The sequence below is a fragment of the Lycium barbarum genome, chromosome 9 (assembly GCF_019175385.1).
Source record: "Lycium barbarum isolate Lr01 chromosome 9, ASM1917538v2, whole genome shotgun sequence".
NCBI classification, from domain to species: Eukaryota; Viridiplantae; Streptophyta; class Magnoliopsida; order Solanales; family Solanaceae; genus Lycium; species Lycium barbarum.
The window spans coordinates 96,164,237-96,236,325 of NC_083345.1; the positions used below are offsets into that span (position 1 = coordinate 96,164,237).

Below are 72,089 nucleotides of genomic sequence, written 5' to 3' on the forward strand. Positions count from 1 at the left end.
AATGATTTGAACTGATATGGACGAATATATACTGTTCTGAAAAATTAAATGCTATGCCCAGTAAAATACTGGCCGTATTTTGAAAGACGAGCCGTATTTTGAAATACGGTCCGTATTCTGTGTGGACTGCACTGTGGCGTTTCAGTAAAATGGCCATAACTCTCTGCACAGATGTTCGTTTGACCCCCATAATATACCATTGTAAAGGTATTTAAAAGCTCTACAAGTTTTATCAAGGAAGTTTTCCCAAATTCCAAATATGTTTAGAAATACGGGCTGTATTTTATAATACGGTCCGTATTTAACAATGTAACCTCCAAATGCCAAATTCCAGAATGCTCAGAAATCTTTAGTACCAGTTTACGACTTGAAATACTGGCCGTATACTGAAATACAGTTACTGTTCATGGGTGTAAGCCACCATCTTACAGCTGAAGAGGAAAATCCAATTCCCACATTCTTTATCTGGTTTTCTATGTCTAGGATTATGGTTAAAGCTTAGATTAAAGGTACGGGGTGTTACAATCGGCCTCCTCACAATCACTCAAACTAGTTGTCAAATATCAGTTTCATAAATCAACGATTTCAGAATTGAACCTCGGACATCGGCCTCCTTACAATCATCCAAGTAAAATAGTTTATTCAGTATTAGTTTCATATGAACAACGATTCCGGAATGGATCTTCGGACATCGACCTTTTCCACAATCACTCAAGTATAAGAGTTTATAAAATATCAGTTTCGCTTAATCAACGATACTGAATCATCACCGGATATCGGCCATGCATGATAACATGAGAGAATGCGTGCAATGCATATGTCAATCATCAACAAGTAAGCTCAATATCACAAGTACCCAAACAATATATCACATCACAACACCAACAGTGGGTAGGCCAACATATATCAATAACTGAAGTACCAACAGTGGGTACGCCAATAAGGTATCAAAGTACAAATACCAACAACGGGTATGTCAATCCTATCCCAAATTAGGAAAACAAGCGACATTCGCTATCTACCAACTATACATGGCCTCAAGCCAACACAATTAAATAAACAAACACATATAGCGGGGTGGCTAGTCCCAACACAGATCAGGGCCCAACCTAAGGCGATATTCATCCCAACTTCACACCCGAAGGTTCACATGATGTCTCTAACATCATAATCTAAATGTGTGATTCACTATACTAAGTCTCACCAAAGGTGAACCAAAACCTACCTGGACTGCCGAACTGTAACACCAACAAATCACTCTATCGCCTTGCCCTTCCTCTGAAGCTCAGAGCCAAAGTAGTCTAAGCATAGTCAAATTCTAAATTAGAAATAATGAATAATGATACTAATATTTCTATGATATCAATTAGGTCCAATTTCACCCTAGAAATTGGGGAAACGGGCCCACAAAGGCGAAACAGGAAATTCACGGGTAAAATACCAAATTGGATCCTAGGTCATCATAACCCAAACATTAATTGTTGATTTATCTCAAGGATTATCCCCAAATCTAATTTCTAGTAAAACCCCTAAATTGGGTATGAACCCCAATTCCCCAAATCTGAAATTCAACGTTAAAAGTAAAAGATATGGGGTTACTAAGCTTAGATTCATCACATTTTAGTATTGACATCATCAATTTTATCAATTATAACCCTAGGGAGAAGTCTCCAAAAACCCTTCTTCAAATTTTACTTTTAAGGGATTGAGAAGGGAAGGGATGATTCTAAGATGATAATGATTAAAGAGAAGTAAGTGATAGACAAAGCTTCACCTCCAAGAAATTCCTCAAATTATCCCCAAGAACAGCCTTCCCAAGCTCCAATATTGAGTTATGACACAATGAGGGCCTAGGTCTTATTTTAAGACACATTTAATGAAATTCCCAAGTAGATGACCGCCACGGCGAAGGGAGTCCAGCCATAGCGGTGCTGCTGCGGCGTCTGGGACACCGCTGCAGTGTTGAGGGTCCTTTTAGTCATGACTGCTCCAGCGGTCACTACACCGCCACCGCAGTACTGCCGGGGCGGCTCTGGTGCCGCCGTTGCGGGCCCTATGTTACACCTCGAAAATTGTTCGTGAGCCAACAATGAATAGACCAACGAAGGGCATGAGTGTGCGATGTTTTACTAAGTAGGGGATGACTATTTATGAACTTTGGAAATAAGAAAGTTGCAGAAATTCATTTCAGCCCAGTGGTCGTAAAATGGAATATGACCCGTAAAGTGATTTACGGACCGTAAAGTGCCAGCGCCCTTCAACATTCCAAAATTTCAACTTTCTATCAAATGCATCAAATAGTTAAACACGACTTGGAATACAGATCGTAAATTGAAATACGGCCCGTAAACTGAGTCGTAAACTGCCACGATCTTCAGCCAATCTTTCTGTTTCTGATATGCTTAAATACGGCCGTGGAGGACAGACCGTAAACCAGTATACGACCCGTAAAGTGGGGTTTACGACCACTGTATACCCCGACTGCTGTTCATTAAAAATCAGCTTTTGAGTTACTAAAAAGGGACCTTAAGCTCATTTTAATTCATTTCTCATCTACACCACTCAAGAACTCTCTAGAAAATTCTCCAACCACTTCAACCATAAGAATAACAAGGAAATCAATGATCAACAACACCAAATCCATGAAACAAAGTGTGTGAAACTCAAGTGAGGTTCATCCAAATCAAGAAATTCCAAAAGAGGTGAAGTAGGGTTTTAGAGCTAAAGGAAGAACTCCACTCTAGGCTTGTTCCACCACCATCTAAGGTATGTTTCATGACTTTATCATGTTGTTTAAGGTATTGGAAAGCCAAGATGCTTGAATTGTAGAAAGACATGGAAAATGGGTCTTAAATGGATAAATAGTGTCACAATTGAATGGTAGTTGAATGGAATCATAAATGTTGATGTGCCATGATTATGAATATGTTGTAAATGCTGTTTAGACCAGGAAATGATCATTTTATATGAGAAAACACGATAACTAACTATAACCATAAATGTGGGAAAAATGAAGAGAAATGGTGGATTTTGCTCAACGTATATGAATGACGATTGTTGATACGATATTGTGAAGTGTTGTTGTAAATGTTTAGGAGTTGAAATAGAACGTGGGAAAAGTAGTAGAAACAAAGGAAATGTTTCCCAATTTTTCCTAGAAATAACGATACGTTCTCATAACCGATTAACTAACGTTAATGCGAATTCTCTCGTGAAGGTAGCGACGTGATATTGGAGGAGAACACGTGAACGATAGCTCAGTTAAACGCCAAAGGTATGTGAGGCTAGACCTTTTCTTTCTATGACATGAATCCCATGACATGATTCTTCTTCTTTTCCATGATCCTCCTATATTCCGGAAAGCCAAGAGCCTAAGAGCATGAATAGCTACATGAGTCAAGAGATATGATATGACGCTCTCATAAGGTAAATGATGTCGTTCCTTGTATACACTCACCTTATGTACAAATCCCTTCAAGGTGAGGCGGAATGTTCATAAATGTTCATAATGGAATCGAGGGTTCACGACCTTACGTCACCTTGATAAAATATAGTTACTCTAGAGGCCTTATGCGTGTACGATGATAAGCATGTTATGATAAGCATATTATTATAAGTATTTTATGATGAGCATGTTGTAATCATATTACACCGGGCCTAGTTGGCCGGGCAGTCACCGCGAAAGCGGGCAGCTTATACGATACACCATAGCCAGTTGGCATGGGCAGACACCACTAGCGGGCGGCATGAGATGGTACCCCGGACGCGGGAGGCCTGGACGCGGGCTAATGTTACTGATTATCACACCGCATTTAATACTAGAAAGTTTCGACTTTTTCAAGGATATATATATTTTTTCCATATGATCTATGTACATGACTAGGAAGGAACTGATGCGATAAGAAAACCACAAGCAGACAATATTGAATTTTTTGTAGGGTTAGTTTTAAATTATTTAAGCTTATTCAGATCAGACTTAGAGAGTATGATGTTAGTAAGTTACTACAAGAAGCAGATATTACTATGAGATAAAAGATATGACAATTCCCTCTTAGGATATGTGATTAAGTATTTATCCCTAATGTGTATAGTATGATATAATTTTGAAAATGTATAGCGAATTTGGGGTTAGTTGTTACAATAATATGATATAATTTTGAAAGTGTATAGGGAGTTTGGGGTTAGTTATTCCAATTCCTTGTTTGAGACAGATGATATTTCCCTAAGTGTGATCCATGTCTATAGTTCAGAAAGATAGTGTACAACCCCAGAATAGAGTCAGATAAGGAGGAAAAGTTAGAAATAACCTTATGCTTCACTTTAGTACTCAGAAAAGAATTAGAGAATATGATGCTATCAAGTGATTAACAGAAGCATAGTGAGTAAGTTTGAATAGATACAGTGAATTCGATATTTTTAGGAAAGTTAGTAGAAGTACGATTTGAGTTACTTAGTCAAGTTAGCATTACTAAGTGGATAAATGTCTGAATACACCGAAGGTGTGTTAGAACCCAAAGGGTTTAAGTTAAATTTGAGGTATAGAAATTGGTGAAAGAAGAAAACCATCTAAGCAGTAAGAGAGCAAGCTACAGAAGAAGAGCCTTTAAGAGTTATCAGAAAAGAGTTTTCCCCAAGACTGATAAAGCTAGTATGCCAGTTATGTACATTAGAAACCCGTTCATTTAAGTAATCCAGTTTTCCCAGTAAGTAAGACTTGATTGAAGTAAGCCGAAAAAATGAGTCGTCAGTATTTTAGAGAAAATTAGCGGAACCACTAGATGACCACTTATCGCTAACTCGAGAGATCTATATGCTTTAAACGTTAGCTTTTGAACTAAGCGGGATATCGTGTGATAAGGTGCCGATGGAGATTATATGTTTTGTAAGTTCATAGGTGTTAAGGAGATTATGTCAGAGGATCACAATTTCATGTAGCCAAGATAAGCTGTGTAGAATGCAATTTTTGTTATGCCCGTTGAGATCAAGTACTAGGTAATTATGTTATGAGATAAAGTTCTAGATCGAATAGCGGGATTTAAGGGTATAACGGTTCCAATTCCAAAGTAATTCATGTACTATGTGTTACTAATGACCAGATGTACTCTACTTGTGCCTTTCGTACCCATATGTTGCCCATGTTAGAGATTTACACTCCACGTTTAAGATACAAGAATTAAGACTTCATACGATAGTAAGCTATGCAAAGGAATGTCCTTTCATGTTTCGCACATCAGGTGTGCTCATGTCTAAAGTTAAAAAATCGCATTCAGGTCTCACATATCTATCATGCTTTTATACTCATGTCCATTTTCTAGCATCTAAGTGCTTTTCAAATCTGATGATGATCTTGACCCCTATGATTATGTTATCCATGTTACCACATACTCGTACCCCAATCCATTTCGCTATGCATCCCATTTATAGCGGTATCGTAACAATGATTTTGTTAGATAATAATGAAGGTGAACCAAGATGGATGTCCTACCTATGATTCTATGTAATTCGTGCTTATGTTTCTTTGGCTAATGTTTTAAACCATCTCGTAGCTTGGCACAAAGGATGCCTTTATCTTTTCCGAAGTACCTATGCCATTTTTACGTTCAAAGTAACTTTCTACCCATGTCTTAGATGCTCAAGGAATGAATTATACATGTCTATATTCCATTCTTTCATGAGCCTTATTTATAACAAGGGCGTTTACTCACGGTGATAAGAGTAAGCTATGTTGAACCAACTCCTATTCTTTCGGTATATCTAAATTCTAAAGGTAATGTTTTATCCATGCCTTATGTCTCTGACCCAAGAGTGATCCTACAATTGTACTCAACGCAAATCACACTTATGCCTTATTATTAGTTCAATACTCATGAAATCAGGTCCATATGCCACGATATGCATCTATGATATACTCATGTAAATTTCAAGTTGCTCATGGTCCCATGCCCCATGTTATGCTATTCACGTTTTATGCCATATGAATCACGTTCCCATGTACGCATGTTCCACGTTACGTCCTCCATGTATAATGCACCATGTCATGTCTGTTCTCTAAAGCAAAGTATCTCATGTGAATAGTACCAATAATTCCTTTTCTCTCAGTCCTCTATAATTCGCTCACGAGAATGAGCAAGATGAGCTAAGGTATTCATAATCATGATTAACAGCTAGCAAGATAATTAGAAGTAAGGTGCATTCCAATATTCAAATAGATATTTTTTCATGTACCTTGTGGTACTTATCTCAGGAGTATTCTACTCAGATTCAACGTATTCATGTCATGCCTATGCTAGAGATTTATGAATACCTATGTTAGGATCTTATTCATGTTAAACAACTCAATTCTATCGCATTCACATCGAGTTGCGCTTACATTCAAAGCCTAAGTCATACTCCTATCTCATATTACCATGGTGACATACGAATGTCTATGATTAAGTCTCTAAGTATCCAAATCCTACTCGCGCTTAGTATTTACTCATGTCATTCGTGCCCACGGATTTTCTTCCAAACCCCATGTATATTAATCATGTAATCATTCAGCCAATATCCGTGTGTTCAAGTCAGCTCAGTATTTATGTTAGCTATATTCATGATTCAGTAATCACGTTATGTCACATTATGCCTATTAAGATACCGTGCGAGTTGTGTGTTGGTACTTTAGTTAGCTAGCAGGCATTTGAGAAAGGTCGTGAGGGTCCGAATTATGAAGGAAGTCTTGCCATAAATTTTGTAGATGCCAGAGTTAGTAGCGATTCTTAACCACTAGTCATAAATCGAGGACAAATCTTTCATGATTCTCATTCATGTAGGTGCTACTCAGTTTCATGTTCCCTATGCATATGTTTCCATATAATCATGTATTCAGTTCTCAGGATCCATGACAATGTTCCCACGTAACCATGTCAAGCTCTTATGTTTTATGTCATGTTTCTTTCATGTTCATGTATTCAAGCCATGTCCAGCAATATTCTTAACCATGACCCATCATTCGAGGATGAATGATCCCAAGGGGGAGATATTGAAACACCCCGTACCTTTAACCTAAGCTTTGACCATAATCCTAGACTTAGAAAACCAGATAAAGAATGTGAGAATTGGAATTTCCTCTTCAGTTGTAAGATGGTGGTTTACGCCCATGAATAGTGATCGTATTTCAGTATACGACCCGTATTTCAAGTCATAAACTGGTACCAAAGATTTCTGAGCATTCTGGAATTTGGCATTTGGCGGTTACATTGTTAAATACGGACCATATTTTGAAATAAGGCCCATATTTCAAAATATATTTGGAATTTGGGAAAACTTCCTGGATGAAAGTTGTATAGCTTTGAAATACCTTTCCAACGGTATATTATGGGAGTCAAACGGACATCAGTGCAAAGAGTTATGGCCATTTTACTGAAACGCCACAGTGCAGTCCACACAGAATACGGACCGTATTTCAAAATACGGCTCGTCTTTCAAAATACGGCCAGTATTTTACTGGGCGTAGAATTTAATTTTTCAAAACAGTATATATTCGTCCATATCAGTTCAAATCATTATTTTTCATTCCTTCAAGCCCTAGAACGACCTCCTACGCTCTCCATCATCAAGAACACCAAGGTAAGCCAATTCTAATTATTTCAAGTCAATTCTAATATTTATCCTATTAATCTAAACAAGAAATCATCATTCCTAACTTAGGTTTTCAAGAAAACCCATCTCAAGGTTAAAGAATTCAAGATTTTGGAAATCTTCTTCAAAGCGCGAGTCTTTAATTAAAGTTTTGGAGCGATTAAGGTATGTAGGGTTGCTATCTACGTGTGGGAACATCATCTTTCTTCCCCACGCGTCTTCTTCCATAAAAGTATGAATATTTACGAAAACTAGGGTTTTTAAACATGTTCATGATAACCCTAGGTCCATGTCCCATGATTATATTATGCATTGAATTATTATTAATTCTTCATTGAGTTCTTGATATTTCATTATGATTATTGAGAATCCGTCCGAAATCCATGAAAACCCATACCTTGCATCCCATTGGTTCCTACATGCAAGTTATGAATCATTATGTTATTTTCAAGAAAACACTCTACATGATTTACACGTTTTCATGAAAGTATATTATGTAACTCTATTGTTCAAACCCATGTTTTACAAGCTATTTGATATGAAATCGTGTTTATGTTATATCACTTCAGAACATGCTTACAAGTTATTTCATGACACCATGTTACAAGTCATTTCATGAAACCATATTACAAGTTAATTTCGTGAAATCATGATTACAAGTCATTTCACAAAAATCATGGGCTTCTTAGTTAACTATATCATGTTCATGTTTTTGGGAGTTGCCTAGTTAACCGAGAAGGCTCAGTAAAGCCTGAAACTACGTAGCCACCGTAGGATAAGGGTTGTCAGCAAGGAGGCAACACCTTCATTATGCAGTTTAGATCCTTACGTGCTTATTATTATTTAAATCTCATATCCCTGGCAAGGTGTGACTGTTTTGCTGGTAGGACGCAAGTACCAGATCATGTTGTCGGTTATATTATAGCACTCCCCAAGTTACAAGCAGTTATATATACATGTATTTCCATTGATTTACTGTTTTCAGACATTACTCACGCTTCATGCTCATCTTCAGGTTATATTCAATTTTAGTTCATGTCTTATACCTATATTATATATATCTATATGTAATTATGTCCATGTCAGATACTCATGTTCATGACCTGGCTTCAGTTTCAGTTTCAGCCCTTAACATGTTATTTCATGTCTCATGTTATTTCATTCAGTTGTTTTACATACCGGTACATTCAATGTGTTAGCGTCCCTTTTTATTGCTCGGGGGCCTGCATTTCACGATGCAGATATTGATTTACAGGATGACGCATCTGCTCTGTAGGACAACTTCGTATCAGCTTATTAGTGAGCCCCATCTCATTCGGGGTTTAGTCAACTCTTTATTTTATTATTAGCTATGCATCTAAGGTATGCTGGGGGCCTTGTCCTAATGATTTTGTTTTCCATGTTCAGACTTATGTTTGAGGTTTCATAGACTAGACAAGTCAGTTATGTCATGTCACACTTTCGGTGTAGTATAGCCATTTTGGCTCATTCATGTTATTTCCGTGCTCATGTTTAAACAAGTATTTTGATTAAGTATTATGACTTATTGCATTTTATAAAGGCTCATCATGCATTCACGTTATATTTCGCTCTTGTTATGCCTCATGATGATTCAGCAAGCCATAAGGTTTGCTCGATCACATGCACTAAGGCACCGAGTGCCGTGTTTCGCCCAGGCCATAGTTCGGGGTGTGACACCGATATTCGATGGTTATATTCGGGTATCGTTGTGCATGACCGTTTCCGATGTTATCCCCAATTCGATTGTAGTGCATGGGCTCCGCGGGTCCCCCAGAGTGGTGCTGGTGAGACTCTCCCTGTGAGCAATTAGCCAGGGTTTCGTCTGTCTGTTTGGCAAAGATCCGGGATGGGCGGTACTCAGAACTCGAGAGTTACACTGGGTTATGCTGCCGAGACGTCGATAATTTCGTCCGGAGTACATGTGTACATCTCATTTGCATAGCATGGCATGGCATCACATTCATACCATCATTGCATTGCATTGCATTATGACTTAAGTGAGATGTCGTGATGACTGTATTGTAATGGATTGTGTTGTTGATTCTATTGTTTTGAATGTCCAGGATTAGATATACTCAAAACTTATTATATTGGGGTTAGATACTTACATAGGTGTTGATGGATACTCGGTTATGATTATATTGTTTCATAGAGATTGTTCTACTAGTTTATCTGCGTAATTTTCTGAATTGTGTTAACTATGCTTAGTCGGCCTATGATGCCTACCAGTACTGTTGTTTGTACTGACCTGCACTTGCTGCATTCTTTTATGAATGCAGAGTATCAGGCCGGATCTACTTCTCTGACACATGGTTGATCGACTCCTTAGCTTCTACTTAAGTTTTCTAGGGTGAGCATGGCGTCCGCTGACCTCGAAGACTCTTCTATTGTTCATGTCTTACTTTTCGTCCAAGATATGATTTGAGATATTTTATGTATTATTATTCAGACCAGAGTTATTCGTATTTAGATGCTCTTGTATGACCAGACAAGATACTGGGGTGGATTCATTTACTTTCCGCACTTATCTATATTATGCTATATTGTGAGACTTACGTCATTTACTTCTTTCGCTAGTTATTATATTTATTGATTGTGAACGTTGAGCTAAGGGTTCGCCTACCGAGGTTGGAATGGTAGGTGCCCGCATGACCTAGGCTAAAATGGATCGTGACAAGTTGGTATTAGAGCCCTAGGTTACCCGATCATTAATACAAAAACGTGTCTATTAGAGTCTCGTGGATTGGTATGATGAGCTCCATACTTATCTGCGGGAGGCTATGGGGTGCTTAGAAAATCTCATCTCCTTTCTTTTCATCGTGCTACTTTATTCAAATTGTTATCTGGAATGACCAAATTGGTATCTGACTCTTATCTTTTCCCCCACATATGATGAGGATTCGCGACAAGCCAGCATGGAGGAGGTACACGAGGTTTGCCCCACCGATTTTCACAGGCGTACCAGACGAGAATCCCTATAAGTTCATCGTGATCACACACCAGCTACTTCACGCAGCAAGGATCATGGATACCCTCAGAGTTAGGTATGTTAGCCTTTGATTCAGTGGTGGCGCGAGGTCATGGTGGACAGACTACCTTGCTAGCAGGCCAGCGTGCGCGCGCCCACTTACTTAGGAGCAGTTTTATAGGGTATTTCTGGAAAGATACATGCCACGTTCTTGGAGGGATGAGCATCAGGGTCAGTTCCTTTCCCTACGTCAGGAGGGCATGCCGGTCGCTACCTATGCATTATCCTTCACTTGGCTCGTAACTCCTACCCCTTGATTCTGACGGAGGTCGGTAGGATTTGGTGGTTCATTAGCGGGCTGGATGGTCCTCTCCAGCTACCCTTTGTCCAGCTTGAGGCATCGGACGCTTCGTTCCAGGCAATTTTTGACTATGCAGTAAGAGTTGAGGCCGCAAGGGTGAGAGTAGCCAGATCTTTGGGTGGAGATTCTTGATGGGGTGATGGACGGTACCATTTCTGTTCGTCATAAAGCAATATCGGTGTTATTTGATCCTGGATTCAATTATTCATATATATCTGCATTTCATTTCGTTTGTTGGGATCTACCCTGTGATAGCATAGATATACCTGTTCATGTGTCTACTCCAGTCGGAGATTCTGTGGTTGTTGATCGAGTCTACCGATCTTGTTTAGTTACTTTTATGGTGTATGACACCAAGGTAGATTTGATGATTCTGGATATAGTGGACTTTGATATTGCATTGGGTATGTCCTGGCTTTCTCCTTATCATGAGATATTAGACTGTCACGCCAAGGCAATCACTTTAGTCGTGCCGGGCATCACTAGGCTTAAGTGGAGAGCTCCTAGTCCCACTCCAAATAACATTATTTCCTCCCTTCGGGCGAAGAAGTTAGTAAGTAAGGGGTGTTTAGCGTATTTGGTTCATATTCGTGATACGACTGTTGCATCTCCATCCCTTGAGTCTATTCCTATTGTGAGCGAGTTCGTGGAAGTATTTCTGTCAGATTTGTCAGGTATGACACCCGATCGTGACATTGATTTCTGTATCGATGTGGACTCGGGTACTTGTCCTATTTTCATCCCACCATTTCGGATGGCACCAGCCGAGCTGAGAGAACTTAAGGAACAATTTTAGGATTTATTAAGCAAGGGATTCATTAGACCGAGCGTCTTCTCTTGGGGTGCTCCGGTGTTATTTGTGAAGAAGAAAAATGGGACCATGAGGATGTGCATTGATTACTGCTAGTTGAACAAGGTCACTATCCGGAACAATTGCCCTATGCCCCGTATTGATGATCTATTTGACCAGCTTCAGGGTGCTTCGGTGTTTCTAAGATTGATTTGCGTTCCGGCTATCATCAGTTGAAGATTAAGGCGGAGGATATTCCAAAGACAACATTTCGGACGAGATATGGCCACTATGAGTTTCTAGTGATGTCTTTCGAGCTTACTAATGCCCAGCTGCATTTATGACCTTGATGAATGATATCTTTAGGCCGTTCCTTGATTCTTTTATGATTGTGTTTATTGATGACATCTTGGTGTATTCCAGGAGTAGAGTGGAGCATGAGAGCCATCTTCGTACCGACCATGGGTTGTTGAAGAAACATAGTTTGTTTGCCAAATTTTTTAAGTGTGAGTTCTGCCTAAAGTGTGTAGCATTCTTGGGCCATGTGGTGTCCAAAGAGGGAATTATGGATCCACAAAAGATTGAGGCTGTGAGGGGTTGGGCGAGGTCCACTACTGTTATCGAGATTCTTAGTTTTGTGGGTTTGGCCAGTTATTACCGCCTTTTGTAAAGGGTTTTGCTGCCATTGCTTCGTACTTGACTAAATTGACTCAAAAGGACTTTCCCTTCCAGTGGACGGATGATTGTGAGGAGAGCTTTCAAAAGCTCAAGCTTCTTTTGACTACAGCCCCGATCCTAGCCTTACCTGTAGAGGGCAAGGACTTCGCGGTCTATTGTGATGCTTCCTGTATGGGTTTGGGGTACGGTGTTGATGCAGGAGGGTAGAGTGATAGCTTATGCTTCCCATCAGTTGAAAGTTCGGGAGAAGAATTACCCTACCCATGATTTGGAGTTTTTGGCCGTAGTCTTTGCTTTGAAGCTTTAGAGGCATTACTTGTACGGCATCCATTGTGAGGTTTTTACTAATCACCATAGCCTTCAGCATATGTTTACCCAGAGAGATCTCAATTCTAGGCAGTGCCGATGGATGGAGCTCCTGAAGGATTATGACATCTCTATTCTGTATCACCCTGGTAAAGCCAATGTGGTGGCTGATGCCTTGAGTCCCAAGGCAGTGAGTATGGGGAGTTTAGCTCCATTGATTGTTTCCGAGTGTCCATTGGCCATGGAGGTTCATACTTTGGCCAACAGTTTCGTTCGTCTCTACATCTCGACCCCGGGGAGGATTTTGGCTTGTATAGAGGTGAGATCATCGTTATTGAATCAAATTAATGCTCATCAATTTGAGGATTCTCAGCTGAGCAAGATCCGAGATAGGGTGTCAAGAGGTGAGGCCAAGGATGCCGTGATTGATTCTGAGGGCATTCTGAGGATTAGAGGACGCATGTGCGTTCCTCGTGTTGGTGACTTGATTTAGCTGATCTTATCGGAGGCCCATAGCTGTTACTGTTCCATTCATCCGGGGCTGACTAAGATGTACCGTGACTTAAGACAGCACTATTAGTGGCGCCGTATGAAGAGGTATATAGTTGATTTTTTGGCTAAGTGTGGAAACTGTCAACATGTAAAGTATGAGCACCAGCGATCCGGTGGGGTGTTTCAAAGGATGCCCATTCCCGGGTGGAAGTGGGAGAGGATTACCATGGATTTTTTCACGGGTCTTCGAAAGTTCGATTCGATTTGGGTGATAGTGGATCGATTGACTAAATTTTCTCACTTTGTTTCGGTTCAGGTTTCTTATACCGCGGAGAAGTTAGCCAAGATGTATATTCAGGATATTGTGAGATTACATGGGATCCCTATCTCTGTTATGTATGATCGGGGTACTATCTTTACTTTCCAATTCTGGAGAGCATTTGATGATCAGTTGGGCACCCGATTGGACTTTAGTACAGATTTCCATCCCCAGACTGATAGCCAGTCCGAGCGGACCATCCAGGTGCTCGAAGACATTTTGAGAGCATGTGTTATTGATTTTGGTGGTTATTGGGATCAACACTTGCCCTTGGTGGAGTTTGCGTACAACAACAGTTATCATTTGAGTATTGGTATGGCGCCTTTTGAGGCCTTATATGGTAGGAGGTGTAGATCTCTGATTGGTTGGTTCGATGGGTTCGAGGCTTGACCTGGGAACATGGATCTATTGAGGGAGTCCCTTGAGAGAGTGAGAGTTATTCAGGCTAGACTCGTTGCGGCTTAAAGCCGGCAGAAGATGTATGCGGACCGGAAGGTTCAGGATTTGAAGTTTGCTATTGGTGATCAAGTTCTGTTGAAGGTTTCACCCATGAAGGGTGTTATGAGGTTTGGTAAGAAGGGAAAGTTGAGCCCTAGATACATTGTCCCGATTGAGATCGTGGATTGTATAGGCGATGTAGCTTATGAGTTAGTATTGTCGCCAGGTTTGGCCGAAGTTCACCCGATTTTCCATGTTTCGATGCTGAAGAGATGCCATGCCGATGGTACCTACATTGTCCGTTTGGATTCCATATTGTTTGATGAGAATTTTACTTATGAGAAGGAGCCTATTACGATCCTAGATAGGCAGGTTTGAAAATTGACGTTCAAGGAGATTGCTTCTGTGAAGGTGCAATGGAAGCACCGCCCTGTGGAAGAGGCTACTTGGGAGACTGAGTCTGATATGCGTAGCTGATATCCCCAGTTGTTCACTGATTCAGGTATTTCCCTGCCTTCTTTCTTTTCTTTGCTCGAGGACGAGCAACGGTTCAATTAGTATCTGATGTAACGACCCGTTTGGTTGTTATAGTCCTTTTGGCACTTCCGCCACTTCCGAGCGTTTATTGACTCATTTTGACCCAGGTTGACTTTTGGGAAAACGGAACTTTTTTGGAGTTTCGCCAAATCCGAGAGGTCCGTTTGATTGTTTAGAACTTGTATGCATGATTGGTTCAGCTCCCAATGCATTTTGGTACATTTCGAGACTTTGGATGGGAAATGGGAAGTAGGCACCGGTGGTTGACTCGGTCAACAAGACCTCCGTTGGAAATTTTGAGACTATGAGTGCATTCGTAGCGTATTTTTGTATGGGTTTAGGTGGTCGGATTATGAGCAGATGGCCTCGGGAATAACCCAGAAATTCGATGGAAGACTTAGAGAATTTGCGGATTTCTGGTGTCTGGTGCCCGCAACGGCGGCACCAGAGCCGCCCCGGCGGTACCGCCGTGGCGGTGTAGTGACTGCTGGGGCGGTCATGAGTAAAAGGGCCCTCACCGCTGCAGCGGTATCCTAGACACCGCAGCGGCGACGAAGTGGCCGCACTCCCTTCGCTGTGGCGGTCATGGGCAGGAGAATTTCATTAAATGTGTATTAAAATAAGACCTAGACCCTCATTATGTTATAACTCAATATTGGATCTTCGGAAGGCTGTTCTTGTGGATAAATTGAGTAATTTCTTGGAGGTAAAGCTTTGTCTAATAACTTACTTCTCTTTAATCATTATCATCTTAGAATCATCCCTTCCCTTTTCAATCCTTAGAAGTAGAACTTGAAGAAGGGTTTATGGAGACTTCTCCCTAGGGTTATAATTGATAAAATTGTTGGCATTAATACTAAGATGTGACGAATCTAAGCTTAGTAACCCCATATCTTCCACTTTTAACGTTGAATTTCAGATTTGGGGAATTAGGGTCATACCCAATTTTGGGGTTTTACTAGAAATCAGATTTGGGTATAATCCTTGAGCTAAATAAACAATTAATGTTTGGGTTATGATTACCAAGGATTCAATTTGGTATTTTACTCATGAATTTCCCGTTTCACCCTTGTGGGCCTGTTTCCCAATTTCTAGGGTGAAATTGGACCAAATTGATATCATTACAATATTAGTATCATTATTCATGATTTCTAATTTAGAATTCGATTATGCTTAGACTACTTTGGTTCTGAGCTTCAGAGGAAGGGCAAGGCGATAGAGTGACTTGTTGGTGTTGCAGTTCGGCAGTCCAGGTAAGTTATGGTTAACTTTTGGTGAGACTTAGTATAGTGAATCACATATTTAGATTATGATGTTGGAGACAGCATGTGAACCTTCGGGGTTGAAGTTAGGATGGATGTCGCCTTAGGTTGGGCCCTGATGTGTGTTGGGACTAGCCACCCCGCTATATGTGTTTGATTGTTTAATTGTGTTGGATTGATGCCATGTGTAGTTGGTAGATAGAGAATGTCGCTTGTTGTCCTGATTTGGGATAGGATTGACATACCCGTTATTGGTATTTGTACTATGATACCTTATTAGCGTACCCACTGTTGGTATTTGAGTTATTGATATATGTTATCCTACCCACTGTTATTATTGTGATGTAATATATTATTGGCGTACCCCGTTGGGGTACTTGTGATATTGATCTTACTTGTTGATGATTGACATATGAATTGCACGCATTCTCTTATATTATCATGCATGGCCGATATCCGGTGATGATCCGGTATCGTTGATTAAGAGAAACTGATATTTTATAAACTATTTTACTTGAGTGATTGTGGAAAAGGACGATGTCCGAAGATCCATTCCGGAATCTTTGTTTATATGAAACTGATATTGAATAAACACTTTTACTTGAGTGATTGTGAGGAAGCCCATGTCTGAGGTTCAATTCTGAAATCGTTGATTTATGAAACTGATATTTGACAACTCTTTTGAGTAATTGTGAGGAGGCCGGTGTCCAATGGTTATATTCTGGCATCGTTGTGCATGGTCGTTTCCAATGTTATCTCGGATTCGATTATAGTACATGGGCTCCGTGGGTCCCCCAAAGTAGTGCCGGTGAGACTCCCCCTATGAGTAATTAGCCATAGTCCCCTCTATCTGTTTGGCAAAGATCCGGGACGGGTGGCCCTCAGACTTCGCGAGTCACACTGGGTTGTGCTGCCGAGACGTCGATATTTCCGTTCGGAGTACATGTGTACATCTCATTTGCATAGCATGGCATGGCATCACATTCATACCATCCTTGCATTGCATTGCATTATTACTTGAGTGAGATGTCGTAATGGCTGTATTGTAATGGATTATGTTGTTGATTCTATTATGTTGAATGTTTCAGGATTAGATATACTCAGACTCATTATATTGGGGTTAGATAGTTACATAGGTGTTGATGGATACTCGGTTATGATTATATTGTTTCATGTGTGATTGTTCAACTTGTTTATCTGCATTATTTTCTGAATTGTGTTAACTATGCTTAGTCGACCTATGATGCCTACCAGTACTGTTGTTTGTACTGAACTGCACTTGCTGCATTCTTTTATGAATGCAGAGTATCAGGCCGGATCTACTTCTGTGACTCGTGGTTGATCGACTCCTCAGCTTCTACTTGAGTTTTCTAGGATGAGCATGGCGTCCGCTGACCTCAAAGACTATTCTATTGTTTATGTGTTACTTTTCTTCCAAGACATGATTTGAGACATTTTATGTATTATTATTCAGACCAGTGTTATTCGGATTTAGATGCCCTTGTATGACCAGAACAGATACTGGGGTGGATTCATTTACTTCCGCACTTATCTATATTATGCTATATTGTGAGACTTACGTCATTTACTTCTTCTGCTATTTATTATATTTATTGATTGTGAACGTTGAGCTAACGGTTCGCCTACTGAGGTGGGAATGGTAGGTTCCCGCATGACCTAGGCTAAAATGGGTCATGACAATACCATTGAGCTGCCCCACATACACTTGTATACAATATTTCCTCAACATTACTATTATCCCTCATAACAAAATTATGCTCAACACACTCAACAATCATAGCTCAAGTTAACTTACAACTCAAAATATCATCAAGTTCATGTTTGAACTTTCCTGCAACTTCTTTCCCTAAACTCTTAGCATAATTACCACATAAACTCATTAACATGAAATTAAGATGAAATCTTACCTCAAGAATGCAAGAACACTCCAATTCCAAGATCACTTCACCTTGAAATACTCTCCAAAGCTTATACAAGAAGAAGAGACAAGTTTCAACCACATTTTGAAACCCTAAATACTTTGATTCTCACTTTGATCTTTGATTTATGCTTGGAGAAGTGTTTGAATATGTTGGGAGAGGTTTCTAGAGCTTTCTTGAACTTGGGGTTATGTTAAAAATAACTTAAAATGAAGAGGGGTCGTAATATATAAAATCAACAAAATCCAACGACTCGAAAAATATGGACCGTATATACTGGTCGTATAAAATTATATGGCCAACAAGCTTTTCGTATAATTTTATACGGACTGTATAGTTGGTCCGTATGTTACCACCTCAAAATTCTGCTTCTCTGAAATTTTTTAAAATCTTTAAATACGATCCATATCTCAAAATACATACCATATCTCATATTATACGGACCATATTTTATTTTTCCCAGAAACAACTTTGACGAACCTTTCCGTTCGGTTCACTTATTCTCTAATCCTTCTGTAACTTACCAAACATTAACTTAAAACCTTATAAGCATAAGTTAACATGTCCAACCTCGTATAACCATGAAGACAAATGCCGGTGTCCAAACCTAAGATAACTAAGATATGAAGAATCTAAATGTATAAAACTACATGGTGTAACATGTCCTTTGGACTTATGAATGCCCCGACAGTTTTCATGGATTTGATTTATGGAATTTTCAAGCCATACTAGGATTCCTTCGTCATAGTCTTCATTGATGATATCTTGGTGTATTCGAAGAGTAAGGAAGAGCATGAGCGTTATTTGAGGATTGTCCTTGGATTATTGAAGGAGAAGGAGCTTTATTCCAAGTTTTCTAAGTGTGAGTTCTTTCTTGATTCAGTGGTATTCTTAGGCCACGTTGTCACATCCCAAATCGGGCAACGTGAGAAAATAATACAACAATCCCAAGGAATCTAGTCTAAGTTCTTACAAGAGCCGCTGCTACAAATACTATAAGTCTAAATATGAATACAAGTCTGAAAATGGAATACTGTCTCAGAATATCAAAATAAGACAAGTAGATAAGTAAAGGCATCCGGGCTGTGGATCCGTCCATGTGCTCACCCTAGATGCTCGTCAGTAAAGCCTCGAGAAATCACCCACAAGGAGAGAAAGTTGACCTGTCACGTACTCTGCACTCATAAAAGAATGCAACAAGGTAGTATCAGTACAAACACTATGTACTGGCAGGTATCATAGGTCGGCAATAGCTAGCTAACCTATATAAAGAAAGAGACTGAAAGATAATCATGCTCACAATCAAGTATCAATCAACACAGTCCAAGAATAATATCATAAGTACAGAAGATCAACAGTCGAATCATAGCCTATGGTGAAGCACCTAAACACAAGTCTGCTAAGTATCCCACAGTTCCTCAAAGTGATCACAATCACAAGTACAATCCACGAATCCAATCAAAGATGCAAATGAGATAATAATGATGAATGCATGTGCAATGCAATGATACACACACGCTCCAGGTGTAATACCTCTACGCCTCGATAGTCATGACCCATGAGGGACCCGCGAAGTCCATGTACCTGCTGCGGTGCCCAATCCAATATATATATACACACATACAAATATATATAGTTGCGAAACATATAATCAGGTCCAAAATATGTTTAATATATGTTGCGGTGTGCAACCTAATCCAATATATGTATAAAATATATTGTGGCGCGCAACCCAATCCAATATAAGTATAATATATGTTGTGGCACAACCTAATCCAAATGTATGAGTATGAATGCATGAATGATAACAATACCAAGAGAACCTATCAATGTCAATGGTGCCCCACATGGACATATATCACAAGAATCTACCAAAATCAACAGTGCCACACATTGATATATATCCCAAGAATCTATCAATATCAATGGTTCCAAACATGGACACATATCACGAGAATCTATCAATATCAAGTTCAGTATCAAAAACCTGGAAACAAGCCAATAGAACAGAACAAGGCAACAAGCCACAGTCAAACAATAGTATCGGCCTAAGTAATCCATCCTAACTTCAAACCCGAAGGCATAACATTCTTTCTACAACAATCACTAACTCTACATGTGCTCCGCTAACTGAAGTCTAACTATAAGGTAAGCCGTAACCTACCTGGTAGCCGAGCAGGAGCCACAAACAATCACACCTTTGTCTTGCCCTTTCGTAGCACCTCCAGATATTCAGAATCTATTCATAATCAAGTTCTAGATTTGAAATAAGGAATAATGACACCCACATTGCTATACTTATCTCTCAAATCAAATTCAACTATGGAGAAAGGGGAACACGAGTATTTCAAAAGTGAAATATGCAATTCAGTATTCTAGGAGTTTAATCCTACTAATCAATTGCTAAAATAAATCAAGAATGGGTCAATTTCATTATTCAAGTGAAAACCCCCAATTTGGGTATAAACTCTAACTTTCCAACATTCAATTTTGTAATGACCCGTTCGATCGTTATTACATTTTGACCCTTTTTCTCCCGTTGACCTCTTCTTGATCCTCATTAGCATAATTTTGACCCGCGGGGACAGGTGGCACAGTTCCCTAGGTCGTCGGGCGAGTTTTGGTATGACCTTTGAAATATTGAGCTTTTAAGTGAAAACCGTTCGACTCAAAGTTGACATTTGGGTAAACGGACATTTATAGAAATTCTGTAGATTTTGAGAGGTCCAAATGGTCACTTATGACTTGGTGGCAGGTTTGGTTCGCTTCCCAATGCACGTAGTAGCATTTTGGGACATGGGTAGGAAAGTTAGTTTTAGGCAGTTAAGGGTGGACTTAAAATAGACCTATGTTGGGAAATCTGAGGTCACGGGTGAGTTTGTAGCGCATTTTTATGTATGTGTACATATTTGGTTTGTATCTGTGGGCCCTCGGGTGATAGACGGATTTTGAGTTAAAGTTAGTCAAAAACCAGATTTTTTTGGTACCTAGTGTAGGTGCCATAGTGGCACCAGGGGCGTCGTGGTAGTCCCGACACAGTACAAGGACCGACGGCTGTAGCGACCTTCTGTTGTTGGTGATAGATTATTGTAGCAGTATCTCAGCCGCCATAGCGGCCTTTTGATATTTAATTGAGGCTGTCGTAGCGTGCCTTCACACGCCACAGCGCATGCGCCATAGCAGCCCTGTTGACTGCAGTAGCTGTTGACGGGGCAGATTTGTTATTTAAAGCTTAGTTAAAACTCCAAAACCCATATTACTTCATTACTTCATTTCTTTAGAATCTTGGGGCGAATTTGAGAGCTTTTGAGCAGCTTTTTCATAGAGGTAAGATCCTTGGCTTAAAATTCTTTACTTTTCCTTCCTAATCATTAATCCATGATAGAATCAAAGAGGAGAAAGTGGGTTTTCATGAGAAATTCTTAAAATGGGTTTACACCTCCTAAGTGGAAATTGTTGATGAAATTGGCTAGAATAACCATAGATTCTGACTTATTCATTGTTGCTAAGCTTATATCTTCCATTATTAAGGGTTAATTTGTCGATTAAGAAGTTAGGTTTTATACCCAAATTTGGGGGTTTCCCTTTAAGTCTGAATTTATCTTAATCTAGAGTTAATCTAGCAATTGATTGGTGGGTTTTGATCATCTAGAGTTGAATTGCTTATTCCACCTTAGAATTTCTTATTTTGCACTTGTGGGCCTATTTCCCCAACTTCCATAGGTTTGATTTGACCTAATTTAGAAGCTTAGCAATATGGGTATTGTTTTTCATGGTTTCTATTATAGATTACATTTATAACTAGACATTGAGTGTTTGGAGACGCTGCGAAAGGTAAAGGGAAAGGGAAAGGTGTGGTTATTTGTGGCTCCTGTTTCGGCACTCCAAGTAGGTTACGGCTTACCTTATGGTTAGACTTCAGTAAGTAAAGCATATGTAGAGTTAGTGATTGTCGGAGACAGCATGTTACCCCTTCGAGTATGGAGTTAGAATGGAATACGTAGGTTGGTACTGTTGTTGACTATGGCTTTTCACGTCGTTGTGTTCTATTGAGTTGTTGCCTTGCTGTGATTTGTTGGCTTGTAGCCCCGTGAGTCATTCTAGACTTGTTGCTTAGTGACTTACCTTATGATTTGGAGATCATATTTATTCATGTGTTGATGTTGTTGGGAAGGAAGGGAAAGGCATGATATTGAGACCGTTATTGTGAAAAGGTGTCCATGTATGGCACGATTGATTTGATATGTGGTCATCATTCGTAGTTATTATGCAGTGTACTCATTCTCATCTTTCATGATACTTTTATATGAATAATAGTGGTTTATTTGTCTTTGTGAACCCGTATCCCTCAGTTGTTGGTTATTGACTTGTGAAGAAGAAGGAATTGCTATTGATCTTGATATTGGTATATGTGTCCATCTGTGGCACGGTTGTCATTGATATACTCTTATTGGCATTGATATCATATATATATATATATATATATATATATTGGATCGGGTTGCGCGCCGCAACACTGACTTGGACCGGGTGGCATGTACCGCAACACTGACTATTGGATCGGGTTGCACGTACCGCAACACTGACTTGGACTGGGTTGGACGTTCCGCAACACTGACTATTAGATCGGGCTGTGCGCTGCAGCAGGTACATGGACTTCGCGGGTCCCTCATAGGTCATGACTGTCGAGGCGACGAGATATTTTCGCCCATAGCATTTGCGTATCATTGTATTACATTGCATTGCATCCATATTTCATTCACTCATGCATCTGATTTCTAACTGTGGTTATTTATTGTATTTGTACGATGTTTATGAACATTGACTTCCTGTTTGGTTACTGATTTTAGATCCCTGTGTGTTTGATTAATATATACTTGGGAATTAATGGATTCGAGGATTAGAGACTTTCTCCTATGTTAAGACTAGAGTCTTTGTGTCATGACCCAACAAGAGGGCCATGATGAGCACCCGGAACTACCCTACCTAGCACCTCTGAATATAAATTTCATAATTATCTCTAGGTAGACCACAAAGATAGCTGATGGGTATTATGATCTGTAAGGGCATATGTCGCAAGATAACAACACATTTCTATATATTCATTACCAATTATGCCCATCATCACAAGCCGACAAGGCTGCCAAAATTTTATAAAACAATATGAACTAATAAGGTTAGGGGAGATCTAGCTACATACATCTGTCTACGAGCCTCTATATAGAATACAGGAATCTATAAATACCGATACCAAATAGACTGCAGCTCCGAAGTAAGTGGAGTGCTCCTGAGAATCCGCTGATAAAGCACCTACGGATCTAATCCGTCTTCCTGCCTACCTGTGGGCATGAGCGCAGCGTCCACAAGAAAAGACGTAAGTACGAGCAATGTACGGAGTATGTAAGGCATGAATAATAACATGATAAAAGCAGGAAGAATAGCGTAAGACAAAAGAACTGTTTATACCTCATGATACCTTTTAATACATTCGTCGTGCTTACTTGACCTTTTTCTATAAGAAATAGTGCCTATATCCTCCTATATACCTATACAATATCAGTACCCGGCCATAGTAAGGCTCGGTAATATCGGTACCCGGCCATAGGACTTGGTAATATTGGTAACCGGCCATAATAGGACTCGATAATATCAGTACCCGCCCATAATAGGACTCGGTAATATCGGTACCCGTCCATAATTGGACTCGGCAATATCGGTACCCGGCCATAATAGGACTCCGTAATATCGGTACCCGACCTTAATAGGACTCGGTAACGTCCGTACCCAACTGCAGTGATGTGTGCACAATATATCTCGTACCCGGCCACATAGGCTCGGTGTCACACATGACTATATATATGCATATATAAGAGTACATAAATAAAAGCACATCATCATTATCATTATCACTATATCTTTCCTTAGAGGATGAACTATCGCAGAATGAGATCAATAGTGTCATGAGAGTATTAAGAACAATAAACTTGGACAGCATTAAAAGTGGAATTATCATCTTCGCTATATCTCACCTTGAAGGAACAACTATCATAGGGTGAGATTAACAATAATGAATAAAATTAAGAAAATCATGAAATAATCTCAATAATCTCATAATAGTGTCAAATCCATAAGCTTTGGAATATCTAGAAAGCGATCATCACCATCATCATTATCATCATCGAAAACATCTATGTTTAGTGTCATAAGGACTTTAAGAATCATGAACTTCTAACTTTTGAGAATAAAGATGTTATGGAAAACATGTATGGTTGCATAAGAAGGGAATCATGCCTTTGGAAAGAAAGGGACTAGCCTTAACATACCTTTTTGGTCTCCTCAACTACTTAGCGCTTATCCCTTCAAGCTTGTAAATATACATCCAAGAGAATTCATACTATTTTAAGGCTTATCGTCACATGCTTGTCTTAAGCCTTCAAATTAAATCGTCTTAGAATCTACTGAAATTCGGGCAGCATCTCCCCTGTTTATATCCCTAGCCCGAAATCACAATACTAACAAAACAACAACAATATCAAAACCAATATCAACAACATCATCATCAACATCCATAATATCAATAAAACATCGCACACGATGTTTCCCCAATTTCTTAACCAATCACTTCAATTTATGAAGCGTTAACAATTTTATTTCCATGGTACAATTCATAATACCCATAGTAAAGAATATCCTTACCTCAATCAAGGTTGGTAGGGCTTGAAATCTTATTTGTCTTGGGCGGCCTCATTTGATTCATCGAGATTCATTGTTTAGAACATGAACTACAAGACTTTATGCGCTTCCTGAGCCTAAATCCCGCGGTTTCACTTGATATGGGCTAAAATTCTATGGAGGAAGTTGGGAGAATGTTCTAGGGAGTTAGGGAAGGTTTTAAGGGTGTTTTGATGAAAAAATAAGGGGTAAAACCCCTTTTATAATGTTCTAGGATCGGTTGGCACCGACCTAGAGTTTTCGGGTACTGTAGCTGCGCATGTCGCTCACTATAGTTGCGCGTTTCTGCTCTGGCACATGTAACATCCATAATTCTCTACTTTGATGTTTTATCGATGAGTGGTTTGTTGCGTTGGAAACAAGACTTCATGAACTTCAATTTAGGATTTTGCTTTACTTCAAAACTCCTCATATACTAAAAGATATTTTTCCCCAAAGTTGTTTTATTTAGCCATAGTTCAACATACTTACAATCAAATTTGATAAGTGCTTTTCTGCAAGTACGGGGTGCAACATCCATCCCCCCTTAAACACATTCATCCTCGAATGTTGTAGCTTGAAAGCTTACGATGTTATCATTGATTTCTCGAAATGGTTGTCCTTCGTTAGGCCCTGATCTTTATACTCTTATAATATGAGCTCATCAGTCTTCGTTCATCTTCCTTTAACTCTCTGTCGAACTCATCCATTAGTTTCATATCCTCATGTCCTCATGTATGTAACCAGTGGTCAACTGATATCTAGCTATCGTCTTGTTCTCATTAAGGTAGTCTTGGCTCATGATCGCTATAGCTCGACGCCGACCTTGCGAGTATTCTTAATTGTTGTGTCCTTTTTACTTGCTCTTTATTTCTGTACTAGTAGACAAACTCTCTTGTTCAGTTATGGAACCTTTTCTTGCTTGCTTCTCTGGTGCTATTTTAGATTATCCCTTTTTGTAATAGTCGACCTTATATACATACCATATCATCTCCTTTTAATTCCTTGGTTAGACCCCGTAATTCCTTACAATATCATCATATTCATATTTAAACTTTTCCTCCAATTTTCTCTTCTCAATTTTATCATAATTATAAAATAAACTCATGAACATGGAACTAAGATAAAATCCTACTTAATTATAATTTCCTTTTAATACGAGTATGCTTCCCTCCTTAAGTCCTTAGCTCTCTTATACCGGTGACTAATCGAGACTTAAACTAACCTTCATTTTTCTTCGGCTCCTTATCGTCATCTTTTCACCATTCTGTTGGCCATTTCATCATGGCGATTTTTGTAGGGTTCTATGTCATACACTCTCAAAATTGATATAACCGGCGACTTGGAATTTCATGACTTACGAGGTACTCCCTAATCTCAGGCAGTACTGCTGCCCTGCTATCCATAGGCACACTATCTTCCTTTCCTTTGAAGATTATTGAACTTCCTATAAATATTCCTCTTTTAAAGCTTTCATCCCTTCTAGTGTTATAAGTTCTTTTTAGTAGTCTCGATTGTCCCTTATACTTATCCCTGGTCATATGTGGCCTTTGTTATTCCTTTTGTTACCCCTTAGAGTACTTTACTACAAATCTAAATGTACCTAAAATTTCTTCAGCGCAAGTGATTCGAGTCATAGTCCGAAATACAACGTATCGCATTGGCGAAACTTATTCTCCTTTCCATATTTGTCTCATGATATACTTGCATTTAATCTATTCTCACTTTTCTGTAGCACATTCTTGACTTATCGATTCATCTCGAATTTTGGCTCCTTCAATCCAGTATATTTCCCTCTTTTGAGCTTGGGAATATGGTAGTTCATCTTAAAACTGAATTTGTTCTTCCCCCTTTAAAGGATGTTCTCATATACCAGTAACCTTCGAGCATTAACCGTCTTTGATAGTCATCTTTCCGGCCTTAGCGATCCTTCAACTCCTCTATTCCATATAATGTTGGAGTTCTTTTCATCGCATGGTTTAACTTATTTTCTTTTTGCTAGTTGAGTTCTTGTATCAAATCAAAATGCTTATACATATCGGATACAATTTAGATGCCTTTTTTATTGACTTTTCACTTCTACCTTTAGTCCCCTAGGCCAATGAATTAATGGGAACATCGGAATTCATTAGGCCCCTTATGGAGTGTCCGACTTGTTACACCTTGCAAATTTCATGTCGTCACGTAGTGAGTGAACTACTGCGAGCTTAAGGATAACAGGAAGTTCTTAAGATTATAAGATGGATAATTAGTGGTCTTACAATGCAAACGTTAAGATTTTGAAGTTATATGAATTGATGCAATAAGAATTGATAAGGACAAGCGGAGTATAAGTGGGGTGTAGGAAAGGTTCTGTAAATTATTGTGTTACGGATTGTTTGGTAAGGTCTTGAGGACGAGTTATAGGGACGTTTAGATCATTAATGAAGTATTAAACAAGTTTTAAGAAGGTTGTATAAGGATTGGAGATCAAACGAAATGACGAGAACAACTTCGGAAAAACTGTGAGTTACACGACCACATTATACGGCCCGTGGAATGTTATACGGACCGTACAATGGTCTGTATAACCCAACAGCAATGAAGTTTCAACCACTTGTACGGACCGTGAAATGTTCCACGGACCGTGCAAGTGTCCGTGAAAGTCCCGACGGGTTGAGTAAGTTCAATTATATAAATGTGATCCTACTTCATTAATTTCATTTCCCACACACTTCTTTATCTCTCTCAAGACCTCTAGAAGGTTCCACATACTTCATCTACAAGAATACAAAGGAAACCAAAGATCAATATCAAGGATTCAAGTGGGTCAAGTGCATAAAGCTCACTAGGGTCCATCTAAGTCAAGAATCCTTTGGAAGTTGAAGCTAGGGTTTTGTCCAAGTGAAGTATTGCCAACCAAAACCCGTTCCTACGCATTCAAAGGTGATTTTTATGATCATTCTTGGTTTTTTAAGGTGTTGAAAGTTAAAAACACATGGATTGTAGAAAAATATAGGAAATGAGTCATGAATGTGTGAATAGTGACATTGTTGGGTAAAGGTTTCGATTGAATTATGAATATTGGTTTGTTATGGTTGTAAGTATGTTGTGAATGACATTTAGACCATGGAATAAGTGTTATATATGAGAAAACGCGAAAGTGAACTATAACCACAATTATGGAGAAATTGAAGAGGAATTGTGAAATGCGGATAATGTAGATGAATGATGATTGTTGTCTAATATATTGTGAATGTTTTTATGAACGTTTGGGAGTTGATATAGAATATGGGGAAAGTATTATAAACAAAGGAAATGCTGCCCAATTTTCTTTAGCTTTAGTAAGCACGTTTAAGTAATCGATTAGCTAATGTTCATGCGACTTCTCTTGAAGGTAGAAACGTGGGCATTGAAGGAGAACAAGCAAGGGATAGAATAGTTAAACGCAAAAGGTATGTGAGGATAGTCCTTTCTTCCTATGGCATGAATCCTATGGTATGATTTTCCTTCTTCTCTATGAATCTTCTATATCTCGGAAAGCCAAGAGTCTATGTCCATCAATAGCTACATGAGATAAGAGATACATGACGAGCCCAATAATGGTGATAATGAGTAAGTATAGAGATTCTAGAGTTCATGATATGATGTTCCTATAACGCTAATAATGTCATTTATGGAATACACTCACCTTATATATTATTTCCTTCAAGGTGAGGCAGAATACCATAAAGTTAATAATGTCATTTATTGAATACACTCACCTTATATATTGCTTCCTTCAAGGTGAAGCAGAATGCCATAAAGTTAATAATGTCATTTATTGAATACACTCACCTTATATATTATTTCCTTCAAGGTAACGCAGAATACCATAAAGTTAACGATGTCATTTATTGTATACACTCACCTTATATACTACTTCCTTCAAGGTGAGGCAGAATACTTATAAATGTCCAATAATGAAATCGGGGGTTCATGACCTTATGTCACCTCGATAAAGTATAGCTATTTTTGAGTTATTATACATGCATTATGATGAGTATATGTTGATGATATTACACCGTGCCTATATGGCACGGGCAGACACACCACTGCAGTGGGCAGCTTATACCCCGCACGCGGGAGGCCTGGACATAGGTTAATTATTATCACACCGTACCTATATGGACGGGCAGCTTATACATTTATACATTCCTGCATACATGACATGACGACAATTATGAAGTAAGCCAGCATGCATTATTTCTTTATGATGGACAATCAGTTACAGTTGCTCTTTACTTGATGTTTCATCTATATCATTGACTTATTATTATTACTTATGCCTCTCATACTCAGTACAATGTTCGTACTGACGTCCGTTTTCTTTGGACGTTGTGTTCATGCCTACATGTAGACAGGGAGGTGATCTTGATCCAGACTCGTAGAAGCTAGTAGCTGATTGAGAGCACTCCATTGTTCCGGAGGTGCCTTTGACTATTCCTTTGGTGCATATATGTATATTTTGGGCACGACGGGGTCCCGTCCCGTCCCTATGTCTAGCACTCTAGTAGAGGCTCATAGATACGTAGTTGTGGGTTATATGGTCTCACGACGTTACTGTTGTATATATATATATATATTTATTTATTTTGATAGCTGAAAGGATTATGTCTATAAAAGTATCTATGTTCTCAAATGAAAAATGGTTTTTCCTATGATTATGAGCATATGAATATTAAAGAAGTGTAATATGAGTATGACGAAGAGTAGAACGAGTGGCGCTCGGTGGGTAGCCACGGGTACCCGTCACAGCCCCTAGGCGGGTCGTGACACGACTATACCACGCTCCTTTAGCCCTAGTCTTCCTCCACTACTATCTTCTTAATATCCTTGAAATTTTCCCTGCTCTAGGTTCCCAATTTTGATTTATATCTATACTATACCATTAAAAGTTGATACTCCACACCATCCATTCCCACGGCTCGTCCTCTCATTATCTTAGCCCATTTTGTCCCGTAATTCTTCTTAACTGCTTGTTTGCATCACATCCATGCATCATAGTCCTTCTAGCGTTCTGTCAGTTCTTGTTCTTATCTTGAAATCCTCGCATAGTACACCCTTTCCTTTCTTCTTTCGTCGATTCTTCATCTTCCTTTATGCTACTACAACTTGTACACATATATATATCTCGGATTTTCTCGGTTTTCTACATGATCGCATCTTTGCATCTTTCACACAACCATTGTCTTATAGTTTCAATTTGTTTTCCTTTGGGCAAGCCTACTGACTCATTAACCTTCTCCTTGTTGTCAGCGGCCATATAATTCCCTTTAACCATTACGTTGACACCTCCTCCTTCCTTTAGTCCTCATAGTTATTTTTGTTTTCTTTTACTTGTAAAACGCCTGTTTCCATTAGTCATTCTTTACTCTTAGCTTAGGAGACTTTGGAGTGTTTCGTCACGAGTGTGAATCCTTTTTGACCCTGAAAATCTCTTCTTGGGGAACTTTCTCCACTTAGATAGGTGTACCAATCATGGGTTCACATCCATTCTCCTGGTTAAATCTCAGGAGTTTAAACTTTCCTCATCGCTCTCATAAGACTTGTTTATTTCTTCTCAAGAATGTACCTTTGTCTATTATTTACAACCTTCTTGGTTATGGTTATGAAGACGTATAGGTTGGTTCCGGGGTCCTCACGTTCATCCTTTGTCACGTACAACATTACTCTATCTCCCGTTGATTTATTTAAATTTGATCCCATTTTCTGCTTTCCTCCTTTCATCCTAACCTTTTCCTCAAATATATTACCTGATCCTCAATGGGTATACGTTTTCCTTATCCAAGTTTCTCTCCCCTTCATGATATCATAACCTTCTTTTTCCCAATGCTCGTGCTTACATATTTGGTCGCGTTACCACTATCTGACTTTAATTCCCGAGAACAACCAATCCTAATTCTCTATGTACCTCAATTTTGACATACAACACAATTAATACTTTTACCATGTAGTAAAATCAATCATAAGGGTGTACATAATACTCGATGTAGCCTCTAGTGACTTATTTTTTATCTCTTCTCAACACCTTTTCTTGCGAGATATCTCATTGCCATTTGATTTTTGTCCTGAATCTGTGGCTTTAATACATCTTCCCTCTCTTTTTGGCCAGCTAGCCAGAATCATACCTCGCGATCATTTTGAAATTCTAATTTTAAAGCTCATATGCTCCTAATTACCCTCCGGCTCTTCTGATTTCTCATATTCCTTTTTTGTATGTCTAAACCTGTAGGTCTTCCTAGCATATCTTTCTATGTCCTAACTGTAAATCCTGGCCATATAACTTCACTTAAAAATCTTTACTCGTACTTGTACCCTGTCTCTTTGTCTAAGATAATCAACCTCTCATCTTTTACTTTCCTATAGCAACCGAATCGATCCCTGTGATATTTTATCTTCACTTGTACACCTACTCTCTTCTCTACTTACATATAAACCGACATCGCACCTAATTTCTCTATCGACAAATAACCTTCACAACACCCGTCTGAAAGAAAATTGAGGTGAATCCTTCTTATAAGGATTAGCTAGAAATACACCACATTTTCCTAAGATTGATACAATCTCTACCTCCTTCGTCAGCCAAGCAACCTCACATTTAGAAGTTATATAAACAATCCAGAAGACAATTATAATTCAATCCAACTTACCTAACCATTTCTCATTTTTGAGTTCAAGCTCAGTAACTCGGCAATAATGATTCTCAGAATAGTACCAACTATCAAATACTCAGAATCCCCTTGAAGTCGAATGACTGGTGACTTCTGAATTCCAATGTAAACTGACATCATATAGGAAAGTCCGATAAAATGAATCTATGTGCCTGTCATCAACTTGTCCTGATCTTATGTGTATATATAAACCTCTAGAGTAAAACTTTTCCCTACTCATTAAATTCCTTTCCCACATCAATATCTTTTCGTTATCTCTTACTCACCAATCTATAAATCGTAATACTGTATTTGAATTCTTAGTGTCAACTTTCCTTATATATTCAATGAGTCTCGATTCTCCGAAATCTCGAATGCAACTCATTCCAGTTCCTTTAATTACTAATCACTTTACCCCTCCAGGGATCTTCCCTTAAATTAAATTAAAATCATTCTAAAACTTCTCTTTGAAAGCATCTCATCATTTTTCACTCAATCATGACTTACCAAACATTCGATTGTCACATTTTCCCTTCATTCTTTCTCAATAGCATATACATTTAAACAATTCAATTTGTAAAAATTTCGGCAGAGTTTTCTCTATACTTCTTACAGCCTCATTCCTTTCGGAGTATCAACTTCAATTCTCATCAATTACCTCCTAGCAGGATAATCAACTACTTATCCACAATCAAAACATTTAGGGTTAGAATCAGGGACATCACATCCTATGATTTAGCTCTACAGCACGATCTAAGATGAAAATGAGGGGTCAATGGTTCCTAAATGCCCTGCGGCCTCTTGTTTATAAGTGTGGCGCGCTTCACACCCACAAACAAGACTCTACTGGACACGACTTGTAGACATTCCCAAGGAGAAACCGCTCTGATATCACTTTTGTCATGACCCAACTAGAGGGCCATGACGAGCACTCGGAACTACCCTACCGAGCACCTCTGAACATACATTTCATAATCATCTCTAGGTGGACCACAAAGATAGCTCACAGGTATTATGATCTGTAAGGGAATATGCCGCAAGATAACGGCACATTTCTATATAATCATCAACAATTATGCCATCATCACAAGCCGACAAGCCTGTCAAAATTTTATACAACAATATGAACTAATAAGGTTAGGGGACATCTAGCTACATACATCTATCTACAAGCCTCTGTATAGAATACAGGAATCCATAAAAACCGATACCAAATAGACTGCAGCTCCGAAGTAAGTGGAGTGCTCCTAAGAATCCGCTGAAAAAGCACCTACGGGTCTGATCCATCTTCCTGCCTACCTGCGGGCATGAGCGCAGCATCCAAAAGAAAGGACGTCAGTACGAGCAATGTACTGAGTATGTAAGGCATGAATAGTAGCATGATAAAAGCAGGAAGAATAGCGTAAGATAAAAGAACCGTTTATACCTCATGATACCTTTTAATACATTCGTCATGCTTACTTGACCTTTTTCTATAAGAAATATTGCCTATATCGTCCTACATACCTATACAATATCGGTACTCGGCCATAGTAAGGCTCGGTAATATCGGTACCCGGCCACAATAGGACTCGATAATATCGGTACCCTATCATAATAGGACTCGGTAATATCGGTACACGACCATAATAGGACTCGGTAATATCGGTACCTTGCTATAGTAGGACTTGATAATATTTGTACCCGGCCAAAATAGGACTCGGTAATATCGGTACCCAACCTTAATAAGACTCGGTAACCTTCGTACCCAACTGCAGTGGTGCGCGTGTAATATATCTCGTACCCGGCCACATAGGTTTAGTGTCACACATGACTATGTATATACATAAATAAGAGTACCTAAAGAAAAGCACATCATCATCATCATCATTATCACTATATCTTTTCTTAGAGGATCAACTATCGTAGGATGAGATCAATAGTGTCATAAGAGTAACAAGACATCATCATCATCATCATTATCACTATATCTTTTCTTAGAGGATCAACTATCGTAGGATGAGATCAATAGTGTCATAAGAGTAACAAGATCGATGAAATTGGATAGCATTAGAAATGGAATTATCATCGTCGCTATATCTTACCTTGAAGGAACAACTATCATAGGGTGAGATTAACAATAATGAATAAAATTAAGAAAGTCATGAAATAATATCATAATAGCGCCAAATCCATAAGCTTTGGAATATCTAGAATGGGATCATCACCATCATCATTGAAAACATCTATCTTTAGTATCATAAGGACTTAAAGAATCATGAACTTCTAGCTTTTGAGAATAAGGATGTTATGGAAAGCATGTATGGGTACATAAGAAGAGAATCATGCCTTTAGAAAGAAATGGACTAGCCTTAACATACCTTTTTGGTCTCCTTAACTATCTAACGCTTATCCTTCCAAGCTTGTAAATCTACATCCAAGAGAATTCATACTATTATTAGACTTATCGTCATATGCTTGTCTTAAGCCTTCAAATTAAATCCTCTTAGAATCTGTCGAAATTCGAGCAGCATCTCCCCTTTTTATATCCCTAGCCCGAAATCACAATACCAACAAAACAACAAAAATAGCAACACCACTATCAACAATATCATCATCAACATCAATATGATTAACAAAACATCCCACACGATGTTTTCCCAATTTCTCAACCAATCACTAGACTTTATAAAGCTTTAACAACTAAATTTCCTTGGTACAATTCATAATACCCATAGTAAAGAATATCCTTACCTCAATAAAGGTTGATAGGGATCTAAATCTTATTTATCTTCGGCGGCCTCCTTTGATTTTTGAGATTCGTTGTTTAGAACAAGAACTACAAAACCTTATACGCTTCCAGAGCCTAAATCCGAGGGTTTCACTTGAATTGGGCTAAATTTCTTTCGAGGAAGTCGGGAGAATGTTCTAGGGGGTTAGAGAAGGTTTTAGGGGTGTTTTGATGGAACAAAGGAGGTAAAACCCCTTTTATAATGTCTTAGGGTCCATTGGCACCGACCTCGAATTTTCGGGTACTGTAGCGAACATGTCGCACATTGTAGCTGTGTGTTTCTACTCTGCCAGCCTGACTTGTAACATCCATCATTCTCTACTTCGACATTGTTTCATCAAGCGGTTTGTTGCGCTAAAAACTAAACTTCATGAACTTCAATTTTTGCTTTTACTTTACTTCAAAACTCCTCATATACTAAAAGATATTCGTTCCCTAAGTTGGCTTATTCTTGTCATTCAAAGTAGCACTTATCTTCTTCCAAAGTCATACTAACTCAACTTTTTCCGCTCATTTCCTTATAGGACCTTCCGGAATTCCTTATATGCATCCTTTAATCATAAATGTACTTAATAATGCTTCGTCCCTTATACTCCAAAGTTATTTTACTTAGCCATAGTTCAACATACTTACGCTCAAATTTGATGAGTCTTTCTCCGCAAGTACGGGGTGTAACACTTCGGATAATATTTTTTGTAGTAATACAGATTTTGTTTATTCTATGGAATCAAGCAAAAATTTTGCAAGGGTTGTGGTTAGGTGATTCAACATAGGCTATGATTCAATTATGGATCCTTATGTACTTGAGTCGTTATTCTTGGACTGTGTGTTATGTATACCTGATTGTGAGCATGTCTATTCTTCAGTCGCTTTCTTTACATATGTTAACTAACTATTGCCGGCCTATGATGCCTACTCGGTACATGTTGTTTGTACGGATGCTACCTTACTGTACTCTTTTTTAGGGTGTAGAGTTTGAGACAAGTCCCGCTTCAACTTCTCAAGGCTAAGTTCCGAGGCCTGGCTTGCGAGTATCCAGGGTGAGCATTTGACGAGTCGCTGCCCGGAAGCTCACTTCTCCTATCTTTATATTCCATCATTCAGACAACTTTTATTTGACTTTCAGACTTATGTATTAGACATTCTTGTAGTTGCTCTTCTACGAGTCAGACCAGTTCCGTAGGGATTGTAATGTTTTTCGTTCTTATTCTCTTTTACATGGTATTGAGATTTATTATTATTTACATTGTTCTTCTACATTTATAGTTCTATACTAGTTAAGGAAAGCGTTCGCCTACCGAGGTAGGAAATGGTAGGTGCCCGCGCACTTAGTGAAATTGGGTCGTGACAAGTTGGTTTCAGAGCCCTAGGTTGCCCAGTCAATAAGTACAAGAGTATTTCTAGTAGAGTCTTGCGGATCGGTACGATGAGCTCTGTACTTATCTGAGAAAGGCTATGAGACATTTAGAAAACTTCCAATTTTTTCTTTCCTTCGTGCTACTTCATTCGAATTTCTACTTAGTTCCAATTGGTATCTGAATGTCTTTATCTTATTCATCCACGGACGGTGGAAACTTGTGCTTAAATTCTTACGCGACTAGAGTTGTTATGACGTGTTGAAGTATGGTATGAGATGTGTCATCCTGATTCAGACATGTGACCAGTTCAGTTTCTAGCAATAGTTTGAGGTTTTAGTGTTGTGTAATTGTGGTTAGACTCGTTCGTTGTGGGGGTTTCTTGGGAAATGAGAAAGATGGTAAAAAGAGTTAAATGATCTCTATGTTTTCAGTGTTGGGTTTCTCGAAAGTGGCAAAAGTGCATCTATGGCTTAACAAGAGTGATTTGTTCGATGATATGTTGATTTTGGTAAAAGTTTCAACGTCGTCAAGATATTGTGATGATTTGCGTGACACGGGTGTAGCAATGACAGGTCAACGATTCATCAGTAGTATGGTATTAGATGCTGATATGCGTGGATGAGTATAAGTTCGGTAAGGATAATTGGATTTGGCAAAAGTATAGTGACCGCGTGTAAGAAAGAAGAGAAGTTAAGAATAAGGACATAAAGGACAGCTTTGGTGGAAAACGTGTAATGAAGTAAGACTTCTTAGGATATATTTGGTATAAGTACTTTTCGTGTTATAGGTACGGACGTATATGGAAGAGGATTTAGATAGATTAGTCTCTGTTATTTAGAAGGGAAAAATTGGTATCTGACGTGCTCGTCGGGTTAAGGTTGTAATTTGTACATGAGTGGAGTTTGTTTTCGATCGTGGGAAGTTAAGTTGGGCTTCGACGCAACTATATGGTAGTGGTTTGAGAGTTTTTTCAGGGAAGTGGTTATTGGTTCTAGATCAGAAAGCAAGGTTACTTACGACAAGTGGAGACTTAAGATATCGGGTAGCAGCAGTCCTGGTCTTTAAGTAAGGATTATGTTCGCCAGTGCGTCGTGGGATCAAGATCTAGTTGATTTGAGATTTATGCTGCGGTTATGCATGGTAAAATATACATAAATGTTCAGTGTTGAGTTGGTATGTTTGGTTATATAGTGAGCCAGTGGTTGATTAAGGAAAGGACGATAGTATTGAACAAGTGTAACGTTTAGTACCTAAGGAGCTATCGAGTGTTACATCTAATATTAGATTAGGGTTGAGAGCCTTGCACATGTGGTGTTAGTTTCGGCTAGTTCTTGCTACTGCGGATATTGCTATTCAGTTGAGTGATCGAATACAAGGGATAATCGTGCGAAAGGTTAGAGGTGTTCTGGTTCGGCAATTGGTACGTTCGAAGTCGTAAATCTTTAATGAGGTTTGGAGAAATTCGAGTTGTAGAGAACATTTTAGAATTTGATTTAAGGGAATGTGAGCAAAGGCACCTTGGTAGAGGCATGTGGGGACATTAGTAGGACCGTGTATGTGATACGCTAGATTAGACGGTATTCAGTTTTAGAGTTGAATGAGTAAGCAAACCCTAGTGTGTATAGTGTGTGGCATACTATTATCTCTAGGATTGACTCGGCTAGTTGCAAGACTTATGATTATATGGTATTCTATTGAGTAAGTTCAAAAAAATGGTTGAGGAGACGATGATTGTGATTTGATTGGAATTGGGGAAATTTAGGAATTAGAAAGGTATAGTTGATCGAGAATCTATAAAAATAAGGTACATCTTCGGGATTACTTGGGTCAATATAGGTTGTGGAGATGCTTTGCATAGTTTAGATAAAGTGTGACCGTGAGTATGCTTAAAGAAGGGAGTTTACAAAAGAGGACTAAGTCATATGATGGATTAAGTGATATGATGACGTTCCGAGACGTTTTGTGATCATCAACTGGTGAGAAAAGAATTTCAGGTAACCGACATGTTAAGATTTATAAGAAGTGGCTTGTGTGATACACTATTGGAGAATTTCGTAACACTCTACACTGATGAGTTAGTGTAGCTTTAAGAGATAGGATTTTGTGAAAATTTCTATTATGTGAGGGCTAGAGTTATATTCTCGAGATGGGACCGTATTCGTGGCAAGCTTTTTTGGTTAAGAATAATAATGACTGGATATCTTGGGCGAATATTTTTGGATATTAAGGACTCGGAAATAGTTGTGATAGGATGGCGCAGGAGGTTGGGGGACTTGAAGCTTCGAAAATGTTATGGGCATATCGAGGTATTATAATGGGAGGTTCGATGGTTAAAGGGTTATTATTGAGGCAACATGTTTTTGGGTCAAAAAGTTCTGAGTGTATCAGATTTGCGTATTGGATAAGTGTTAAGAAACTCTAAGGTTGCATTCATAAGGTATTGTTCTTCAATACTCAGTTGACAGCGTGGATATAATTCAGCTTTTATAGTCGAGAGTGGCAGACATGATTTATGATGCGTGAGGAAAATATTAAAATTAGCGCCACCGATACGTGGCAGGACTGATTGTTTTCGGGATTTTAGAGTCAGTTTGAATGGCTATTGATGGCATTCACGGGTTATGCAATGATTCCAGATCACTATTGTTTTATTAGAACTTGATGGGTTGTATTCATATCTCCAGAAAGACTTATGGATTCCCAGTAAATCATCCTCGTGGATTAGGTGAGTTTCAGTTCAGATTTGAGGCATGATTGGTTTATCAAGCTTTATCAGGGTTTGCGAGTAGACTTGATGATGTTTACCAGAGTCAGTTTTTGAGACAATTATGATGGTTTATGTCACGACCCAAACTGATGAGCCATGACGAGTGCTCGACCACTACTAACCAAGCACCCGTATACTCGCACCTACTTCTCACTGATTAACCTGGTGGCCCATACATAACTCATAAATGAACTATACTGCCTTCAATAAGATTAACACAATAGACTGTGCATAGAAAACTCATAACCCGTGCATATATATGTATAAACAATCATACGTACCAAGGATAGCAGTGTAGGCTGACTAGGCCACTACATATGCTGTAAAACCAAATAAGAGCTGACATAGCTACATGATACTCCTAATATACACAACTGTCTACAGACCTCTATGGAATATGAACTGTAGACAAGACAGGACAAGGCCCTATCGTACCCATATATCTAGATGTCAAAATAGCATACCAAGAAGGGTTGCAGCTCCGAACCAATTGGAGTGCACTGACTGCAGCTAAGTGAAGGTCCTACTCGACTGGATCGTTCGGCTGACTGCTTGAACCTACGAGTATGAACGCAACGTCCACAAGAAAGGATGTCAGTACGAACAGTGTACTGAGTATGTAAGGCATGAATAGCAACATAATAAGAAATACCAACTGATCAGGTGGCTATGCGTATATAACGCCTCACCTTTTCCCATACCATATATATATAGCCCAAATAAAAGCTACAACTCTATTGGAGTGACGTAAGATTGATAACCTCTGATTTATATTATGGAATAATCATCATCGCTTTATCCCACCTTGAAGGAAATTTTATGATAAGTTGAGATCGACAACAATGAATGGAATTACGAAAATCATGAAGTATACTCAACAATAGCATAATAGCCTCAAAACCATAAACTTTGGAATTTCTAGAAATAAAATATTCATCATCATCATTATCATAAATCACTCTCATCTTTAGCATCGTAGGACTTTCAGAATCATGAATCGCTAGCTTATGGGAACAAGGACATTATGGAAAACATGTATGTGTTCACAAGAAAGGAATCATGCCTTTGGAAAGAAAGGGACTAGCCTTACATACCTTTCAGTCTCCTTGGACACTCAACGTTTATCCCTCCAAGCTCGTAAATCTACATATAAACCATTCATACTTTTGTTAGGCTCAATGTCATAAGACCATCTTAAGCCTTCAATTTAATTCTACTTAGAATCTGCTGAAATTCGGGCAGCATCTCCCCTATTTTTATGCCTAGCCCGAAATCACAATCCAACAACCAACAACAACAACAACAACATCAACAACAACATTATCAACACCAATATGCTCCACAAAACATCGTGATGTTTTCCAAATTTCTTAAATAACCAGCTTCGTTATACGATCCTTTAGCAGTTTTATCTCCGTAAGTAACTTGAATTAATATCAATAAGGGATGATTCATACCTTACTACCGCTGGAACCACAATATCTTCAATATTCGTCTTGAATCCAAGCCAAGATCCACCGCAATACGATTTTATAATCGCAACTATACGCTATCCGAACTTGAATCCAGAGATTATACTTAATTCGGGCTAAAATTTGGTGTTTGAAGTTTAAGGGAAATTTCCAGAACATTAGAGAGGTTTTGAGGTGCTTTTTAATGAAGAATAAGGAGGTAAACCCCCTTATATAATGTTCGAGAGTCGGGCTGCACCGACATAAAATTTGCTCAGCATATTCGCGCTGGGAGGTGGCGCGTTTGCACTGATTTGGCTGCCCTTCTTTTGTGTGTTCGCGCCTAGTGTTGGCGTGTTCGAGCAGACCAAATCCCTGGCTTGCCATCCCAACTTGTAACATCCATAACTCTCTACTCCGATGTCTTATTGATGAGCTGTTTGTTGTGTTGGAAACTAGACTTCGTGAAATTCAATTTGGGCTTTTCTTTTACCTCAAAACTCCTCATATACTAAAAGATATTATTTCCCCAAGTTGGCTCATCCTATGTTGCTCAAAGTGACGCTTATCATTTTTCAAAGTTATAGTAACTCAATTCCTTCCACTCGATTCTTTATAGGACCTTTCGGAATTCCCTCTATACACTCTTCAGTCATACTGTATACTTAATAATACTTCGCTTCTTGTATTCTGAAGTTGCTTTACTCAGCCGTAGTCCAACATCCTTACGCTCAAATTTGATAAGTGTTTCTCCGCAATTACAGGGTGTAACAGTTTATGTCGGGCTTAGTAATGATTTGAAGAAGTAATTAGGTTTGAAAGGCCTTTAAAGTGATCGGATGGTTTCCTACAACTTGGCTTGGCGATGCACTAAGCGCTATGTTTCCAGCATTGTAAGTAAAGGTCTAAGAAGACTTGGAACTAGTTAGGTCGGCTATGAGTAAGACCTGTTTGATGGGATTGTTTAGAGTTTCTCCGAAAAAGCAAGAATTCTTTTCTGGCAACAGTAAGTCATGGTTTCGGGTTTGTCTTTGTGTGTTTCTGAGAAATCGTGGTACGAAGAACGACTTGAGAAGGATAAAAGAAAGTTTAGCGGAATCAGAGTATTATACCAATTCAGAGTGGGCTATGTTTGTTTTTGTGTCTAAAGGTTTGTGTTGTTTTAGAATTGTTTGTGGGACCTCTTGACCACTTTCACAAGCATGGCTATATCGAATCAAAGAATTTCGGTAAAGGCAACTTTTTTATACGGGGACAGTTGTGAGAGAAATCTAATATGGGAATATGGGATTTGGGTCTTTTGGCTAAGTTAGAGGAAGTTAACAGATGAGGTAAGAGGGCAGTGTTTGTGGCGTACTTCGTGCCGTGGAGGCTTCCGTGTTGTTATGATGATCATTCCTTGGTTATAGTCAGCTCCCATAATCTCTTTCTTCGTTCGAGGACGAACGATTGTTTAATTGGTATCTGTTGTAACGAGTCATTCGGTCGTTATTGCATTTTTGACCCTTTTTCCCCGGTTGACCTCTTCCCGCGCCTCGTTAGCATGATTTTAACCCGCCAGGATAGGTGGTATGGTTCCCTAGGTCATCAGCCAAGTTTTAGTATGACCATTGAAAAATTGAGCTTTTAAGTGAAAATTGTTTAACTCAAAGTTGACTTTTGGGCAAACGAACCTTTTTAGGAATTCCATCAATTCTGAGAGGTCCGAATAGTCACTTATGACTTGGTGGTAGGTTTGGCTCAGTTTCCAATGCACTTAGTAGTGTTTTGGGACTTGGGTTGGAAAGTTTGTTTTAGGCCGTTAGGGGTGGACTTGTTAAAATAGACCTCCATTGGGAAATTTGAGGCCACCGGTGAGTTCTTAGCGGGTTTTTATGTATGTGTGCATCTTTGTTTTGTATCTGTGGGCCCTCAGGTGATAGACGAATTTCGGGTTGAAGTTAGTCAAAAACCAGATTTCTCTGGTACCTAGTGTAGGCGCCATAGAGGCACCAGTGGCGCCGTGGCGAGACCGCCACGACGCAGGGACCGACGGTTGTAGCGGCCTTCTATTGTTGGTGATAGATCGATGTAGCGGTATCTCAACCGCCATAGTAGCCTTTTTCTATCCTTCATGCGCCGCAGCGCATGAGCCATAGCGGGCCGGTTGATCGCCGCAGCCGTTGATGGGATAGATTTGTTATTTAAAGCTTAGTTAAAACCCAAAAATCTGTATCACTTATTACTTCATTTCTTTAGCATCTTGGTGAGAATTTGAAAGCTTTTGACTAGCTTCTTCATAGAGGTAAGATCCTAGGCCTTAGAATTATTTACTTTCCCTTCCTAATAATTAATCCATGCTAGAATCAAAGAGGAGAAATGGGTTTTAATGAGAAATTCTTAAAATGGGTTTATACCTCTTAAGTGGAAATTGTTGATGAAATTGGCTAGTATAACCATAGATTCTAACTTACTCATTGTTGTTAAGCTTATATATTCCATTATTAAGGGTTAATTTGTGGATTAAAGAGTTAGGTTTTATACCCAAATTTAGGGGTTTCCCTTTAAATCCGAATTTATCTTAATCTTTAGTTAATCTAACATTAGATTGTTGGGTTTTGATCATCTAGACTTGAATTGCATTTTCCACCATAGAATTTCTCGTTTTGCCCTTGTGGGCCCATTTCCCCAACTTCCATAGGTTGGATTTGACCTAATTTAGAAGCTTAGAAATATGGGTATTGTTCTTCATAGTTTCTAATCTAGATTACGTTTATAACTAGACATTGAGCATTTAGAGACACTACAAAAGGGCAAGGCAAAGGTACAGTCAAAGTTTTGAAAACATTGCAAGCATATCACCCATTAAGCAACAACAATTTCACAAGAATAACATGAAAAGTTTTGGGTAAATCAATCAAAATAAAAACCCTTACAAAGATGGAACCGAATCTGCGCAGATAGCTTGAACTCGTGGAAATCGGATCTAACTCATTCTTCAATCGCTTCAAAATCATCTTCTCAAGAGTTTGTTACTCTGTGGCTATGATTTTCACAGCACAAGGTGAAAGTTTAACATGTTCGAGAAAAGTGAAATCAAACCCAAAAAGATGAATTTTTACCGTTGAAGATGGACGTAATCTGAATCATGACGAGATAAGCTTTGAAATAGCCTGGGAATCAATGGTTGGTCTTGAATCTTCTCCGATGAAGCTTCAATGGCAGTGAAAAGTTCGAGACTTGAGAGAATCTAGGGCTTAGTTTTGTCGATGTCTGAAATGAGAATTAGAAACGTGACTCTAAGTGCTTTACTATTTACTTTTTGTTAATGATTTTTCTTTTTCCCTTATGTACAGTATTTATTATGATAAAATAAAACCACTAAGGACTACTTAGTGGTAATTAAATAAATAAATTAAAAAAAGAATAGTTTAAAATACGGAGTGAGTTGTACAAGGAGAACTTTCCCTCGTGGTTCACGAGCGCAATGGTTGAATGAGTATATTTTTCTCTTTTTGTCACCCAATATTATCTCTCCTTGTACGGAAGTATAATATATTCCAAAGAGATAAGGTCGTGAATATCATTGTGATAACATTTCGAAATATATACTTGAATATATTCAACGTAATTATCATAGTATAAAACTCTCTTCATCCACTTGTCTATTATATTATAAATAAATGTCTACTTTTACTTGTCTACTTTAGAAAATTAGGAGATTATTTACCATCTTATGCCTATTTTACCATCATTATTAAGTATTAATTATTTTTAATTCAATTTCCAACATTTAGATGACTTGTAATAATTGCGGTTGATATAGTAAAATTATCATTTTATTTATGGAAAAGGGCATAATATACTCTTGTAATATTGAAAAAGGGCCAAATATACCCTTCGCTATACTTTGAGTCCATATATACCCCTCCCGTTACACTATGGGTTCACATATGACCCTCCTCTATTAAAGTTGTCCAAGGCGGACATCCAATCCTACATGGCACTGACATCTGATGAGGTGGATGCCACGCGACTTGCCACCTCAGCACCCCTAACCTATTTTATCCCTCTCCTTTATTTTTTCTTCCATCACTAAAATTTCCTTCCCCTTCAGCATCATTGCCACCATTACCGCCACTAAAGTTGGGGATGGAGGTAGGAATGAACCAACTTCTACAATATTATTTCATGAGCCTCCTTCTCCATATTTTCTTCTCCAAATGTCATCTGCAATTTATCATTTATCAAAAAGGCTCTTTGCAGTAGTCAGTTCGGCAACTTTGAACAGGTTAATTCCTAAAGTCAAAGATCATGTAGAATTAACTAAAGTAGGTTAATTCCTTTATAATCACATGAGATTTTTTCATATAGTCTTAAATATACATAAAAATAATTAGCGGATAATTTTATTTTCAGGGTATCGTTTTCAGTTAATTTAACCGCTGCCTTTTTAAAATAATGATGTCTTTCTAAATCTAATGGACCATAATTGCACATGGGACAAATTCTAAGATGAATTTTTATTGTTAATTTTTGTGATTTCGGCTTGTTTTTTTCCTACCAAAATTCCGGCAATACTCACTTTTCTCCTTTTATTTCTAGAAGATATTTTCTTATATATTGTAGAAGTTGGTTCATTACAACCCCCATCTCCAACTTTAGTGACAGTAATGGTAGCAATGATGGTGGAGGAGAAGAAAGTTTTTGTGGTAGAAGAACATATAGAGGGGAGGGGTAAAATGGGCAAGGGGTGCTGAGGTGGCATGTCACATGGTATCCACCTCATCAAATGTCAGTGCCACGTAGGATTGGATGTCCACCTTGGACAACTTTAATGGAAGAGGGATATATAGGAACCAATAGTATAATGAAAGGGGTATATTTGGAATCAAAGTATAACGAGGGGTATATTTGACCATTTTGAATAGTACAGGGTATATTTGGCCCTTTTCTGTTTTATTGGTGGTTAATGTTACGCCTTGGAAAATTCCCCGTTGATGTACAGTGGATAGGCTAGGGAATAGCACAATGTATACGATGAGTTGATAAGTACGAGGTAGCATTTGATAGTCTTAATCGAGATTCAAATACATTTGACTAAAAAGAGGAAGTTTGGCAAAGGAAGTAAAGGATACGTTATGTGTCGGGTAAGAATTATGGACGACGAGTTAATGATGGCATAATGATGTCTTAGAGACGAGTAATGACGTCCCTTAGATTGGTATTGAGGTGTTAAACAAGTGTCAAGAAGGTTCCATAAGGATTGGAGATCAAACGAGTCGACGAGAACGAAATCGGAACAACTAGGCACTATACAGCCCAACATACGGACCGTATAAAATATACTTGCCCCATATTAGGCCGTATATTTATCCAAGAGGAGCACCACCTACTGGACCAAACATACGGCCACACATACGGCCCGTATAAAATGTACGGACCGTATGTTGGTCCGTATAACTTGGTCGGGACAGGTTTCAACAGTTAATATAAAGGACCCCTTCTCATTTCATTTCATTTTTCACTCCACAAGTCAAGAAACCTCTAGAACACTCTCTAACATTCATCCACAAGAAAATAAAAGGAAATCCATGATCAACTACTTCAATCCATGAAAACAAGTGTATGAAACCTAGTGAAAGTCATCCAAGCCAAGAAATCCCAAAAGAAGTGAAATAGGGTTTTGGTGCTAGAAGAGTATTTCCATTCAAGGATTGTTCATCCATCATATAAGGTAAGTCTTATGACCATACCATGTTTTTTAAGGTATTGGAAGGCTAAGACACTTGAATTGTAGAAAGATATAGGAAATGGGTCATAAATGAGTGAATAGTGTCATTGTTGAATAGTGGTTGGGGTGAATCATGAATGTTGGTATGTTGTGAATGTGAATATGTTATAAATGACATTTAGACCATGGAATAAGAATTATATGTGAGAAAACGCGATAATGAGCTATAACCATAATTGTGGAGAAATTGAAGGGAAATGGTGACTTGTGGTAAATGTAGATAAATGATGATTGTCGTGTGTGATGTTGTGAATGTTGTTATGAACGTTTGGGAGTTGATATACTATATGAGGAAAGTTGTATAAACAAAGGAGATGCTGCCCAAATTTTCCTAGAAATAGTAAGCACGTTTAAGTAATCGATTGACTAACGTTTGTACGACCTCTCTTGAAGGTAGGAACGCGAATATTGAAGGGGAACGATCAAGCGGTGGAATAGATAAAGGAAAAGGTATGTAAGGCTAGTCCATTCTTTCTAAGGCATGAATCCTATAGTATGATGTCCCCTTCTTCTTCATGATTTTCCTACGTATCAAACAATATGAGTCTACGATTATAAAAAAAAGTATCACAAGATAAAGAAAAGAGACACGTTATGAGCATGACGATATTGACGATGAATCTAAGTCTAGGAGTTCCAAAGCTCATGAACGACATTCCTACGAAGATGGCAAATCCTTATATGATTCCTATGATAGCATGATTTCTCTTTCCTCTCCATGAATTCTCTATATATCCCGGAAAGTCAAGAGTCTATGATCATGAATAGCTACATGAGATAAGAGATATGTTATGAGCCCAGTGATAATGATGATAAGCTTGAGTATAAAGACTCTAGAGTTCGTGATATGACGTTCCTATAACGCTAATGATGTCGTATGTTGTATAAACTCACCTCATACATTATTCCCTTCAAGGTGAGGCAGAATACCATAAAGCCGATGATGTTATGCATTGTACACACTCACCTTATATACTGATTCCTTCAAGGTGAGGCGGAATACCTATGAATGCTCCATAATGTAATCCGGGGTTCTCGACCTTACGTCACCCCGACATTGTTATAGATTGTCCATAAGCCTTAATGCATGTCTTATGACCAATGTTCCGCAAAGTTGCGAGTCTATGTTCATAGAGGATTTCATATGAGATAAAGATAAGAGATATGCTATATATACGATAGTGGTAATGTTGAGCTTAAGCCTAGAGATTATAAAGTCTATCCTATGATATTCATACGAAGTCCATGCTACGAATATGATGTGATTTTCATAGATTGTCTTTAAATTTAAATGTATGAATTAATGAAAGGTTACGATACGCTTATAAGATGTATGTGATGACAATGATGATGATGAGATATACTGATCCTTGTTATGATGTATGTGTTACTGTTGAGCCACTACGTGGCCGAATACGGATACTGTCGAGCCACTACGCGGCCGAATACGGATGATGTCGAGCCACTCTGTGGCCGAATACGGATAATGTTTTATGTGTATGAGCAGATACGATACTACGATGATGAATTATATTACATAATGATGTATACGCTATGATGATTCGTGTACGACGATTATGTATATATGATATATGTATGAAATGTATTCATCCGCAAAGGTCGCGCAGGTTTTGCCTTCATCTTATGACTTATGATTTCTCTACCATGTTTATTTCATTCATGCTTTACATACTCAGTACAATATTCATACTAACGTTCGTTTTCTTTGCACGTTGTGTTCATGCCCACAGGTAGACAGGGAGACGGCGCAGACCTTTAGGAGCCATCAGCAGATTTGCAGGAGCACTCCATTATTTCGGAGGTGCTAATCGGGTTTATACTTTTGTGTATACATATATATATATATATATATGTATGTATTTTGGGCACGACGGGTTCTTGTCCCGTCCATATGTCTAGAACTCTAGTAGAGGCTCGTAGATACGCAGTGTGGGTTATATGGTCTCACGAGGATGCTATTATGTATATGTATATTATTTTGATGGCCGAGAGGCATACGTATATGAAAGTAATTATGTTTTCAAAATGAAAGATGATTTTCTTATAATTGAGTATAAATTTGGTAAAAGAGCATTAAATGAGTATGTTGAGTAATAGAACGAGTGGTGCTCGGTGGTTAGCCCCGGGTACCCGTCGCGGCCCCTAGTCGGGTCGTGACAGGTAACTTATATAAATAGCTATATTTTAGAGCGGTGTAACAATCTGTAGCTACTTTTCTAGTTATGGGTACTTTATTCATGTGTATCTATCTGTTGTATCCAACTTTCATGCGAGGTAAAATATGCACAAAATGTGGAGTGACTTCCATTCAAAGAAGGCAAACAAACGAAAATATCCCAGAAATCACGCCTAGATATATCAGTCCCATTATTTCAAGCGCATCTCCTCTCTCTTTCCATACTTACGTGTTTTGAATACATTGAATTACTTTATGGTATGTTTTGTTGGAATTATTCACCGTTAACTGAACATAAATACATCTGAATACATTTATTAGAGAGTACAAGAATCAAATTTAATGTATTAGTTGGTGACTTATTGGATGGATATGACAACATAGTTGGTAGTGATCTGAGTTAATAATGAATTCATCGTACATACAAGGTAAATATAAAAGTGCAATACAAAATTTTAAAGATACAGACAGATACAATATGAAAGTGTAATGCAACATTTTAGAAATACAGACAGATACAATGTATATTTGACTGACTGAAATACACTAACTCTTTAAAGACAACATGTAATCTTCAAAATATGGATAGTGTATTCATAATAGAGTGAAAACAAAATGTAGCTACTAAACACAGAAAACAATAATATTTAGATACTAGCACATACATGTGCTTTTCCAACCAAAATACAAACCGCTAAAAGATATTAAACAGTCATCATTTGTATTACAATCCAAAATACAAAAAAATAATTAACGTTTCGACTGTATCTGTCACGACCCAATTCGTAAAACGTGATGGCACCTACACTGTCCCCCCAGGTAGGCGAACCATTCCCAATTTATTTAATTCATTTAGAAGAATTATGCGGAAGTAAGCAATGATTTAGCTAACAGTTTCAAATTATATAAAATAACAAGTGCGGAAGTAATAATAACCCCAAAATCTGGTTAGGACTAGTACAAGAGCCACTGTTACATAGATACATAGTTTGAGAGGAAGTACAAGCCTTAAGAATACAAACATTGTCTCCAGAATACGGAATAGACAGGTATATACAAAGGAAGAGCCTTCCGGTTGCGAATCTAGCCAAAGGCTTACCTTGGAATCTCCGTCAACTAGCCTCAAATCACTCTCGAGGACGGGAACTGGAAGCAGTAATAAACTCTGCACTCAAAGGAAGAGTACATCAAGAGTAGTATCAGTACAATACATGTACTTGTAAGCATCATAGGCCGACTAAGATTAGTTCACACATATAAAAAGACAGAATCAACAAGTCAACGGATAGGCAACAATAACCATCATAGTTACAAAATATCACGAAACCAAGTCATAGCCTAAGGTTAAACTTCTACACCACAAGTTTGTCAAGTCCTCAATAATTTTCTCAAAATAAATCACCACACGAGTACATCCAACAAGTAAAATCAATCAATGTATGAGATGATAATGCGGAATAAAATGCAATGAGATGTATGTCGTGCAATGCAATGGCCAATACCTCAAACCTGTACACACATGCTACGGACGGAATCTCGACATCTCAATAGTCATTACCCATAGGGGACCCGTGGAGTCCATGTACCTGTCACTCCGTACAAATCCCAGAGGTGACTTTCATAATACAACCATTCCGCACAAAGCCCAGGGGTGACTTTCACAAAACTAGCCACTCCAAATAAAGCCTAGAGGTGACTTTCATTTTTCACTTTCTTTTCAAATGTTTCCATAACCTTTTTCCATCAATTGTTCAATGATTCTTTCATCAAACTGTTTTCAACAACATTTCCATCATGCATGAATGTATGAATGCAAAAATGCAAAATCAATGCAATAAATGCCAATGAATAGGCTATGGAGATCACAAAGCACCATAAGTCATATCAAGTCTTGCATGAATCAACAAACAATCATGGAATCGGATCAATATGAGTTTCAATCGCTACAGTGAGTCTGTCACATCCTGCAACTCCAAATCGTAATCAAATACACCACATGTGAAACAAAGCGTAAATAACGACGACAAGCCCACATAACCAAAAATCATACCAACCAAATTGGATCACAACTCCACACCATGTCCAAAGACCTATCATGCTTTCCCCTTTAATGCTACGTAACATATAAGAATCGCTAATCAAAGCCTAACTAAAGTAAGTCATAACCTACCTCAGTGCCGAACATATGCCACGAACTAATCCACTTGTGCCTAGCCTTTCCTTTTCGGAGAGCTTTAGAATGATCAACGTCTATCAAATATGAATTCTACGTCAAAATACAAATATATGGAGACTCATTTTGTCATACTTTTACCCGGAACCCAAAAATGGACCCAAAATAGTCTAACCCGAGCCCCAAGGACAAAATCATAATTTAGTTGAAAAATCATGTTCAATATAGTCACAATAGTACTCTACAAGTGTAACGAGTCCAATGATACCCATATTGCAATACTTTATTCGAAATCTAAAAACAAACCCAAAAAGGTAACCCGAGCCCGAGAGGGCCAAACTGGAATTTTATTTCAAATTTGGTTTACCAATAGTTTAATTAGGCTAAATCCAGAAAACCCATTCAGAAGCCTTCATCTTGATCCTCAAATCCGTGGTTTACCACTTTTCAACTTTTGGGTTTAAAACCCCAATTTCCCCCAACCAAACACGGATAAAAACGATAACCAACAAAAATAATCATGGGGAAACACCAACATAAAGGTTAAATACTTACCCCCTAGTTGTGACGAGAACAACGCCGCCAAAATCACCTTAAAGGGAGCTCCAGAACTCAAATTATGCTCAAAATACTAAATATTTCAGACTGGTCGATTTATACACTGTCCAAGCATTTTCCTTCTTCGCAATCGCGACGCCATGTGTTGAGGTCGTGAAGGCTTTTTCTTTTTCTTTTTCTTTTTTTCTCTTTTTTGTTTTATAGAAAAATACATGAAAACCAACAGCGAAATATTTTAATAAAATGGTCATATCTCCCTCGTACGATGGTAAAACACGACGATTCTTGTTGCTATAGTTCTAAAATTATGATACAGATCTAACCATTCAATCGAAACACAGATCAAAGGTTGTTTCCTCAGTATGGTACCCTTTTTGCTCAAGACGACATCGAAACCGAAAATAAACATCATACAACCCAAACCCATCCAAAACTCATTGGAATCTACCCAAAATTTGTGGACAAGTCCAAAATCATCATACAAACCTGCTCGAACTCTCAAAACATCTAAACGGGACCGTCTTGACCCGATCTTGACCCTGGTCAACTCCAAATCATCTCAAAAGCTAGTTTCTCAACCAACACCTAAAACACACCCAAACCGCTAGGGAACCGAACCAATGACTCAACTAAGTCATAAATCAGATTCCGAACCTAATGGAACTATCGAAATTCAATTATGGGCACATTTACCCAAAAGTCAACTTTTGGTCAAACTTTTCAAACTTAGAACTTCAAAATTCCAAAACGTAGACTTTCTTCACTAATTCTCATCCGATCAGCTCGGAAATAGCGCTACTCATCCCCACAAGCCATAAACATCAATACGAAGCTAATGGAAACAACAAATTTCAAATCTGCTCTTATTTCTTCCCATGACCATCTTTTCACAATAAATAGGCTTATTTAATACTTAAACAGATTTAATTGTCTAAAACCAGCCAAACGAACTCTTAAGTTAGCCTCGTCAATTTCTACAGGTCATAAGTGATATTTCAAATCTAACAGAATCTTCAGATCGCCAATTTAGACAACTTTTTCCCATAAAAACAATTTATCCAAATAACTAAATGCCAGAATTTTCAAAGTGAACCAAATGACATCCATTTGACTTAAAATTTTGCAAGAAACTCAAAAACCCTAAGGTTATACTACGGGAAGGGTATCTTGGGGAAAAGAAGCTTAGAAACTCAAAACAACCAGATGGGTCATTACATCAGATACCAATTAAACAATCGTTCGTCCTCGAACAATAAAGGAAAGTACGGAAGCCAATGAGTAACTAAGGAATCTCCATCATAAAGTCAAGGAAGCCTCCATAGGCAAGAAGTACACTGATAGTACCGCTGGTTCCTCTTATCAATCAAAACTACCTTTAGCTTAGCTCAATATCCAAATTTTCCATTCTTTCATACCTAAAATTCCTTTCCTGGTTGATCCTCGAATACTGACTGCCCCCACTCGAATTACATGATTCTGACTATAACCATACCACTGAATGAATTGGTTAATTCCACAATACCGTCACAGACCCCACAAGTCTCTGACTACCATCACATTCCCTTGCCAAACCTGAACCGCTAGAGTACTCTCATTTTGCTAATCCTTCCTTCACACCTTCCAAGATATCCTCATCACCAAGATTCCTTAGAAACACATTGACACATGCCACAAGTCGAAATCATGACTTCCTTCTGCCAGGAAAGAATCATTCTTTATTTGAGCCAAAACTAAGTATTTCCAACACAATTGATCTCATCAAGAGCTTATTGTGCTAATTCCAATTTCGCTAGTTCAGTATTCTGAAGTTGAGCCAATTTAGTCAAACCCATCGTCTAATCCTTCTTAGATTTTTGAATCACCAAACTATATGCATACCTACCACTTGTTTTGCCGAGCCAAATTCATAGAAAACTATCTGATCATGCTAAAGACTTCCAACAACCATTTGTACCTCTTCAATATGCCGACAATACTGGTATAAACCTATAGAACTACCTGAATAGTTGCCCTGAGTAAAATATCATTAACCTCTCTTGCCAACTTCGATGAGACTCGATAACACTGTCATACCTCAATTTTGAACCAAAATCCATCGACCCCATGAAGGTTATTTACTAGATTACCGATAAGTCCTTCTGGTAATATAAACATAGTCCCCCGGCTCTAGTTGAACAATTCTGACTCGGAAGTAATGGATGACTCCCCCAATATCCCCAATGGTCACCCGAACTAACTCCAAACCTTCACGAACCAATCATAGTCCTTTCATACATCTGTGGCAACCAATTCTAATCCTTTTCTCATGAATACCCAATCCTGTACCATTACCTCGAATCCAAAGGCTAAATTCTATCCCCGTCATAAACTTAGTAGCGAAGAACTATACCTATGATTGCAATCTTCATGTTCCTCAGCTTTCACTAGATACGCAAATCTGACTGAACCCCATGAACTCTAAATACATCAAATTCTCCTCGTGCTTCCTCTTAACTTGCTCATGATCCTAACACTTCAACGCAAAACATGCAACCTCATTTACTACACCTTTAACCATCGAATCTCTAATTGTAACACCTTGATACTTTTACACCTCAGAAATTTCCAATCTCGTACAGTGAATAGACTAACGAAGAATATGAGTATACGATATTTTAATCAGAAAGGAATGACGTTTGACGGCCCTAAGTAAGATTTCAAAGGCAATAGGAATAAGAGGTAGGTTATGAGCCCAACGACTATTTATAGGTTCTGAAAATGTGAAAAGTTGCAGATTTGCACTTAGGCCAGTCGATCGTAAAATGAAATACGGACCGTAAAGTGGTTTACGGGCCGTAAACTGCCTTGTCATCCTTCAACATTCCAAAACTTCAACTTTCTGCCAAAGACTTGAATGGTTAAATACGACTTGAAATACGGACCGTACACTGAAATACGGCCCGTAAACTGAGTTCGTAAATCACCATGTCCTCAGTCTACCTTTTTGGTTCTATTATGCTTAAATACGCCCATAAAATACGGACCATAAACTGGAATACGGCCCGAAAACTGAGTTTACGACCACTGTGCACTTTCAACTACTGTTCATTTCGAATCAGATTTTAAGTCATTTAAAAGGAGACCCACGCTCATTAATTCATTTCATCTTCCACACCACTTCTCTCTAGAAACCTCTAGAGTATTCTTCACTCTTCCTCTACAAGAAAACAAAGAAGATCAAAGATAAACATCAAGAATTCAAGTGAATCAAGTGTATGAAACTCATCAAAGTTCATCCAAGTTAAGAAACTTCAAGAAGAAGTGAACTAGGGTTTTGGTGCAAGAGGAGTAATACCACTCAAGGCTTATTCCTACGACATCTAAGGTAAGTTTTATGGCATTTACATGTTATTTAAGGTATGGAAGAGTTGAAACACTTGGATCATAGAATGATGTATGAAATGGGTCATGAAAGTGTGAATAGTAGCATTGTTGAGTAAAGGTTTGAATTGAGCCATGATCATTGATAATTTGTGATTATAAAAATGTTATGAATGAAATTAAGAACATGGAATAAGTATCCTATGTGAGAAAAATGCAACAATGAACCATGGCCATGATTATGGAGAAATTGAAGACAAATTGTGAAATACGGATGTTGTAAACAAATGATGATGGTTGTTTGCCATATTGTGAATGTTGTTGTGAGCGTTTGGGAGTTGATATAGAATGCGGGGGAAAGTAGTATAAACAAAGGAAATGCTGCTCAATTTTCCCTAGAAATAGTAGCGCGTTCTTATAGTCGATTAACTCACGTTAATACGAATTCTCTCTTGAAGGTAGAAATGTGATATTGAAGGAGAACAAGTGAACGATAGACTAATTAAACGACAAAGGTATGTGAGGCTAGTCCTTTCTTTCTATGGCATGAATCCTATGGCTTGACTTTTTTTTTCTTCTTCCTGAATCTCCTACATTCCAGAAAACAAAGAGTCTATGTTCATGACTAGCCATATGAGATAAGAGATATATATTACGAGCCCAATAATAATGATGAGTTAAGTATAAAGATTCTAGAGTTCATGATATAATATCCCTACAAAGTTAATGAGGTTTTTTATTTTATACACTCACCTTATATACTATTTCCTTCAAGGTGAGGCAGAATACTTATAAATGCTCCATAATGGAATCGAGGGTCCACGACCTTATGTCACCTCGATAAAGTATAGCTATCTCTGAGTTTCTATGCATGCATTATGATGAGTACATGTTGATGATATTACACCGCGCCTATATGGCCGGGCTGCACCGCTAAGGCAGGCGGCTTATAGATGATTACACCGTGTCTATATGGCACGGGCAGCACCACTAGTGGGCGGCATGAGATGGTACCCCGGACGCGGGAGGCCTGGACGCAGGCTAATGTTATGATTATCACACCGATCCGATACGTACGGGCAGCTTATACATTATCACACCGTACTTATACGGACGGGAAGCTTATACATTTATGCATACATGACATGATGATGATATGAGTAAGCCAGCATGCATTATCTCCTTTATATCTGACAGTCAGATACAAATGTTCCATATTGATATTTCCTGTATATCATTGTCATACTTCATTGTTTATGCCTCTCATACTCAGTACAATGTTCGTACTGACGTTCGTTTTCTTTGGATGTTGTGTTCATGCCCACAGGTAGACAGGGAGGAGAGCTTGACCCAGATCCGTAGTAGCTGTCAGCCGATTGAAGGCACCCCTTCGTTCCGGAGGTGCTTCATTATTCTTTTGTGTATATTCATGTGTATGTATTTTTGGGCATGACGGGGTCTTGTCCCGTCCTTATGTTTAGCACTCCAGTAGAGGCTCGTAGATACGCAGTGTTGGTTAGATGGTCTCACAAGAGGTTATTATGTATATATATTATTTTGATGGTCGAGAGGCATATGTATATAAAAGTATTTATGTTTCCATATGAAATATGATTTTCCTACAATTTGAGTATAAATGTGATAAAAGAGCTAAATGGGCATGATGAGAAATAGAACGAGCGGTGCTCGGTGGTTAGCCCCGGGTACCCGTCGCGGTCCCTAGCTGGGTCATGACAGCTACGCCTATCACAATTCCAAAAGTACCAAATCTCGCAATCTCTTGCACCAACCTTGCGCAACTACTCCCAAGTCCTTGATATCCAAAATGCTCACCCAAGATACCTAATTAGTAATACCTACAACATAGTTCACTACCATGAATACAGTCTCATCTCAAAAATATAACTCTAGCCTTTAAATTATAGAGGTTCCCAAAATTCCTTCTTGTTAGACAACTCTAGCTCATCCATTAAAGAGTGCTACGAAATTACCCATCTTGGTACAATGTAATCCACCTTTCCATAAAACTTAACATGTTGGCTGATGTGCCATGAAATTACGGCACAATTGTTGAAGGGAATTTTTACTTATTTTTAAGGAAGTAAGTGTCATTTTGATGTGATTTTGTGTATTTCAGGTAATTCGACGTTGGAAGGACAAAAACAATGAAATTGCACAAACTGACACAAAAAGGTGGAGAAGTACGGGCCGTACTCTTGGGCGTAATTAGCATGGGAAGAAACAGAAGCTCAACTTTTGGATGTTGATGATTATGGTCGAGTGTTACGGTCAGTATCTTTTTATACGACTCATATCTTGGTTCGTAATTTGAAGTGTAGAAGAACTGAAGGAAGGAAGATATGAACCGTACTTCTAAATACGGTCCGTATAAGTGGCTTGTAAATCTTGACCTAGCCAAGGAGTCAGTGACCGTAATATTGATATATGGTCCGTACAATTACGTACGAGCCGTATCTTATGTTGTCAGGGGCAATTTTGTTAGTTTGTAATTCTTCGTTTTTGAGAACTTATAAATAGTTTCTAGGGTTTTATTTAGGATTCATGGTCAGACTTTGTCTTTTGACTTGAGAGCAATGAATACTTTATTGTTTTGAAGCTTTTGGGACAGAATACAACTATATCTTCTTTATTCAATATGTAAGCTTTAAGACTTCTTTAATAATATGTTGTTCATTCTTCAATATGTTTCATACTAAGGTTGTGAACCCAATAATGGGAGTGATGTGATTGGGAATTGGGATTGATGTATGCATAGTGGGTTGTTAGGATTTGTTGACACCCGATTTTTTCCCTCCAAAATTTCAAATAAACTAGTCAAGCTTCTTGAATCGCAAACAGAGTAAAAGAATTATTCAGAAAATCAAAAATACTTTATTATTGGTGGCACTTTGCCATATTTTAGCAAAATACCCCGACATATATTAAGTCTATTTTAAAATTCAGTTACTCTAATTAATCTCTTCTACAATTAAATATTTTACTTTGTTTAGCCATGAATCTTGATTAATTAATTGAATAATTGTTCCATCTCAATTTTACTTCAATTCGACTAAGTGTTAAAGATTGGTGATTTTTGTAAAGAATTGAGAAATTTGGTTGCTTGATGCAATATTTGGATACAATTGAAATACCACATGCTATCCTTTAAACCACAAATCAGCCCTCAAAACTAGGCCCAAATCAGCAAATCCATCCAGGCCCAAACGATATAACCTGACACGCGAATCATTTAATTCCCAATTCCCCTAATCCATTTCATTTTTCTCAATACACAAAACCAAATGAACCCTAAGTCTTTATTTTCTCCAGCATTAACAGCTCACAACCAACACGCTAGAAACCATTTTTGGTTTAATTCTTGCTTTACTTTGACAAGCACAGTCCTTGCCTCGCCATTTTTGGCAAAGCAGTCAAAACATCTGCTTTTCCAATAAACCAAACGGTAATATCTGCTCTTTTTTCATTTTTTGTTGAATTCTTTTGAATTTCTCTTTTCCTTTTTTAGAAAGATGCGGATTTCAAACCCATTATGGGTGAATTTCAAAATTCAAATGGATTCCATGGCAATCCAATTTGTCCCACATCGTTGATTTGACACAAAAAATAGGGTTTTGGGGTTCTATAAATAGAACCCATTTCTTCATTCACATTAGAGATTTTGACACCAACAGTTGGCTTTTTCATAGCCACAAAGGGTTTTTACACCCACAAGAGCTTGAACCCCTCAGAAACTTGGCAAAGCCTTGAGTTTTGAGAATGGGTTCTCGCTCAAGTTTAATTTTTGGGTCTCTTTTCCGATTCATCGAAATAGTTTGGTCGTCGTGGTGAAAACGAAGGTGATCGTCAGCCTCGTCGCCCCCGTCGCTGATCGGCAAAAAGGTAATCTTTTCTTCCTCAGTTTAGTCTATATTTGTTATTTAGTTCTATTACATTAGGTTGTGTTTTTGTTTCTTCTTAGTTGAAAATCAGTAGGACTATGGGTGTGTTCGGTATGGAGGAAAACATTTTCCAAAAAATGTTTTCGAATTTTCTCATGCTCGTTTGGTCAAAAATTTTAGAAAACATTTTTCTTATGAAAACAAGTTCCTAAAAAATGGGAAAAATAACTTGCCTAATCAAAGTAGGGAAAACAAGTCCACAAGTGATATTTCACCAACCATCCAACCCCCAACAACCAAACCCCAATCACTCTCGCAACCTATGCACAACCCACCCCCTACCCAACCCAACCCCCAACCACTCCCGCAACCCATGCACCACCCACCCCTAACCCAACCCAACCCTCACCCAACCCACACCCACACCTCAATCACCAAACCCCACCCACTTTCGCAACCTATGCACCCTATACACCCAAACTTACCCCTCCCCCCCCCCCAAAACAAAATTTTTTAAAAAAATTTCTTTTGGGTTTTCTACACCACCACATCCCTCCGCGCACCCCACCGCCCTACCCCCACCCCGAACCCCCTCGTGTAGGCACCACCTTTCCTACCCCACACTATCACGATCCAATTTTACTAAGTCATGAGGGCACCTATCTTACCCACCTCGGTAGGCAAACCCTTAACTCGGCATTCACAATAATGGAAAATAGCGGAAGTCTCACAAATATAATATAAAGAAGAAAGTGCAAAAGTAAATGAAATCCACCCCAATATCTGATCTGGTCATACAAGAGCATCTAACTAAATACTACGAGTCTGGATCATAATGATACATAAGTAGTCTCAAAGTTCATGTCTCATAATAGAAATAAAGACATAATGATACAAAGAGTCATCGGGCATCAAACGTCCTCATGCTCACTCTGAAGGACTCGAATCAGCCATCCTCGAATATCAGTCACGAGAAGTAGATGTCGACTTCATCTGGTACTTTACATTCATAAAAGAATATAGCAAGTGCAGGTCAATACAAACAACAAGTAATTGTAGGTACCATAGGCCGACTAAGTTTAGCTAACACATATCCAAGCAATAAAGTAAGATAAATAGATAAATCAACAAGGTAAAAGTCACACACGAGCTAGAATCCAAATACACGTCCTCACCTATGTTTAGATGACTTGATTTTGTTTTCAATTTTCGAAATCCTTTGTTCTTATTCTTAGTTAAATGTGTGGAATAGACTCTAAACCCAAATTTGCCAAGTCTCAAATACTCGATCTGAATCCATATATCACAAGTACATCACAAGAATATCACAATAGAAGCCATAGTGCAATACAATGCAATAATGTATAAAATGTAAATGCAATGCATATGCACCGTACACATGTACTCCGATGATGGAACATCACATCTCGGCAGCACAACATATGGGGGACCCGCGAAGTCCATGTACCTCATGATTCCGGCAACAACCTCGCCAATCGCTACCTCACGATTCCAGCAACAACCTCAGCAATCGCTACACTCATACCTCGATTATGGGATAAACATCAGACATCAGTCCTCATGTCACTCTCATCCAACTAAGCCCAGCTCGTAATAGTATTTCCTCAAGTATCATCAATGTATCAACATTATATCACAAAGACGAGAATTCGTGCAATATATCGGTTCAACGTCAATAATAAAATCAATATCAAAGTACCACACATGGGTATACCAACAATATCATGAAAAGGTTACACAGTAAGCCATAATAGAATCTCTTTCCTCGTATCAAACGACGACAAGTAAGATACTACAAAATCATAATCATGATATATCAATAGTCTCCAATATCTACTATCTCCACGTGGCATCGAGCCAACGACAATAGAAAAAGATAAGTCACAACACAATGGGGTGGCTAACCCCAATCACACAACAGGGCCCAACTAAGATAATATCCAACCCAACTTCATACCCGAAGATTTACATGCATTCTCCGATAATATCATCTAAATATATGCTTCGCTAAACGAAGTCTCACCATAGGGTAAATCGTAATCTACCTGGAAGGCCGAACAGCAAAGTTTCCAATAATCAAACTGTAGTCTTCCCTTTCCTTTGAGTCTCGAGATAATGAAAGTCTTAACAAATCCGAATCATGGAATTAGAATCAAGAAGAACATCATTCAAGCCCTCCTTCTATTCAAGAGCCAAATTCCCAACCTGTGGAATAAGGTTTATGAACTAGAAAGGTGAAACTAGGAATCTACAGATCTCAACATGAAATTAAAGCTCTAGAGGATCAATTCTCATCAATATTGTCACGACCCAACCCCGTGGGCCATGACTAGTGCCCGAGCTGGACACTCGTATACGTACCTGTTAAATATAGACAAACTGATTCTTAAGAACAACATGGAAACCTTGCAAAAGAACCTCAAAGGTTCACAACATCATCATATATAGGTATCCAGGTAACCTGTCTCCTGAGGAGTCACAACTAATCAAAATATAATAAGATACGCAAGCCGACAAGGCTGCCACTACATGTCAATATGATACGCAAGCCGACAAGGCTGCCACAACATGTCAATACCATATGTAAGCCGACAAGGCTGCCACAACATGTCAATACCATACGTAAGCCGATAAGGCTGTCACAACATGTCAATACCATACGTAAGCCGACAAGGCTGTCACAACATGTCAATACCATACGTAAGCCATATAGGCACAACTGAACAAAACTTATACACAACCCACACATATGTCTACAGACCTCTAAGAGTATCGATAGCGAAATATGACGGGACAGGGCCCCGCCGTACCCCTGGATAAACATATATATATATATATATATACATCATAAGATCTGTACCAAAATTCTAGCCTCCGGAACAATGGAGTTCTCCAAGACACCTGAGTAGAAGTCCTATGCTGAAGGGTCATCACATCATCATATGATCATATATATATATATATATATATATATATATATATACTGTACCCGGCCCTCTAGTGAGGGACTGGATGAACAATGCAGTGAAACTGTGCACGAAAACATACCCGGCTCGGGACTCGGTGAAAGATATATTAACGGCATGCACGAGCAGAGTAGTGAGCAACCATATGCAAACTAAATCATCATCTGAGACTCAATAGAATAAGTAGAATGAATCAATACTTGAGTATTAAAGACAACAGTCATGTCAAGTACCCCTCGAATGTCATTATAGATTATATCAAATAGAATTTCAGGAATCATAGAAGCGTATCAGGACATAATGAAATAGCTTCTGGAAATCAAGAACATTAGCCATCCTAGTTTCTCTAAGAATAGGAGCTTCTTTGGAGTTTATACATTCGTCGTCTGTTTGTCTCACATAGATCATGCCAAAAAGAAAGAAAGGATAGCTTTACATACCTTGAACTCTATCTAAATGTCTAACGTCTACTTCTCGAGCTCGTAGGTCTAAAATTAAGATAACATAAGCCACAGTTAGATCATCCACATCACTTACTAACCAATCCAAGTACGAATGAAACTTAACGAAATTCGGGCAGCATTTCTCCTGAAAACTTAACAATCCTTGAGATTCCAATTTAGCCAAACATCAATCAAAATACCAACAACAACAAAACCAACAATTTCATATCAAACTAGAATTAAATCTATTCTTAAATCACGTCCAAAACAGCCCAATATACGCTTTGTATATGATATCCTCATACACTTTATTCTCCCAAATTCAAGAACAGCAACTTGTCAACAGCATCAACAATTATTATACATCATAACTCAGCTAATTCCATCCATTTAATCCAACTAAAACAGCCCCCGATCCATAAATCTCAACAAAACAACAAACGAATTTATAACGCTATTTTCTCCTTTCTAATCCGTTAAAACTCTAAATAAACTTATTAACAATGAAAAAGGGACCTTAATCTTACCTTAAGTATGCAGAAACCACGTCAACACTCTTCTTCTTGGCTGATTTTTAGCTCAAATTGAAGGCAACGCAACGTACAACATTTTTCTCTTCATGAGCTTCGGGATTCGGGGCTCAGATTGTGATCAAAACTTGGTTTCTCTCTCTAAAGGCTCTCTTCCCTCTCTCTAGAATTTTCTGGATTTTTTTGGTATGAAGATGAGGAAGATAAGCTGAAAATTCCCCTTAAATAGCAAGGGAAATGGGCCTGACCCGACTTGGAATCGGGTTGGGCCGAGCTCACTGCCCAGCTTGACCTTTCTGCCTTAAAACATCCATAACTCTTTATCCCGATGTCACATACAGGCCCACGATCTATGGTTGGAAAGTTATTTCAATTATCTACAAATTTCATTTTAGGAGTTTTCCCAAATTCCCAAATAATGATAGGGTTATGGCCTCCCGAAGTCAGATCACCCGAAAACACAACTTAAAAACATCTTTTTGGAGGGCTTACACTTGGATTTGGCTCAAGGGTCCTTCTTGAGTTGTGTTTAACTTCACATATATTGTCCATATAACTTATCATATGTCCTTTATAAGAATCCCATCATGTGGGCCCCACCTCAGCTTACGGTTACGAGGGCTATATATCTTTTAACGTATCATTCCAATCATATTGTACGAATTCCAAATATCATACTCATGCTATCCTCATGCTACTACAGTAGAATTTCATTCTTTATACTTGTAATATTTGCTCCTCCTCGAGCTCACATTAAGCCGTCTGTAGCCTTAGTAACACGAAATTTTCTGGGGTGTAACAAATATCAAGCTAGACGATCCAACAATTTATTGAAATTCGGATTCTAGGCCAAAATTTGGGTATAAACCCTTACTCCCAATTCAACAATTAGACCTTAATCAAGAACTAAACATGTTACTATAGCTTATAATCATCAAATCTATGCTAAATAAAGCTAACCAAACCAGTAATTTCAAATTTATAGCCAAGAAATCATTTAGCAAGAAACCCATTAAAACCCACAATTAATACCCAACTTATTGATGAACTAAGCATGAACCATGAATTTCTATGGTGATTAATGATCAAGGAATGAAGTATAAGGTTGGGGAAACTCACCACAATGCTTAGTCTCTTCAAGAACTCCAAAACCCTCTCTAATAGCCTTTAGATGAAATGGGGAAATGTTTAGAGACTTTGGGGTTTTTATCACTTAAACCATTCAGTTATTACCCGACACCCGCTTCCGCGACTAGCATACTGCTTCAGCGGCACCGCTTTGGTGGTCCCATGACTGCTATGGTGGTTATGCCCAAACCCACACTAGCCGCTTCAGCAGCAGGGTGACCGCAATAGTGGTACCGCTGCTGCAATGCTGGTACCACTAAAAGCGAGCACCAGACACCAGAAAATCCAAGATTTCATATTCTCAACCCGAATTTCCAACTATCTCCCGAGGCTATCTGCTCACATACCAAATATGCAGACATACATAATAACACACTACGAATGCACTCATGGCCTCAGAATATCCAACGGTCGTCTCATTGACCGAGTCAACCCCCGATACCTCAAAATCAACTTCTGCACCCAAGTCCCAAAATGCACCCTAGTGCATTAGGAACCGAACCGAATATACGCACAAGCTCTAAAAGACCCTCCGGACCTCTCGGAATTGAGGATTTCCGAAAAAGGTCCATTTACCCAAAAATCAATTATGAATCAAACTGTCTTCACTTAAAAGCCAAATATCCCCAAAACTTACCTTAAGCAAGTCCGATGACCTCAGGAAGCGTGCCAACAATCCCAGCTGGTCAAATATGAGCTAATAAAGCTTGAAAAGGGATCAAAAGGGTCAGGAACGCAATAACAACCAAGCGGGTTGTTACAACAGATACCAATTAAACAATCGCTCGTCCTCAAGCGACAAGGAAGAGAGGAAGGGAAGTACCTAAATCGGCAATAACTGCGGATATCGGCTACACAGGGCCTACTTTTCTTTATAGGGAAGATTCTCATCGAACAAAACTGAATAGCAACGAATGATATTAGACTATTAGAATGGTGCTTCCTCAACGTAGAAACATGAAAGATCGGATGAACACCTGACAGACCTGGTGAACAACTAATTCACAAAACACAAGATCAATACAACGGATAATCACAAATAGGCCCATGCACCCCGGGCTCACTTACCAGTCACAACTCTCTGAACTTAGCTCAAGATCCAATTCTCATATCTCCTTATTCGAATTTCCCTCACAACTGATCCTTGGATAAACGAATTGCTTTGCTCGAATTCTCTAATTTGATAAAACTGCAACTCTGAACGCGATCAATAGGCCCCACAAACACTTGCCCGAACCAACGCAATCCTCTGAAACATGGTCACAAACCATAGCCCATTCTGAACCGATAAAATACTCTGATTCCGCTAACTCTTTCTCCTACATCTTCTAAAGTCATTACTCGCACCGCTATTTCTTAGAAACACATGAACGCACACCACAAGCCCGAAACCATGACTTACTCTTGCCAGAAATGACTCCTTGATTCACCTGAGTCCTCTACGCAATTCCATCAAAACTGACCTTACTATTAGCCAACTCGGCTAGTTTCAAGTCTTCTTAAACCTTCAAATCACAATACAGGAACCATACCACTAAATATCTCACCGAGCAAAGTCTGTCGGAACCTAACTGATCACTATAAAGACCTCTCGCACAATAGTTCCTTCTCAAATATGTACTGAGCTCATTGTATGCCATTATTTTACCCAAGTAATTGTTCTTAGAAAATATCATCAAATCCATTAGAAAACCCTCACAAAGCTCAGTAAATCTACCATACCTCAAATTTGAGCCGAAACGCATCGAATCCTTAATATCTTCCTAAGAATATAATCCTAGAATTTTAAGCTTAACTCGATCAACGCTGACCCTAAATGAATTCGCAACTCTCGAATATCACCAATAGTCATTAGAACAGAATCTGAATTTCAAAACCAATCACAGTCATACCATGCATAAAAAATCTTGTCTGTCACCCTCGACTCCACAAGTTGAGTGCTATCCAAGTTATCAACTTGGTACCGAAAAGCTATACCTTACGATTCCAATCTTCATGCTCCTCAACCTTTACCCGACACGCAAATCCGATACAACCTCAAACTTTTTGACGCAATACCCGAAGCCTTATATAATAATTATCGAACCATCGAACCTCTCATTGCATCACCTCAATATGCCATAATTTTTCTGAAAGTATCCAACCATACAACTATCGCCCTAAATCTCACGCAATTACTCCCAAGTCCTAAATATCCAAAAGTGCTTACCCAAACTGTCCAGTCAATATTACTTGCAATCATACTGTATTACCATGAGCAGCGTCTCACCTTGAAAATATAACTCTAGTCCTCACATGATAGGGATTTCACAAATCTTCTCTCCTAAAGCATGCTAACTCATCCACTGTAGAAGGTTACAAAACTTATCCGATGGTGTACCACCAAGCCATTTCTTATAAACCTCAACAGGTCGGTCCACTGAAATATGCTTCTCACTACTCGCTGATCACGAACCTCACGGAACTCTATCATATCACATAGTCCATTCCTGTGGATTTCCTTCTTAAGCCCACGTAACAATCACACCTCAACTGGAATATGCAAGAAAATGACACCACAATCCATATTGGCCTATGAAATCCCCAAGATATAACTTTTTCTTATCAATTCCCAATTTACAATCTCTTCACGATTATCGATACCATAATCAATCCTCGAATCCCCTCCATCGAATACCACATAATCATAAATCTTGCAAACTAGCCGAATTAATCCTGGAGATAGGATCATACTGCACATTCTGCACATTAGAGTTTCCTTAAAGCTTACAACTCTAACCTGAACACTCTCTAAATCCAGCGTATCACAAAAACAGTCCCAATAATATCATCATGTATCCCACCGAATCGTCGTTGCCCAAATTGCCTTACTCAATTTTCGAAATGTATATCGAACTTAACTCAGCTAACCCACCATTGATCTACTATTTCAAGTACCTAGTTTTTTGAATCCCTTACTTAAATCGTTAACATTACCAGTCCTCGAAGAATCACCTCTCACCTTAATTATCGAATTTGAACACCTCTAACAACTCGCGCGCCACTCCCTTTTTATTCAATCACGTAAGCGGAGTAATAACACCATTAGTAGCGGGATCTAGTCAATTTTACACAATGAATAAAGGTTCCCAACCTCCATCCACCACTGACCACGGTTAGTCTATGACCTAACCGAACATACCAAGTCATCCATAAACTCATAAGCCCACTCTACACTGTACAATCGCAACCAGCTCTCATATCACTAATTTTTGTTTCCACAATTTTCTTTCTGCCTTAACCTCGAAGACACCAATCAACCTCATCAGTCACCCTTTTTATGAATGTCATGATATAATGCCCCCGCAATCTAAACACGACTCACATACCCATGTTACGTCACCTCAAGTCTTACAAACCTTAATCTCATGCACCTGATAGCAAGATACCTCATTGTAATCCTTCAGTTCCCGTATTTCATTTTAAATCACTCTATCACTATCAACTAACAAACACTCAAATTCACTCGATCCTCTAAACCAATCATCCCTCTGAGCCGAACGAACCACAACCAATATCAATACTTCTTCTCAAATTGAAGTGTAGCAACCAGTAACTTCCCAAGTCATTCACTCATCGTATATGCCCATTATTGGATTCATTTCTACCAGTCGATTACTAGCTCCTCAATAGCCAACAGCCCAGTCAAATTTACCGACCAAATGATGTGACTATAGCGTTCACTTACTAACAAAGTAGTCCTTTAACATCAACGAGCTTATATCGAGAATGACTTTAAGTACCATATCCCCGAGATATCACTTGAACCTGTAAGTACTACCGTTACCAACCCATGCCTAATTATTCCCATAAGATTCAATACTCCATAATAACCATAACTCAGACAACCACCTCCATAGGTACCGTTCTACCATGCCGAACCCCCTTTTACCTTTCACAACCGAACACAAAACTCACCCTCGCATCAATTGTAACCTTATCCTGACAACCATGTCAGACACCAATTATTCCTTTCCCGATATCACGAAAAGTACTCATAATTAAGATATTCTAAGAAGTCATATTTCGCTACACACTTTCCACAAATGCTTCCTTCATGTCCTTATTGTCAACTTTTTTTCTTTATTACACGCAATCACAATACGTTTGCCCACATTAGATGGTCATCACCAAACTTACAGTTGTCCTCACATACAGAATTCTAATACTCTACTGTTACTAAATCATCAACCCGTCATTGGTTCAAATAGTGTCACGCAACCCATCATAGAGCTGTGACATAGCCGAAGTCAAACCGATCATATCATCGAGCAACCCACTATTATTGAGTCATCAATACACTTTGTCACTTTCGAGAAACCCAATGCTGAAACGCGGAGACCATGTAACCCTCTGAACTATCCTTTTTATTTCTCATGAACTCCCATAATAAACGAGTCTAATCGCGACTCCGCACAACAACCGAGTCAAATCGCGACTCCACACAATTGAATCCTCAGGGCACAACTGGAGACTGAACTGGATCACGTGTCCGAATCAGTATAACACATCTCATACCATTTCACAACACGTCATAGATCGACCATTCGTATAAGAATTTGAGGGCAAATTTCCACCCTCCGTGGGTGATTGAGATAAGAAAGTTCAGATTCCAATTGGAATTGACTAGATACCAATTTGAATAAAGTCGCACGAGAGAATGAAGGAAAGTGAAGTTTCCTAAATGTCCTATAGCCTGTCACAGATAAGTACGGAGCTTATCGTATCGATCCACGAGCCTCTTCTAGACACGCTCTTGTATTATAGACCAAGTAACCTAGGGCTCTGATACCAACTTGTCACGACCCAATTTCACTAAGTTATGCGAGCACCTACCATTCCCACCTCGGTAGGCAGACCCTTAACTTGACATTCACAATAATTGAAAAATAGCGGAAGAAGTAAAATAGTGAAAGTCTCACAAATATAATATAAATAAGAAAGTGCGAAAGTAAATGAAATCCACCCCAATATTTGATTTGGTCATAGAAGAGCATCTAACTAAATACTGCGAGTCTGAATAATAATAATACATAAGTAGTCTCAAAATTGATGTCTCAGAATAGAAATAAAGACATAATGATAGAAAGAGTCATCGGGCAGCGAACGTCCTCATGCTTACTCTGAAGGACTCGAATCAGCCATCCTCGAATATCAGTCCCGAGGAGTAGAAATCGACCTCACCTGGTACTCTGCATTCATAAAAGAATACAGCAAGTGCAGCTCAGTACAAACAACAAGTACTGGTAGGTATCACAGTCCGACTAATTTTGTTAACACCTCTCTAGGCAATAAAGTAAGATAAACATGTAAATCAATAAGGTATAAGTCACACACGAGCCAAAATCCAAGTACACGTCCTCACCTATGTTTAGCATCTAAATCCAAATGTGTCAAGTCTCAAATACTTGATCCGAATCCGTATATCACAAGTACATCACAAGAATATCACAATAGAAGTGATAATGCAATGCGATAATAATGTTCAAAATGTGAATGCAATGCATATGCACCGTACACATGTACTGTGATGATGGAACATCACATCTCGGTAGCACAACCCATAGGGGACCCACGAAGTCCATGTACCTCACGATTCCGGAAACAACCTCGGCAACCTTTACCTCACAATTCCGGTAACAATCTCGACAATCGCTACACTCCTACCTCGATTCTGGGATAAACATCGGACATCGGTCCTTACGTCACTCTCATCTAACTGAGCCCAGCTCGTAACAGTATTTCCTCAAGTATTATTAATGTATCAATAGTATATCATAAAGGATGAGAATGCGTGCAATGTATGAGTTCAATGTCAATAATCAAATCAATATCAAAGTATCACGCATGGCCACACCAACAATATCATGAAAAGGATAGACAATAAGCCACAATATAATCTCTTTCCTCGTATCAAATGACAGCACGTAAGATGCTAACAATAGTCTCTAATATCTGGTATCTCCACGTGGCATCGAGCTAACAACAATAGAACAAGAAAAGTCACAACACAATAGGGTGGCTAACCCCAATCACACAACAGGGCCCAACCTAAGATAATATCCAACCCAACTTCATACCTGAAGGTTTACATGCATTCTCCGATAATATCGTCTAAATATATGCTTCGCTAAACGAAGTCTCACCATATGGTAAGCCGTAACCTACCTGGAAGGCCGAACATCAAAGTTTACAATAATCAAACCTTAGTCTTCCCTTTCCTTTGAGCCTCGAGATAATGAAAGTCTAAACAAATTCGAATTATGGAATTAGAATCACGAAAAATATCAGTCAGGCCCTACTTCTATTCAAGAGCCAATTCCCAACCTATGGAATAAGGTTTATGAACTAGAAAGGTGAAATTAGGAATCTACATATCTCAACATGAAATTAAAGCTCTAGGGGATCAATTCTCATCAATATCAAGCTAGAAGAGTCAACAATTTATTGAAATTCGAATTCTAGGCAAAACCCCCAAATTTGGGTATAAACCCTAACTCTCAATTCAACAATTAGTCCTTAATCAAGAAGTAACATGTTACTATAGCTTATAATCATCAAATCCATGCTAAATAAAGCTAACCAACCACTAATTGCATATTTATAACTAAGAAATCATTTAGGAAGAAACCTATTAAAACCCCCTATTAATACCCAACTTATTGATGAACTAAGCATGAACCATGAATTTCTATGGTGATTAATGATCAAAGGATGAAGTATAAGGTTGGGGAAACTCACCACAATGCTTAGCCTCTTCATGAACTCCAAAACCCTCTCCAAAAGCCTTTAAACGAAATGGGGAAATATTTAGAGACTTAGGGGTTTTTATCACTAAAACCATTCTGTTACTGCCGGACACCCGCTTCCACAACAAGCAGACTGCTTCAGCAGCACCGCTTCGGTGGTCAAGCCAAAAACCATACTGGTCGCTTCAGCGGCAGGTGACCGCTATAACGGTACCACTGTCGCAGTGCTGGTGTTGCCAAAGCAGGCGCCAGACACTAGAAATCTCAAAATTTCACATTCTCAAATTTCTGACTCTCTTCCGAGGCCATCTGCTCACATACCAAATATGCATACATGCATAAAAACATGCTACGAACGAACTCGTGGCCTAGGAATTCCCAACGGAGGTCTCGTTGACCGAGTCAACCCCCGATACCTCAAAATTAACTTTCCAACCCGAGTCCCAAAATGCACCCGAGTGCATTAGGAACCTAACTGAATATACGCACAAGTTCTAAAAGACCCTCCGAACCTCTTGGAATCGACAGATTCCCTGAAAATGTCCATTTACCCAACAATCAATTATGAGTCAAATGGTCTTCACTTAAAAGCTAAATTTGCCCAAAACTTACCTTAATCAAATTCTAATGACCGCGAGAAAAGTGCCAACGGTCCCCACTGGTCAAATATGAGCTAATAAAGCTCGGAAAGGGATCAAAAGGGTTGGGAATGTAATAACGACCAAACGGGTCGTTACACGCACCCTACCGCCCCAACACCCCCCTCCAAAAAAAATTTAAATTTTTTTTCAACTTCATACTTAATTTTATGTTTATAAAAAAATAATAAATATTGAAAGTGTGTGTGGTTAAAAATTAAAATTTTTTGAGGGGGTGGTGGGGGTGGGTGGTGTAAAAATCCAAAATAGGTAACTTTTAAAACTTTTTTTAAGAAATTATTTTTGGTGGGGGGGGGGGGGGGGGGGGGTAGGGAGCGGAGGGATGTGGTGGTGTAGAAAACCCAAAAGAGAAAATTAAAAACTTCAAAAAAAAAATTGGGGGGTGCGTGTGGTATGGGTCCGGGGGGAGAGGGATGTGGTGGTGTAGAAAATCCAGAAAAAAATTAAAAACTTCCAAACAAAAAAAGAAATTGCGCAAGGAGGCGGGGATGGGTGTGGGGTTGGTATGGTATGGGGTGGTGGGGTTTGGGTGGAGTTGGTGGGACTTGGGTGGGTAGTTTTCGAAAAATGTTCTACCAACCAAATGAACATGAGAAAATAAATAAGAAATTCACTTATTTTCCAAGAACACAATTTCTAGGAAAACATTTTGCTCCATACCGAACACACCCTATATGATTAGTGTTAGGATTTTTGTTTGTTTCTGTTAAGCTGTAATCTGTAGAAAGCTTGACATTATCTCCACCCTCTTTTAATGAAGATTCTGAACAATAATATGACATATTTTCTCAAATAATCAACTTTTAGTTATGGTATTGAAGAGCTTAGTTCCATTTTTTGCTTTCATGTGATCACAAATTTATTTGTTTAAAAGAGGACATTGTGAATCTGTTAGGAACTGTAGTCGATAACATGGTGTAATTTCCTCTTTCCTATTGTCGTTTTAGTTTTGAGATATTGCTTATTCATTTGGTTCTTATCTTCCAGTTTGTTTAAGTTTATTAAAGTTTTCTTGTGTTGTGTGCCTTCATATTCATTCCCAAGTCCTTTCCAACTTTGAAGTATTGTTTTTCTCCCTTGGTTTTGAATAAGCCTAGCTAGCAGTCTGTTACTGTCAACAATATTCTTGTTGTTAGTTCATCGCCTCTGTTAACTTGCTATTGATTGGTTAGCTGCTGACGTAATCAATTTGTTGTAATTCCCATATAGTGATCTTTTGCAATTTTATTAACTTAGTCTTTGTGTGTCTCGAGACCTGTTAAGTGTATTCACTTAGTGTCAATAATGATTAAGGTTCCTTCCAGGGGATTAGTTTAACTAACCATGAATATGATATGCTTGGAGGATAAACTTGGTACCTATTTAATAGCAACTTAGGATGTATGATAGGCTTACTCAGTTAACTGTCCTTTAAGTTTCTTCACATTGAGTTTATCCTTAGCTAAATGACCTTGTGGTTTAAAAGCTCTTAGTTTAATTCAAGTATTGACTAGTTGAACTTTAGTTTATTTCAAAGTTCCTGTAGCTAAGCTCTAGTTACCTTTTACTTTGGTGAATGTTATAGAAGGATATATGTAGATCTTCCCTAAGTCAGTTTGAGATCAGGTATTTTCTTTAAGTAAATTTTCAAAACAGTAAAGATCTTCAAACTTCTAAAAGTATTTGTAAAGATTGGTTATGTCCCTCTTTTGTGATTCAACCTGCATTTGAAGCATTTCATGGTAAGTTTAAGGAGTGGGAGAACTAATGAAATTTATCCAAGGCTATCATCTTCCCCAAACTTTGATTTATCCAAATGATTGAAGTAGTTTTAAATTGAGTATTGTCCTAGAAAAAAATTTGTCCCTGTTATTGTATTAAGAAAGATCTGCATTCATTTTTTAGCAGTTACTAGTTTGAGGTAAAGGTTTTGTTAGTAGTAAAAAATGGAAATCATCTTCTGTTTGCTTTACTTAGGCTAGAAATACATGAATGTTTCTTCAAAATCTTTATTAACATAGCAGTTTCATGGTTTTTTCTAAGAAATTCTAGCAGCCATTTATTCATATTCACTGATGGAGCAAAAGAATTTCCTCTAGCCAACTTACAACTGCATCCCTAGTCAAAATACAACGCATTTCTGTTTCTTCTACACCTT

The 72,089-nt window shown here is 38.5% G+C and overlaps 1 long non-coding RNA gene across 3 annotated transcripts; it reads right to left on the bottom strand.

Annotated features, from left to right (window-relative positions):
• Positions 1–18,536: 18,536 nt before the first annotated feature.
• On the bottom strand, positions 18,537–42,901 carry LOC132611209 (uncharacterized). Of its 3 annotated transcripts, XR_009571506.1 has the most exons (4): positions 42,373–42,901; positions 39,101–39,149; positions 32,323–32,410; positions 18,537–18,904 (listed from the first exon to the last, which is right to left on the bottom strand). It is a non-coding gene; the product is annotated as an uncharacterized LOC132611209 (long non-coding RNA). The 3 variants fall into 3 exon arrangements; XR_009571507.1 differs by lacking the exon at positions 39,101–39,149 and having other exon boundaries at positions 42,373–42,899; XR_009571505.1 differs by lacking the exon at positions 18,537–18,904 and having other exon boundaries at positions 32,101–32,410; positions 42,373–42,900.
• Positions 42,902–72,089: the final 29,188 nt, after the last annotated feature.